This window comes from Puma concolor, chromosome E1, assembly GCF_028749965.1.
Source record: "Puma concolor isolate L17-30 chromosome E1, mPumCon1.1.hap2, whole genome shotgun sequence".
Lineage (NCBI taxonomy): Eukaryota > Metazoa > Chordata > Mammalia > Carnivora > Felidae > Puma > Puma concolor.
Window position 1 is genome coordinate 11,343,582 of NC_141680.1, and position 53,610 is coordinate 11,397,191.

General features: G+C 45.0%; 1 protein-coding gene across 3 annotated transcripts; it reads right to left on the reverse strand.

Annotated features, from left to right (window-relative positions):
• Positions 1-7,431: 7,431 nt before the first annotated feature.
• PRPSAP2 (phosphoribosyl pyrophosphate synthetase associated protein 2) lies at positions 7,432-53,342 on the reverse strand. 3 transcript variants are annotated; one of them, XM_086686175.1, is made up of 12 exons: positions 53,192-53,331; positions 48,016-48,111; positions 47,606-47,756; positions 46,376-46,428; positions 43,925-43,991; positions 40,841-41,013; positions 37,557-37,672; positions 30,628-30,683; positions 22,966-23,114; positions 16,979-17,049; positions 11,591-11,737; positions 7,432-8,113 (listed from the first exon to the last, which is right to left on the reverse strand). In XM_086686175.1, the coding sequence occupies exons 3-12, from the start codon at positions 47,722-47,724 to the stop codon at positions 7,955-7,957; spliced, it is 1,110 nt and encodes a 369-aa protein (XP_086542301.1). In that variant the 5' UTR covers positions 47,725-47,756; positions 48,016-48,111; positions 53,192-53,331; the 3' UTR covers positions 7,432-7,954. The 3 variants fall into 3 exon arrangements, with proteins under 3 accessions (XP_086542301.1, XP_086542303.1, XP_086542302.1); XM_086686177.1 differs by lacking the exon at positions 48,016-48,111 and having other exon boundaries at positions 53,192-53,342; XM_086686176.1 differs by lacking the exon at positions 53,192-53,331 and having other exon boundaries at positions 48,016-48,826.
• Positions 53,343-53,610: the final 268 nt, after the last annotated feature.

The following is a 53,610-nucleotide window of genomic DNA, read 5'->3' on the forward strand; positions in this document are numbered from 1 at the left end:
GCTGAACTGACTGAGCCACCCAGGGGCTCCATTCTGAGTGTTTTTATCATAAAAAGTTACCGCTTTTTCCAAACACATTTTCTGTAACAGGATGATCATGTGGTTATTTTTCTTCATTCTATACCAGTTTTCATATGTCGAACCATCTTGCATTTCAGGTATAAATCTCACTTGGTTATAGTGTATAATCCTTTAAGAAAAAAATTTTTAATGTTTATTTATTTTTGAGAGAGAGACAGAGAGACAGAGCAGAGCATAAGTGGGGGAGGGGCATAGAGAGAGGGAGACACAGAATATGAAGCAGGCTCCAGGCTCTGAGCTATCAGCAGAGAGCCTGACATGGGGCTCGAACGCACAAACTGTGAGATCATGACCTGAGCTGAAGTTGGATGCCCAACCGACTGAGCCATCCAGGTGCCCCAATAGTGTATAATCCTTTTGTTATGCTGCTGAAACCCAGTTTTGTAGTATTTTGTTGATGTTTTTGTATCAATGTCATAAGGGATACTGATCTGTAGTTTCTTATAGTGTCTTTAGCTTTGTTATCAGGGTAAATCCGCCTCATAGAATGAGCTAGAAATCGTTCTTTCCTCTTACATTTTTGGGGGAAAGTTTGAAAAGGACTCGTGTTACTTATTTTATTTTTTAACTAATCTCTATACCCAACTTGAGTCTTGAACTTACAACCCCAAGATCAAGAGTCACACACTCCACTGACTGAGACAGCCAGGCATGCCGGACTGGTGTTACTTCTTTAAATGTTGGGTAGAATTCACCAGTGAAACCATGGGATCCTGGGTTTTTCTCTGTTGGGAATTTTTAAATAACTGACTCAATCTTCTATTAGTTATATGTCTATTCTGATTTTCTAGTGCTCCCTTTAATTTTGTCCACTTTTGCTTCATTTATTCTGATAGTCTGTTACTAGGCATGTAAATACTTATCATTATTATGTCTTCTTGCTGTGTTGAACCTTTTACTAATATATAATGTCCTTCATTGTCTTTTGCAGTAATTTTTGTCTTAGTCTACTCTGTCTGATATTACTTTAGCTATACTGTTTCTCTTTTGGTTACTATTTGCATGGAATATCTTTTTCTGTCCTCTCACTTTCAATCGATTTTTGTCTTTGGATCTAAAGTGAGTCTTCTGTAGACAGCATATACGTGGATTGTATCTGTATTGTATTGTATTGTATCGTATTGTATTGTATTATTTTTATCTATTCTGCCTATCTCTTTTACTTGGATAGTTTAACCCATTTACATTTAAAGTAATTAATGATAAGGAAGGACTTGTTATTTTGCTATTGATCTTCCATATGCCTTATAGCTTTTCTGTTCATGTCCTACATTACTGTCTTTTGTGCTTACTTCATTTTTTGTAGTAAAACATTTAAATTCATTTCCAATTTCCTTTGATATACATTCTATGGCTATTTTCTTCATAGTTACCATGGGATTATATTTAATATCCTAAGGTGTTTTTTTTAGTTTATATTTTTAAAATTTACATCCAAGTTAGTTAGCATATAGTGCAACAATGATTTCGGGAGTAGATTCCTTAGTGCCCTTTACCCATTTAGCCCATCCCCCCTCTCCAAACCCCTCCCATAACCCTCAGTTTGTTCTCTGTATTTATGAGTCTCTTCTGTTTTGTCCCCCTCCATGTTTTCATATTATTTTTGTTTCCCTTCCCTTATGTTCATCTGTTTTGTCTCTTAAAATCCTCATAGGAGTGAAGTCATATGATTTTTGTCTTTCTCTGACTAATTTCACTTAGCATAATACCCTCCAGTTCCATCCACGTAGTTGCAGATGGCAAGATTGCATTCTTTTTGATTGCCAACTAATACTCCAGTGTGTGTGTGTGTGTGTGTGTGTGTGTGTGTGTGTGTGTATACACACACACACACACACACACACATATATACCACATCTTCTTTATCCATTCATCCATCGATGGACATGTGGGCTCTTTCCATACTTTGCCTATTGTCGATAGTGCTGCTATAAACATGGGGGTGCATGTGTCCCTTCGAAACAGCACACCTGTACCCCGTGGATAAATGCCTAGTAGTGCAACTGCTCGGTCATAGGGTAGTTCTATTTTTAGTTTTTTGAGGAACCTCCATACTATTTTCCAGAGTGGCTGCACCAGCTTGCATTCCCATAATATCCTAAGGTTATGACACACTAATTTGAATTTATACCAGCTTAACTTTAAGAGCATACAAAAGTTCTGTTTGACAGTTTTGTTTATACCTCTTTTCAGTGGTCAACATAAAATTAAATCTTTATACGTTTTGTTCCACAAAACATAACCTTTTAGGGATGCCTGGGTGGCTCAATCAGTTGAGCGTCTGGCTCTTGATTTTGGCTCAGGTCATGATCTCATGGGTTCGTGAGCCCCGCATCAGGCTCTGTACTGATAGCCTGGAGCCTGCTTGGGATTCTGTCTCTCCCTCCCTCTGCCCCTCCCTGCTCACACTCTAAACAAACAAAGCTTTAAAACAAAACAATCTTTTGGGGCGCCTGGGTGGCTCAGTCGGTTAAGCATCCGACTTCGGCTCAGGTCATGATCTCATGGTCCATCAGTCCGAGCCCCGCGTCAGGCTCTGTGCTGACAGCTCAGAGCCTGGAGCCTGCTTCGGATTCTGTGTCTCCCTCTCTCTCTGACCCTCCCCCATTCATGCTCTGTCTCTGTCTCAAAAATAAATAAACATTAAAAAATTAAAAAAAAAATAAAAATAAAACAATCTTTTAAATGCATTAGTCTCTTAAATTATATAGAAAACAAAAAGTGAAGTTACACACCAATGTTATAATAATATTAGCTTTTAGACTAATAATTTCTAAAATATATTTGTCTCTTAAATCATACAGGAAACAAAAGGCAGAGTTAGAAGCCATGGTTACCATAATAGCAACTTTTGTAATTATTTGTGTATTTGCCTTTAGTGAGATCTTTATTTTTATTTTTTTTAATCTTTATTTATTTTTGAGACAGAGAGAGACAGAGAGACACAGTGTGAGCAGGGGAGGGGCAGAGAGAGAAGGAGACACAGAATCTGAAGCAGGCTCCAGGCTCCAAGCTGTCAACACAGAGCCCAACGCAGGGCTCGAATCCACGGTTTGGGGGATCATGACCTGAGCCGAAGTCGGACGCTCAACTGACTTCATTTCACCTTAAGGACTCCTCTGAGCATTTCTTGCAGAGCAGATGGAACTCCAAAGTTCCAAGGAGAAATCTGCAGATAATCTTACTGAGAATCCCTTGTATGTGACTCATCACTTCTCTCTTGCTGCCTTCAAGATTCTTTGACTTTTTAAAGTTTGGCCATAATGTGTCTTGGTGTGAGTCTCCCTGACATCTTACTTGGAGATCATGGAGCTTGGATGTTTATATTCATGTCTTTCATAAAATGCTGAAGTTTTCAGCCATTATTTATTCAAATATTCTCTCTACCCCTTTCCCTCTTCTTCTGGAAGAGGTCTCCCACAATGTGTATGTTAAGCCACTTAATGGAGTAACACAGGTGTTTCCTTGTCTTCAATCTCTCTTCTTTCTGTTCCTCAGACTTAGTTCCATTGTCTTATCTTCAAGTTCACGGATTCTTTCTTCCGCCTGCTCAAATCTGCCTTTGAATCCCTCTAGTGAATTTTTCATTTTAGCTATTGTACTTTTCAGAATTTCTTTTGGTTTCTTTTTAGGGTTTCTGTTGATTGGTATCTCCATTTTGTTCATACATTATTTTCATGTTCTCCACACCTGTTTTTTTTTTTAGTTCTTTGAGCATCTTTAAGACAGTTGTTTTAAAGTCCGTCTAGTAGACCTACCATCAAGTCTTTTTCAGAAACCATTTCTGTTGATTTTTCCCCTTTGAATCAACCATATTCTTTGTTTTTTTTTTTTTTTTCAATTAAAAGCTGGACTTATTGAATATTATAACGTGATAGCCCTGGAAATTAGCTTCTTTCCATTTCCCAGTATTACTAAATTACCATCACCACCCCCACCACACTTTTTGTTGTTGTCATAGCCTGTCTCTGTGCCAAGGATCAACCTGAGGGAGAAGCTTAGGGTCTCTTCGGTTCTATCCTGAGCCTGCACTTCCTCTGGGCATGTGCAGTGACTTTCTAATCTTCCTGTATATGCAATTGCTTTTGAACACTCTAGAGTGTTTACTATTTGGCTTCCAAAAAGGGGAAAAGGAGAAAATTGGGAATGGGGGTGGGGAATAAGTGTACTGGCTTTTAAATGTCCTGGAATTCTCATCAGCTGGAGGGGGAAGGCTTGCAACCAATGAAGGAAGTGCAATCACAATGGCTGCTCGCCTCTTGCACCTCTGCGACCAGAGGCAGCAGTCAGCTATCAGAGCACAGACCCCCACTATTGGAAGGACAGAGTCCTTTTTCCCTACCCTAACACTAACAAACTTGTGCAGGTGGCTCCAGGAATACAGATGCAGCTGCCTGCCGGGGGGGGGGGGGGGGGGGGGACAAGGTAACTGCAACCGTACTAAGAGCTGAATTGGACCAAAAGTAACGACAATTTCCTGTCCAAGACTCCCCCCTGGAAGTTGCAAATCAATAGACTCCAGAGTTCCAAAACCATCAGACAGGTTTTGCCACAGAAAATGTCCGTGTGCAGAGACAGATTCCTGGTGCTTCTCACTCTACCGTCTTCCCCAAATCCTGTTTCTTTTTTATTATTTTCTTACTGATATGCTCTATTTGGTGAGACATCATTCTCATGATTTCCTTTAGCTCTTTGAGTGTATTTAAAATCATTGATTTAAAGTCTTTAGTAAAGGGGCAGCTGGGTGGCTCAGTCAGCTAAGCACCTGATTTCAGCTCAGGTCATGATCTCACAATTCATGAGTTCGAGCCCCGTGTTGGGCTCTGCACTGACAGAATCCCCGCTTGGGAGTCTCGTTTTCTCCTCTCTGTCCCTTCCCCACTCGTACTTTCTCGCTCTCAAAATAAATACATAAAAAAATAAAGTCTTTAGTAAATATGTGTATACTTCTTCAAGGATGGTTTCTTCTAAGTTTTTTTCCTGTGTATGGGCCCAACCTTGTGTGTTTCCATGCCTCAGAACTTTTTTGGTTGATAACTGGGCATTTTTATAACAGGGGAAGTCTGGAATCAGAGTCTCCTCCTCCCCCAGGGTTTATTGCTGCTTGTAGTTGCCTGTTTGGTGGCGTTTCTCAACTGATGTTTGTAAAGTCTGTATTGTCATGCATGGTAACTGAAATCTCTGTTCAGTCAGCTGAATGGTGAGTCATCACAGCCTTCCTTAAATGCCTGAAAACAAGAGAAGGGGAAAGGGGAAGGTGGGAGGGGAGGGAGGGGAGGAGGAAGGAAAATCACCCACTCTGCAGATGGGCTGCTGTCTTGGGCCGCACCGTCGACGCTCAGACAGACTATAATTCTGCTTTAGCCCACACTTCATGCTTGCACAGAGCCCGAAGGTCAGCCCGAAGTGAGAGTCTAAGGCTTTCTTGAGTCTTTTCCGGGCACGTGCTCAGCCCTGTACAATCCCGTGCCCTTCACAGCCCCAGGAACACACGGGACCTTTGTGAAGTCCTTTTCCCCCCAACCCCTGATGTATCTCATTCTCTAGCCTTTCCTCCCAAGCCTTTAATGGTCTCATTGTTTGCCCCAACAGGGGTGGCTAATACATTTGCCTTTATACTTTTTCAACAACTGTCCCTCTGCTCTGAAGAGTTCTGAGTTGGGTGAAACCAAGGCAAGTCCTTTGAGCCGTCCTTCGAGGAGCCAGGAAACAGGCCCAAGCAAATAACCACGGTTCTGTGAGAACAGTATTCTACTCCCACTGGTACCAGGAACACGTACCAGGAATGCAGGCCACCGTCTTCAAGGCTGCCAGGCAGCAGGTAACAAATGGCACCGGGGGTAACTTAAAGTGCCACAAAGCAATTTTGTCGAGATTCAGCCGTCTGGTGGTGGTGGCGGAGTGGTTTGGTTTGACTAACGATTTTCTGGGTTGCCATAAACTTTTGGTTATTTTCGAGAGTCCCAATGATGTTGATTCTGACAGTTTCTGCCAATTTCTTCTTTTTTATAGAGGAAGGGACTTTCGGAGTTCCCCATTCCACCATCCTGTAGACATCTGCCAGCTTATTCTTTTTGAGCTAAAAGGAAAACTGGGGTTACTTTCAAGGGTTTCGTAAAGCAAAGACAATCATGCTCGCAAACTGTAAAGGAGAGGGCGTAAGGCCGCACTGTTCTAAGCCAAGAGTTAACGTGCCATGTTAACGATGCAGACTTCCGCTTTGATTAGACCTGAGCATCAGTGTGTATTACGTTATGCGATTAGCAAAATAGGTCTTCCTTTCATGCACCTGTAGGAGCACAACCATCACGGGGTGTTTGGCTGAGACATGGCGTCGGGAGGGGTCTGGACACTGCCAGCTGTGATGAGCACAGAGAGATGAGCAGGAGACCATCCAATACCCAGGGCAGCTGACAGAAGCAGAGGCCTTGACGATTTTGCACACGCAGGCCCCCAGACCTGCTCCAGAGCAAGCCCCCAAGAGTCAGGCTTCTCTCTTGGGAGCTGCAAGAAACGGTAAGTGACTCATCTTTAATTTTGTGCCAAGGCAACTGCTATTTTATTCCGGGTTCTAACATAGGCAGAAAGCACAGGTTTAGGTTTTCTTTGGAAGGAAAAAGGATTCTGGGCTGCCTGGCTGACTCAGTCAGTAGAGCATGCTTGATCTTGGGGTCGTGAGTTCGAGCCCCACAAAGCAGGGTGGAGCTGACTTGGAAAAAAAGAAAAGCAAAAGTAATCCTTTTCTTTGTGAGAAAATCTTAATCTCTTCCTCCATGAATTTGACGGCACTGCCATTACATGAGCTTAGCCGGAGAACGTGCTGGCCTAACTCGTGGGGCCCCAGTGTTCCGGAGTCTGACAAAACTCCAATGTAGAAGTTCTGAGTTCTGCACTCCGAACTGGAGGGCAGACGGTCCTCAGAGGCCTCATGTTAACAAGGGTCGTGTCATTTGCCCTCTGTGACCACCCTCCAGCATGTCCTCGTCCAGAGCATGCACAGGTGAGTTTTGTTCAGAGAATGGCTGTGCTGTTGAACAGGGAGCAGAACAAAGCCATGCCGAGATGCAGGTGGCAACTCACACCAACTCGCTGACCTGCCCCCCGTGGCTCACAGCCTGGGACTCGAGTTCCTCTCCTGCCACAGCCATTACACGTCAGAAATGTGCGGGTCCTGGACAAACAGAACAGGAAATATTACATCCCCGAGAGGCCACTGTCTCACCCCGACAAGATGCAGAAGACAAAACGGAGCGGGCGGACGAACATTTCAACATCCACGGCACGTATATTCAGCTTTCTTTTTATTTTAATTATAAAACAATGGCCAATACACAAAGTTTTAAAAAAAAACACACACAACGTAAGTTTTTATTCCCTCTTTTTTTGCAGAAAATAAATAACGGTCACGTAATAATCACTCACATATGCTTGTCTATAAAAGCATTTCTAAAAATGTCACTTACTGGATTTAATGGTATTATCTTTTTGGCTTTTCAACTGCAAGTAACACACAGTAGATCATTTTATTTCTTTAACTCGTTTAAGCACTTGGGCTCTAGCAACTTTGGAAAAAGGCTGTCTGTGAGCTTAAAAAAATCGTATTCCAAGCTATTTTTGAAATAGTTCAACTACAAACAACCAGATCGTTAATTTATTTAGGAGGAGAATATAGTTTTTCTCTTATAAAAATCGCCCCAAAAACTCACGAACACCTAACCCGACCTAAAAAGTTGGTCTGTCTTCATAGGAATTAACAAAGAGAAAGGAAGAAAGCATAGTCGGCCCCCGTGAAGTGCATCAAACCAGGTGTGAGCCCTCACAGTACGCTCCGCCTCTAGTTTGGCCCTTGGGAGTTTCAAGAAAGGAAAGCTGTTCAGTCATCTAAACCTATGTTTCTGAAAAGGTAGGACATGGACTCCCCATTGTGAATCCGACGGATGGCTTCCGAAAGGATCATGCTGATATCCACCGTTTTAATTTTGGGGCACTGGAGCTTCTGGATTTCATGTGGAATCGTATTGGTAACCACCACCTGCAAATCGAGAGGAGAAAAACCAAGAGCATCATGAAACCAGGTAGCTTCCCGGCTGGATGTGAAAATGTGATATATTCTCAAATCTTTGTAGTTTGACTTGACAGGACAGTGGGTCTACCGTACCTTTGATGGTGTTTTCAGTCAATGTGAACACTACTTGTGGTTCTTAGGTCAAGATCTGATGACCTTATGTCCACTAAGATGGCTACAGGCAAAAAGAGAATAAGAACTACTGGCAAGGTGGGAATGCAAACTGGTGCAGCTGCTCTGGAAAACAGTATGGTGGTTCCTCAAAAAAGTAAAAGCAGAACTACCCTATGACCCAGCAATTGCACTACTAGGCATTTATCCACGGGATACAGGTGTGCTGTTTTGAAGGGACACATGCACCCCCGTGTTTCTAGCAGCACTATCGACAATAGGCAAAGTATGGAAAGAGCCCACATGTCCATCGGTGGATGAATGGATAAAGAAGATGTGGTCTATATATACAATGGAGTATTACTCGGCAATCAAAAAGAATGCAATCTTGCCATTTGCAACTACGTGGATGGAACTGGAGGGTATTATGCTAAGTGAAATTAGAGAAAGACAAAAATCATATGACTTCACTCATATGAGGACTTTAAGACACAGAACAGATGAACATAAGGGAAGGGAAACAAAAATAATATAAAAACATGGAGGGGGACAAAACAGAAGAGACTCATAAATATGGAGAACAAACTGAGGGTTATGGGAGGGTTTTGGGAGGGGGGATGGGCTAAATGGGTAAAGGGCACTAAGGAATCTACTCCCGAAATCACTGTTGCACTATATGCTAACTAATTTGGATGTAAATTTTAAAAAATAAAAAACAAAGAACTACTGGTAAGGATGTGGCGAAACTGGAACCCTCACGTACTGCTGGTGGGAATGTAAAATGGTTTGGCTACTTTGGAAAGAGTCTGGAAGTTCCTCAAAAGGTTAAACACAGAGTTGCCATACGACCCAAGAGAAATGAAAACCAATCTTCGTTCAGAAACTTGTACACAAGGAGCCCCTGGGTGGCTCGGTTGGTTAAGCGTCCAACCTCGGCTCAGGTCATGGTCCTGCAGTTCACAGGTTCAAGCCACATCGGGCTCTCTGCTGACAGCACAGAGCCCACTTTGGATCCTCTGTCCCCTTCTCTCTGTGCCCCTCCCCAACTTGTGCTCTCTCTCAAAAATAAATAAACATTTTAAAAAAGAACAAAAAAACTTGTACACAAATGTTTGCAACAGTATTTTTTTAAGTAGGCTCCATGCCCAACGTGGGGCTTGAACTCACAACCCGTAAGATCAAGAGTCCTATGCTCTACTGACTGAGCCAGCCGGGCACCCCTATAGCAGTGTTATTTACAACAGTCAAAAAGTGGAAGCAACCCAAATTTCCTTAAAATTATGAATGAAAAAACAAAATGTGGTATATCCATTCAATGAAATATTCAACAACAAATAAAAAGGAAGTACTGATACTCTACTACGGCAAGGATGAACTTTCACAACAGTATCTTCATTGAAAGAAGCCAGACGCAAAAGGTCACACATCACACAATTCATGTATGTGAAATGTCCCAATTAAGTAAACCTATAGAGCCAGAAAGCAGATTACTAGATGCCTAAGGCTGAGTGGAAACGAGGGGGGGGTGCTGCTAATGAGAACAGGGTTTTTTTTTTGGGGGGGGGGGAGCGAATGAGAATGATGGCTATAAAATTCTGTGGATATACTAAAACCACTGAATTTTATACTCTAAATGGGTGAATTATACGGTATGTGAATTATATCTCAATAAAGTTGTTTCTTAAAGTTAAGATTTGATAAAGATCAAAAAAAGATAAACAGGCACTTTCCAACAGCTACAAATGGAAAAAATATTAAAATACTCAGCTTTCTTAAAAAAACAAACAACAACAACAACAACAACAACAACAACAAAAAACGGGATTTGGAGCACCTGGGGCTCAGTGCTGATGGTGCAGAGCCTGCTTGAGATTCTCTTTCCCTCTCTCTCTCAAAATAAACTTTAAATTTAAAAAAAAAGGGGGGATGGGAATAATTTTTAGATCATATTTATAATATACATTCCTTGCTTCCAAAACAAGCTTCATGACAACTTATAATAAAGACGCATATACACAATGAGATTGTTGAAACAGATATAACCACCAGGAATTATTCAGAACCAGAACCAGGGACAGGAAAACCTAGCCTCATGCAATTATTGTGACTCATCATTTTGTATTTCATATTCCTAGCAACTGAGGCAAAAATGGAAACATGAAGAGGAATGTAAGCATCACAGCTTGTACAAGACAGAACAGGTCCCGCCCCACAAAAAAAATCTACCAACTGGTATCAAACACAGAACTTTCTACACCATTCACGTGAAATCACAGCTTCCACTACTTTTACGCCTCCTCTGAAGTCCAGTGGGCTCTGGGAGGCGTGGCTCTCCAGCAGCTCCCCCACAGGCCTCTGGCTTGCTCTGCCCGCAAATAGCACCTGTGAGAACCACACGGACAGACCAGTGAGAGCCGCTGTGGGCCTGAAGTCTTCCTAGCCTACTTAACATGTGAATTCCATATTGATTCTCCAGCCCTGAATGCTTGTAGCATCATTCTTGGTCCCTTAGTATGTCTGTCCAGCTGAGTAGGAGGCTGGATCTGACCTGAGCCACGTGAGCCTGGCCTGTCTGTGTGAAGGCACCTTGGACCCATAAACACAGGGCCAAGCTCAAGGAAATCTGCTGCTGAAGAGTCAAAAAGCGGAACTGGGAAAAGTAAATCCAATGTAAGATTTAACCAATCTTACAATTCTGGCCAATGTACGATTCAATACCCAGGAACATACACGGCAAAACACTTTCATTTCTTAAGACATAATGAAAATGTGACGTATGCCGTCAAAGCACACAAGCCAGCGGACCCAGGGGGGTGGACGGAGCGAGGTGAGTAAACCCGAATGGCCTGGCTTCAGCCTCAAGGGAGCCGCGTGCAACTGGGAAATGTGCCCCGTTTGCCTGCCTCCCCCAATCTCCCCCCACAGGCGTCTGCACCAGCGACAGAGCGGGGCTCTGCAGTCAGGCAAGTTAAGGTCTGATCACAAATGCTCAGCCTACTGGCTGTGTGACCTTAAAAAGTCACTCACCCTTTCTGATGCTCTCTGAAAGTGGTGCCAACGGGGACCCTGCGGGGCTGTGATGGAGCTCGAGCGAGGGAGGGTGGGCACAGCACTGTGCAACACACGCACCATTTGTGAGAATTAGGAAGACTCTGAACTATTACCAGGGGCAAAAGGCAGAGAGAGGCTTACAGCCCACGAAATGCAAACATAACCCACATTTTCAGTCCATTCGTAACCACAAAAGAACTCCTCCTTCACCCGCTGTCTATAACCCAGACCGAGGGGGCACAGGAGTGCCAGGGCAGCAGTGCCCACGACGGCGGCTGTTACCTCGTCAATGGCGGACTCTTCGATCAGCCGCGGAGCATCCGAGGATAACAAGCCGTGAGTCGCCATCACAAAGATCTTGTATGCGCCTCTTTCCTTCAGGGTCTCTGCTGCAGCGAGGAAGCTGTCAACATCATCGATGATGTCGTCCTGTCCAATCACAGAGCGAGGGGAAGGCACATGAACACGTGCGCAAAGCCAGGAAAAAGAAAGGGTCCAATTCTACTCTAGGAAATCTGCTGCTGTGTGTAACGCCCCAACAGCAAGGTCACACTGCGAGTCTAAGTGGCTGTGATGCCACCACATTCCCTGCTGGCTTTTTGCTGCAAGGCTCCTCTGCCAGGTGCCTGTCATCTACAGGTGGCATCTTGGCCACACCCAAGCCTCCCTGGGGCCTCCCTCTCTGTGTCATCCCTTACTGTGCCTAGGACTGTGCCCTCTCCCTGCAGGAGTTCCAGAAATGTTCACTGAAGGGTTTTTGGTTTTTGAAATGCATAATAAAGCTGTCAGGAAAGGCTTCTGACTCTAGGTAGACCTCTCCTCTTTTCCTGTAGTTTTCTTCAGTTTCCAAATTTTCTCTGCTGGGCATATGGCAAATATGCTTTTTACATACGTTTTTATAATGGGAAAAACACTAATAGTTATTATTTTAACAAAATATGCAATCCAATGGTTTCCCTTCTATCGACCACATATTCCCAGTATGACAGGATAGAAAATATTGGCCTCCGCCCCGGGTTCCTGGCACAGAGCTCCTAAAACTCTTGTAAATTCCTATGTGATAAGGATACTAGGAACATGTCTTATTCTAGTATTTGTCTTTGACTCCATCCCTGACACAGGGCTCCTAAAACCCTTGTAAATTCGTATGTGGTAAGAATACTAGGAGCATCTTTTATTCTAAGGAGGGAAGTCTCGGTGGGCTCCCAAATGGGGGCTGGTCACCAGAAAGACCACGCCATGAGGAGAAGCTTGGAATTTCCAGCTCCCCCACCCATCCTCCAGAGAGAGGAGAGGGGCTGGAAACAGAGCTAATGATCCATCATGCCTCTGTGATGAACCCTCCATAAAAATCCCCACAGTACAAGGTGTGGAAAGCTTCTAGACTGGTGAAAACATCCACATACTGGGACGGTGACGTGCCCCCAACTTCACGGGGATGGGAGATTTTGTGCTCTGGACCCTCCCAGACCTCGCCCTATGCAGATCTCTTCATCTGTATCCTTTACAACATCCTTTAATAAACTGGTAAATGTGTTTCCCGGAGTTCCATGAGCTGCTCTAGCAAATGAATCCAACCTGGGAACGGGGTCATGGGAACCTCCAATTTGTAGTCATATTGTACAGAAGCTGTGGGTAACCTGGGGCAACTGAAGTAGGGTGGGAGCAGTCTTGGGGGACTGACCCTTAACCCCTGGGGCTCAGACCCTAGCTCTGAGTAGACAGTGTCAGAACCGAGTTAAATTGTACGGCACCCAGCTGGTGTTGTAGACAAAAACCTCCACACATTGTGTGAGCAATAAAGGAGACACACGGGAGAGGGACACAGGAGGTGGAAAACGGAGTCTTTCCTCATCACACCCAGGCTACCAAAGTTATTTGAACCCCATTACGGTATTAAGCATTGTCTAGAGTTGAATAAATATTCACATACGTATGTATATGTGTGTGTGTATGTATACATATATATATAACGTCCTTGCCATATGTATATTCTTTTCAAATGTACACTGATATTACTATGATCAAAGAAAAAAAATACTACTTTATATATTTTTTATGTTTATTTTTGAGAGAAAGAGACAGCATGAGTTGGGGAGAGGCAGAGAGAGAGAGGGAGACACAGAATCCAAAGCAGGCTTCAGGCTCTGAACTGTCTGCATGGAGCCAATGCGGGGCTCGAACCCATGAACCGTGAGATTGTGACCTGAGCTGAAGTCTGATGCTCAATTGACTGAGCCACCTAGGCGCCCCAATACGTATTACTTTGTTTTTAACGTTTATCTATTTTTGGGAGACAGAGAGAGATTGAGGGGGGGGGAGGGGCAGAGAGAGAGAGAAAGACACAGAATCTGAAGAGACTCCAGGCTCTGAGCTGTCAGCACAGAGCCCGACGCAGGGTTTGAACTCGCCAACTGTGGGATCATGACCTGAGCTAAGTCGGACGCTTAACCGACTGAGCCACCCAGGCGCCCTCAATACATATTACTTTAAAAGTGCTACTGGTAAGGGCGCCTGGGTGGCTCAGTCGGTTAAGTGTCCAACTTGGTTTTGGCTTAGGTCATGGTCTCTTGGCTTCATGAGTTCAAGCCCCGCATCGGGCTCTGCCCTGGCAGTGTGGAGCCTGCTTGGGATTCTCTCTCTCTCCCTCTCTTTCTCTGTCCCTCCCCGACTTGCGCTGTCTCTGTGTCTCTCAGAATAAATTTTTTTTTTCTTAAAAGTGCTGCTGGTAAAATTGTACAGCCACTCTGAAATAGGGCTTGACAGGTTCTTATAAAATTGTATTTGCAATTACCATGCAACCCACCAATTGCACTTTTGGTCATTTATCCCACAAAAAGGAAAACTCTGTTCACACAAAAACCCATACACAAAAGCACAGAGCAATTTAATATCTAATAGCAGAGAACTAGAAACAATCCAAATGTCCTTTAATCAGTGAGTGGTTCAACTGGGGTACCAACCTACATGGAATACTGCTCAGCACTAAAAGCAAATATTAATATACATAACAACTTGATGGATCTCCAGGGAGACGTGCTAAGTGAAAAAAAAAATCAATCTTAAAGGGCTACCTACTATATATTCCACTTATATGACTTTCTTGAAATAACCGTTATAAAGACAGAGGACACGGGCGCCTGAGTGGCTCAGTCGGTGAAGCATTCGACTTCAGCTCAGGTCATGATCTCGTGGTTCATGAGTTCAAGCCCTGAATCTGGCTCTGTGCTGACAACTCAGAACCTGGAGCCTGTTTCACATTCTGTGTCTCCCTCTCTCTCCGCCCCTCCCCCATTCACGCTCTGTCTCTCCCTCTCTCTCCAAAATAAACACTAAAAAAAAAATTTAAGTAAAAAAGAGGGCAGACTAGACATGGCCACAAGTTAGTGATCAGGTGGGCAGGAAGGGGGTGTGGCCATAAAGGAGTGGCACAAAGGAGCTTCGTGGTGATGGAACAGTTCCATATCTGGATTGCAGTGGTGGTTACACAAAGCTCCACGTCCATATGCACGTATGCAAGACCGGCAATATCAGAAGCAGCTCTATGAGTGGTGGTGATCTGAATTTCCAGATTGTGGTACAGTTAAGCAAGGAGGAGGACGCTGGATAAAGAGGACACAAGATGTGTCTGTATAATCTGGGGGGAGCTACTTCCTATGAATCAATAATTACTTTAAAAAAAAAAGTTGTGGGGTACCTGGGTGGCTCAGTCGGTTCAGCGTCCAACTTCAGTTCAGGTCACGATCTCGAGATTGGCGGGTTCGAGCCCCATGTCAGGCTGTGCGGACAGCTCAGAGCCTGAAGCTTGCTTCGGATTCTGTTGTCTCCCTCTCTCTCTACACCTCCCCCACTCATGAGCGCGCGTTCTCTCTCTCTGTCTCTGTCTCTCTCAAAAATAAACATTAAAAAAGTGTTTTTTTCTTAAATGTAGCTGCAGCAGAAAGGGGGCAAAGGCTTTACTGAATTCACAGCATCTTGTTGCTATAGATTTTGCTGATTAAGGAATAAATTAACGGGCACAGCTATTATTACCCTATAGGGTGACATCGGAGATTTTCTGATTCAGAAAAAGTACAAACAAAACTATAAGCACCAGGGATCCCTGGTTAATTGGCGCGGCCACTTTGGGAACAAGCTGGCACCAGCCAGTGAAGTTGGGAATGTGTGTACCTTAGATCCCCAGCCCCACTCCCAGGCACCGAGGAAGTCTAACGTGTATGCACCAGAAAAGAGACGCAACACTGTTCAAAACAGTATTATTTGGAAACAGAAAAACTTTACGTTCAGGGGAGCCTGGGTGGCTCGGTCAGTTAAGCGTCTGACTTCGGCTCAGGTCATGGTCTCATGGTTTGTGAGTTCGAGTGCACAGCCTGCTTCGGATCTTCTGTTTCCCTCTCTCTGCCCCTTCCCTGCTCTTGCTCACTTGCTCTCTCTCAAAAATAAACAATCAAGGGCCGATGGGTAGCTAAGTCAGTTAAGCATCCAATTTCAGCTCAGGTCATCATCTCACAGTTCGTGAGTTTGAGCCCCGCATTGGGCTCTGTGCTGACAGCTCAGAGCCTCAAGCCTGCTTCAGATTCTGCGTCTCCCTCCCTCTCTCTGCCCCCTCCCCAGCTCATGTGCATGCGCGCTCTCACTCTCTCTCAAAAATAAATAAACATTAAAAAAATAATACATAAGGGCGCCTGGGTGGCTCAGTTGGTTAAGCGTCTGACTTCAGCTCAGGTCATCTCTCACAGCTTGCGAGTTCGAGCCCCGCGTCGGGCTCTGTGCTGACAGCTCAGAGCCTGGAGCCTGCTTCAGATTCTGCGTCTCCCTCTTTCTCTGCCCCTCCCCTGTGCTCTCTCTCTCTCTCAAAAATAAATAAAAAATTTTTAAATAATAACAAATAAATAAACATAAAAAAAAGAAAGAAAAACTGTATGTTCAATGCCTGGAGAACAGATCAGTAAGGTGAGTGTTGGCTGTACCATGGAACGGGCACACAGCAATGAAGAAATGTTAACGTGCAACCGCATGTTAACTACACAGAGGAATCTCAAAACAGCGTTGAACAAAAAGTCACAAAGTACACAAAGACTTCATTATATAAACATGAAAAACCTGCAAACGAAAACAATCTAGTGTTTCGGACACACGCACCCATGGCAGACTGCAATGGCAAGTAAGGGTACGAATGACGACTTTCAGGCTGCTGACAACCTCTGGGGAGAACAGAGGAAGGGGAGACCAGGGCAAAGCCCAGAAGTGGCTTCAGGGGGACAGGACAATGTTCTGATTCCAAGCTGAGTAATGGGGGACCCACGTGTTCATTTTATTCCTCTTGTAACTATACAGGCATTAAAGACACTCCTTTCGTGCGCTAGTTTTATGAAGTGCAAGAGGATGTGTGTTTTAAACAGTCATAATCAATTTCGGACACTTTCAGCACAAAACAATTTCCCATGTTATGAACATCAGCTGCACAATATTTTAGTTGACTAAGGAGTTATAATTTCTTAGTAAACTAATAACAATTTTCAATTTTTGGACCAAAGTAAACATTTAGCCCAGGTACCAACTTAAATGAGACTTACCTGGCCATACCGCTATCCCCACATAATTAGCAAATAATTCAGCAGAGTAACAATGGCAAAACACAACAATGAATAATAAAAGAGGTCTACATACCACAATGATGGCGATCCTTCCTCCCACATCGCCAACAACTGTGATTGGGGGCTTTTCTTTAGGAATTAGCACTGGTCAGAAGAAAACACACACACAAAAGTTTCTGTATTAAAACGTACGATACAGCCTCTAAGAAGTTAATGTCTCATGATAAAAAGACTCAAGAAACTAGCAACAGATGGAAACTTCCTCAACCTGATAAAGGGCAACTGTGAAAAATTCACAGCTGACATCATGCTTAATGAAAGATTGAAAACTCTCCCCTAACATCTGGAACAAGACAAGGATGCCCATCCTCTCCACTGCTATTCGACATTGTACAGGAGGTGCTAGCCAGGGCAATTAGGCAAGAAAAAAAAAAATAATAAAAGGCATCCAGATTGGAAAGTAAGAAGTAACACTATTTCTATCAGCAAGTGACTTGATCCTATATATAAGAAATACCAAAGAATCCACAAGGAACTACAAAAGCTAATACACCAATGCAGCAAATGTTGTAAGGTAACACACAAAAATCAGTTGTTTCTACATGCCCGCAATGAACAATCTAAAGAAGAAATTAAGAAAACAACTCCATTTATAAAAGCATCTAAAAGAATAAAATACCTAGGAATAAATTTAACCAAACAGGTGAAACACTTGTACACTAAAAACTATTAAAACACTGCTCAGGAGTGTCTGGGTGGCTCAGTTGGTTAAGCATCTGACCATTGGCTCAGAGCCTGACACCTGAAACCCTGGAGCCTGCTTCGGATTCTGTGTCTCCCTTTCTCTCTGCCCCTACCCCAGCTCACTCTCTCTCTCTCTCTCTCAAAAATTAAAAAAAAAAAAGAAAAAATTAAAACACTGCTCAAAGAAATTAAAGAAAACATACATAAATGGAAAAACAGCCCATGTTCATGGATGTAAGTATTAATACTGTTAAGATGGCAATGCTCCCAGTGACCTAGAGATTCAATACAATCCTTATCAGAATCCCAACTGCTTTTCTGACAGAAATGAACTGACCATAAATTCCTGAAATATGGAAATACAAGGGACCCCAAATATCCAGAACAATCTCAAAAAAGAAAGAATCAAGGTGGAGGACTCACACTTCCCTATTTCAGAACTTATTACAAAGCTGTATTAATCGTATGTGGTACTAGCATAAGGATGAGGATATAGATCAAGGAAAAGAACTGAGTCAAGAAATAAACATTTATAGCCAATCAATTTTCCCCCCAGCTTTACTGAGATGTCTCTGACAAAGAACTAGTTGTTAAGTTCAAGGTGTACAACATAACGATTTGATACACATCCATACGGCAAAATGATTACCACAGTAAGATTAATTAACACATCCATCACTTCACATGATTACAATGTGTGTGTGTGTGTGTAGTGAGAAACATTAAGAACTACTCTCTCAGTAACTTTTAAGTTTTCATGTATATAATACAGTATTATTAATTTACAGTTATCATGTTGTACATTAGATCCCCAGAATTTGTTGAACTTATAACTGCAAGTGTGTACCCTTTGACCAACATCTCCCCATTTCCTCCACCACCCCAGGCCCTGGCAACTAACATTCTATTGTCTGTTTCTATGAGTTGAGCTTTTTCTTTAGATGCCACATATAAGTGGGGCACCTGGGTGGCTCGGTCAATTAAGCGTCCGACTCTTTCGGCTTAGGTCACGATCTCACAGTCACGCTAGTCTAGTGTCTATAGAGTATATAAAGAACTCTTACAACTCAACAATAAAAAGGCAAACAAACCAATTTTAAAAGTAAGCAAAACATCTGAATAGACACTTCTCCAAAGAAGATATACAAGTGGACAAGCACAAGCAACATCATTAGCCATTAGAGAAATGCAGGTCAAAACTACAACAAAGTACCACTTCAACCTGCTAGGGAGACTATTATAAAAAAAATCAGGAGAGGCGCCTGGGTGGCTCCAGTCGGTTAAGCATCTGACTCTTGATTTCAGCTCAGGTCATGATCTCACAGTTCCTGAGAGGGAGCCCCACATCGGTGGGGCTGACAGCATGGAGCCTGCTGGGGATTCTCTCTCTTCCTCTGCCCCTCTCCTGCTTGCTCTCTCTCAAAAAAAATAAATAAACATCTTTAAAAATCAGGAAATAAGTGTTGGGAAGGATATGGAGAAATCAGAACCTTTATATATGGCTGGGAGGAAGGTAAAATGGCACAGCTGTTGTGGAAAACAGTTTGAGGGCTCCTGAGAAAGTTAAACATAAAGTTACGACGAGACCCAGCAATTCTAACCCTGGAGAAATGAAATCCTAGGTCTGTGGGAAGCGGGCACACGAATGAACGTCACAGCCTTAGAGCCAAAGGCAGATGCAACTCCAGTGCCCACCAGTGGGGGAATGACAAGCAAGCTGTGCCATATCCACACACAACGGAAAAGCATCGGCCACAGAAAGGAATCAAGTCCCAGTACGCGCAACGACTTGGATGAACGTCAAAGACGTTACACTCGGTGAAAGAAACTAGACGCAGGTCACAGACTGTATGATTCCGTTTCTATGAAATGTCCAGAACAGGCAAATTCATAGCAACAGAAAGGGGGCATGAGAGTGATAAGTTAATGGGTAGGGGTGTTTTTCCGGGGGGATGAGGTGTTCGAAACCAGGGAGAAATGGTGGTTGCACCACGCTGCAGACGTACGAAACACCAGTGAACTGTGTACCTTCAAAAATGGCTGATTCTAGGTTATGTGACTTTCACTCAATTTTTGCAGAAAGGTCAGCGTCACTGAAGGAAAAAGTAGGAGTGCTCCAGAGCAGGGCTGCTCCACCTCGGCACCACTGATGTTTTGGGTTAGATAATTCTTTGTTGTGGGGGCTGTCCTGTGTGTCACAGGACCTTTACAGTGTCCTTGGCTTCTTCTCACTAGATGCCAGGAGCAGCCCCCTCACTTGTGACCTCCAAAAATGTCTGCAGACACCTCCAAATGTCCTCAATGGGACAAAATCCAATGGCACCCCCTGGTTGGGAATCACTGCTGTGGATTAAAAGGGTAGCTAAGGGGGTATGACAATTCAACGCAATGTGTGATCCTAGGTGGCAGGGCGGGCGGGGGGCAGCGGGGTACGACAGAAATGCAAAACCCAACAGAGCAAGACAAATCCCAAAACTGAAGTGATTTTTTTTTTTTTTTTACATTTTCCACACTTTTCCCAGGCACCTGACGCCAGTACCGGGGAAAGAGCACAGCGGTGTAGCCTTTAGGGAATCAACCCCACAAAGAGCCATACGAACACTCTCAGCTTGGGCCTCCTTAATCTCACTTTTAGAAACTTACAATGAAATAAACCCAAGTGCAGAAGTTTTTACCCACATACGCGCACTGCAACATTCTACTGGCAAGGAGCAGGCGAGAACAAGTACCAGCCAGACCCTGCTCAGGCTTAGGTTTAAGCCACATCTTTAAGATGGGATATTCAACAGCCATTAAAAATGCTGTTTACGCAAGTTTTTAATCACGTGGGCGAAGGTACGTTATGGAGGGAGGCGCGCGTTCTGTGCCCAGGATGCACCGCCTCTCCTTAACACAAGTAAGGAAAAGCTGAGAAGAGACCCATGAAAAGAGAAATGGGTCTCTGGATGTAGCATTGATGATTATTTTCTTCCTTTATAACGGAATGTTTGGAATATTTATATAACGTGTACACACTCTGGAAAAGAACTGTTTTCTGTTTTAGTTGGCGTTTTTCATGTTTAAGAAACCAGAATGTACAAACTAACATTTTATTATTTATTTAAATTTTTTTTGTAGGCTCCACACCCAGTACGGAGCCTAAAGGGGGGCTTGAACTCACGACCTTGAGATCAAACAAAACCTGAGCTGAGATCAAGAGTTGGATGCTTAACCGACTGAGCCACCCAGGGGCCCCACAAACTAATTTTTTAAATCTAACACTAAATATCAAAATCTTGTGATACAATCAAAATCTCAAAATAGATGCGTCAGATACCACAGGAACAATGCTTTCTTTTGCTGTCATGTATCTATTTGCTATTAACTTTAACAAGTATTACACAGAGAGGGTCAGGCCATCAAGTGTGCAAAAGCAAAGTGCAACACGTAGGAGCTGCGAAATTCAACTTCTCAATTATAATCCCCCCCAAATCTTCCAGCGTTCACCACCTGGGTTAAAACATAAGCACAGAAATGTTATAATTAAAATCGTGAGTGAAATGAGCTGAAACAGAGAGAGCAAATAAACAGATGGAGGAAACGTCAGAGAGTCCCATTCCCTGGTTTTCATTTTTTTTTTAATTAAAAAAGAAATTTTTTTAATGTTTATTTATTTTTGAGAGAGAGAGAGAGAGAGAGACAGAGCATGTGCGGGAAAGGGGCAGAGAGAGAGGGAGACACAGAATCCAAAGCAGGTTCCAGGCTCTGAGCCGTCAGCACAGACCCCAACATGGGACTCGAACACAAGGACCACGAGATCATGACCTGAGCCAGAGTTGGACGCTTAACCGACTGAGCCACCCAGGCGCCCTCCATTCCCTGGTTTGCAGATGGGAAACCAGCAGCTCCATTTCTGCAGTCCAGAAACCACTAGCTAAGACCCCATTTAAAGCTAAGACCCAGAAGTTAAAAGGAGCTGATTCGTCTAAAGACTGCGGGATGTGTTCCGGAATGGAGCCCACGTGACTGCCAAACTGAACAGGAACGTGCTTTCCCCCACGCTCAGGGGAAGGGCTTATCCCTTGAGCCGAAGGCACTGGGGCTCCTGACATCCACTACTGCCTAAAAGCAGAGCCCCCCAAAAGAATGCCCATTCAAAAGAATGCCCATGTCAGAAATCCACTCCAAGAACAACCAGGAAGGACTGACCTACCATGGAGACTAGAGGTCAGCACCACACCTCAACAGACACTGTCACAAAGCTATCCTACTGCCATCCGTGCTGAGGAGCCGCTCATCTCTCCTAAAAGTCACCTGTTTTCTAGCTTCCGCTTCCCCTGTTGAAATGGTATAGAGGCCCCCAATCCTAAACCCTGTCTTTTCTCGCACTAATCTATCTTTTGTTGTTTTTTTTTAATGTTTACTTATTTATTTGAGAGAGAGTGTGTGCGAGCAAGTGTGGGGGAGGGCAGAGAGAGAGGGAGACAGAGGATCCTAAGAAGGCTCCACACTGTCAGCACAGAGCTGGACACAGGGCTCGAACTCACAAACTGTGAGATCATGACCTGAGCCGAAACCGAGAGCCAGACACTTAACCAAATGAGCCACCCAGGTGCCTTCTTTTGTGTTTTATTGCAGGCCTCAAAGCCTAAACCTAAAGAGGTCCCCATCAGACTCAAACAAAGGCAGTATTTTTTTAATCAAGAAGATGTTAATAAAGCACGAAGGAAGTTTCTTAGAAACAAAAGCAAATTCACACATAACCCTACCACCCTGTCACGAGTATTTTCATCTTCCATATTCCCTCCCAGGCCTCACACAAACACAGGTATACCCTCTCATGTTCTGCCCATTCCCATATGTTCCAGATTTTTCTCTTGTGTCCAGACAGTCTTAATTATGTAAACAGGCTGCATAATTAGCTGTGCTGATACAGCATAATTCAAGCCCTACCCTCTGCTAAGCCGTTTAGACTTTTCCAATATTCTGCATTCAAAATAACACTATACTGAATAACTTGCACATATAAAGTTTTCTGCTTATGTTAAACCCTTCTCTAGGATATATTACTGAATGAATGAAATTCCCTGAAGTGCCAGAACGGAGTCTTTTCCTAGTTCTTGCTGTGATCACACCGACTGCTTCTAGAAGGCTCTACAGTCCACAGGGCTCTCTGAAATGCACTTGTGACAACCAGGCCAGGCCAGGAAAAGTATCAGTCATTTTTGCCAACTTAAAGAAAAAACAGAGAAGAGGCAGTTCACAGCTGAAAAACGACAAATTCAGTCAGCCTTAAAACCAAAGCGGGAAGTGACAAAGAGGGGCCAGCGCACTTACTGGGGATCTCCAGGCTGGGGTGGATGGCAGCCACACTCCTGACCATGGGTGGGGAATGCCGTCCATCCACCAAGTCGGACTCGGCGTCCTGCGCTTCCCCGTGAATCACCGCAATTCCCAGTCGCAGGCGCTCCGCAAAAGACTGTGCCCTGAGGGAGAGCAGTAGACACAGTTCAGAAATCATGCAGCCCCCGTTCTCCAGCGTTCGTGGGAGAAAAACAAGACAACATAGATCAGATGCGGTTTCCAAAAGAATTCATGAAAAGAGAAAGAAGGTGACCTGCAAGTGTTAGGATGCAGGACAAAGTGTGGAGTCCCCACGTGACGAGCGTGCCCCTCTGGCCGGGGCAGCGATGGGCAGTGGCCAGCCTGCTCTGTGCTCGGCCCACTGGGGAGCCTACAGCAGTGACTCCGGGAAGCCTCAGCCTCCCGGCTTTTAATTGCTAATCCACCCGGCCACGCACTTCATAGTGAGAACCAAACACAGGAGACAAGGTGCGTTACAGCCTCAGAAAAGCAGTAAGCGTCGATCTTTAAACTTTTTTTTTTTAACGTTTATTTTTGAGACACAGAGAGACAGAGCATGAACGGGGGAGGGTCGGAGAGAGGGAGACACAGAATCTGAAACAGGCTCCAGGCTCCGAGCTGTCAGCACAGAGCCTGACGCGGGGCTCGAACTCACGGACCGCGAGATTGTGACCTGAGCCGAAGTCGGCCGCTCAACCGACTGAGCCACCCAGGCGCCCCATCGTCGATTTTTAAATTGTACTGAGATAGAACGAAGACACCATGAAATATACACATTTACACTGTACAATCTCATAGGCTCTGATGTGCGTACACATCTGTGCAACCATCAGCGCAACGAAGACCAGGAAAATCTCTCTCACTGCCAGGCACGTCCTGGTGCCCCTTTGTAATTTCTCCTTCCGGCACCAGGCAAACCAATAGTTTGTTCTCTGTCAGCATAGTGTTGCCTTTTCTAGAATTCTGTAAGTAGAATCAGAGTATCATTTTTTTTTTTTTTTTTTTTTTTGTCTTTCTTCGTTCACTAAGGAAAACATGTTGGAGATCCATCCATTTTACATGGGACACCAAAGTCACCCCTTTACACTGCCACAATCTGTTGTTTGGGTCTATCACAGTTTGTCCATTCACTTGAACTTCTGCATTGTTTCCAGTTCTGAACCATTACAAAACTGCTTTGAATATTCATGTACAAATCTCTGCATGGACTTATGTTTTCTTTTCTCCAGGGTAAATAGCTAGGCGTAGAATGGCTGGATCATAGGACAGGCATATATTTAGCTCTCTAAAAAAACAACCGTGAGGCACCTGGGTGGCTCGGTCGGTTAAGCGTCCAACTTCAGCTCAGATCATGATCTCACAATTCATGGGTTCAAGCCCCGCGTCGGCTCTGTGCTGACAGCTCAGAGCCTGGAGCCTGCTTCACATTCTGGGTCCCTCTCTCTCTCTCTGCCCCTCCCCACGTTGTGCTGTCTCTGTCTCTGTCTCTCTCTCTCCCCCTTAAAAAATAAAAAACATTAAAAAATTAAAAACACAACAACAACGAACTCTTTTCCAAAGTGGTTATACCATTTTACATTCCCACGAACTGCGCACGAGGGTTCCAGGGCCTCCAAGTTCTGCCACTCAGTGTGGTCAGTCACTTCAACTACTACCCATGCTAACGGCGCGTACAGGTGCCTCACTGTGGCCTCAGTTTGGACTGGCCTCATAACAAATGGTGCTGAACATTTTCACGTGCTTACCTGCCAATTGAATATATACTTTGGGGTAAAGGGTCTGTTTATCTTTTGCCAATTTTTTATTGGGTTGTTAGTTCCTAAGTTTTGGGAATTCTTTACACATTCTAAATACAAATTATCAGATACAGGCTTTCCCAATATTTCCTCCCACTCTGTCTGTGTCTTCTGTCATTCTCTTCATAAAGTCTTTGGAAGAGTAGTTTTAATTTTGATGACACATGATGTGACAACTTTCTTCTTATAAAACGGATTTCTAGTGTCATATTTAAAAAATGTTTGTCCAACCAAAGTCACAAAGATTTTTCTCCCATGTTTTCCTCTGGGAGCTTTATAGTTTTAGGTTCTACATTTAGGTATGGGATTCATTTTTCATTGATGTTTGTATATCATGTAAAACATGGCTCAGAATTGATGATTTTGCACATGAATTTCCAGTCATTCCCACACCATTTGTTCAAAGGACTATCCTTTCTCCATTCAGAATTGCCTCTGCCCCTCTGCTGGAAATCAGTATTCGAGATACGCGTAGGTCTATTTCTGGACTCTGTTCTGTTCCACTGAGCTATTTTTCTATCTTTTCCCAATCACACACAATCACGATTGCTTTAACTTTATGGTCAGTCCTGACTTCAGTGTTACATCTCCAACTTTGGTATTCTTTCTCAAAGTCCAAGTAGCACTTACATATCTACCAAGTGGAGGGGCAAGTCCACCTGAATCATATTTGGCCAACACCCAAATCCCATAATCACTGGTGTGGAAAACACCCTGAGAAGTGATTAGCGGTGCCATTACTTTCCAGTGAACATACACAGTTCAATCACCATGGATCGCCTTCTTCAGCCCCTTGGGTGTGTTTCTTCATCTGAGGGGGGGGGGGAGGGAGAGAGGGAGGGAGGGAGGGAGGGAAGACACTGGCCTCCTAGCTAGAGAAGATCAAGTGAGGTAACACAGACGTCTTAGTTCCAGCTGCTGTAACTGGATACCACAGACCGGGGGTGCTAAAACAACAGAAATGTGTTTCTCACGGTTCTGGAGGCTACAGGTCCAAGATGAGGGCCTGCTTCCTGGTTTGCACACAGCCTCTGTCTCTCACTGTGCCCTCGCATGGCAGAGAGCAGACGGCCCCTGCAGCACTGGTCTCTTCTCCTAAGGGCACTGAGCCCATACATGACGGCTCCTCCTTCGTGACCTAATTACCTCCCAAAGGCCTCCCCTCCTAAAACCATCACAGTGGGGGTGAGGATTTCAAGACGAATGTTGGGGGGACACAAACATTCAGTCCACAATAGCAGCTAAAACATCTGCCGCTAAACCTAAGCTCCCTGAGGGCACCTTCTCCGGTCTCATCCGACCGGCACCATAGCTTCTCAATAAACATCTGAATGGGTAAATGACAACCTCAGTGTGGTACAGCCCACCCTTGAACAATATGGGTTTGAACTGCGTGGGTCTACTCACAGCCAATTTTTTTTTATATAAATACAGTGCAATACTGTAAATGTATTCTCTTCCTCATGATTTTCTTAATAACATTTTCTTTTCTCTAGCTTACTTTATTGTAAGAATACAGTATACTACACGTAACATACAAAATTTGTATTAATTGACTGGTTACGCTATCAGTGAGGTTCTAGTCAACGGCGGTCTGTCAGTAGTTGAGTCCTGGGGAAGTCCAAGTTATGCATGGATTCTGAAGCACAGGGGGGTCGGCACCGCTAAAACCTGTGTTGCTCAAGAGTCAACTGTACCAACAAATGCCAAATAAACGAATCCAAAGGCTATTACAATGATAAAATCCCATCAACACATGAAGTCAGATGTAAACTGAGTACTATAAAAGTTACCAAAAGCCTATCCATACGGGCGAGTCAAATGAAAATTCATCATATTCTTTTGGTATTTAGTGGGAAAAAACCGATCGACACACACTGCTGCTACTTCGGTCTCCGCCGAGATGGAAGGCCCCCCACCACGGAGCAGAACTGAAAACCCGGATGGTATACATGAAACAAACCTAAGAAGACTCTGAAGAGGACAGGAGACACAGACTGGCCGGGGACCTCGGGACTGCGGGGATAACAAGGTGCTGAGTCCTCTGGTCTTTCTGTCTCATTATCCCATATCCCAGACTCGCAGCTGGAGAGGCGGGCGGCCCAAAACGCCAAGAGGCACATACCAAAGAAGCGCAGACAAAAGCCTGCTTTCTCCAGCCACAGGACCAAGAGAGAGACCGCCTCCCACATCAGAAAACTTTAACCCTACCCCCGGCCACCCCAGGAAAAACCAGCTATGCCACTCGCCCACACGAGTTTAGGTCAAGCAGGGGGCCTGCACTGCCTCCCTTGCCAGGCGATAACGATGAGCCCCAAACCCGCCAAGGGGGTAGTTGAAGAGATGGCCAAGTAGGGGGCTGGCACTTTTCATCCCCACCGGGCGGTCATCACCCCCGCGCCCTGCCGGGTGTCAGTGCAGAGGGACACCTGGACTTCCACCCCGACTCGGCAGTAAAGAGGTGCCCTTCCCCCTCCCCTGTGAGGTGGCGTCAGATGGGGCCCCATCAGTCAGTGGTAACAGGGCCACTCCCCACCTGTGTCAGCAGAGGATTCCCAGGGAGCGGTGCTCGCACTCTGACCCACTTGTGAGTGTTTTCATCCAACTCTTCCTACAAAGCCACGGCAACCACAACAGTGTGGTGCTGACATAGAGTCAACAGAACAGATCTGAGAGTCCAGAAATACACACAAACATCTATGGCCGAGTGATTTTTGACAAGAATGCCAAAGCCATTCAAGGGGGAAAGAACAGTCTTTTTGACAAATGGTGCTAGACAAGCAGACAATCACGTGGAAAAGAAAGAAGCTGGACCCCTACCTACGGCTCCCTCCAGACACAAAAATTAATTCAAAATTGATCGACAACCCAAACCTAAGAGCTAAAACTACACTATTGGGAGAAATCATAGGGGTAAAACTTAATGCCCTGGGTTTAGCAATGGCTGCTTAGATATGATGCCAGAAGCAAAAGCAGTAACAATAATGCTAAACCGGACTCCATAAAATTAAAAACTTCTGTGCGTCAAAGGACCATATCAAGACGGAAAAAGACAACCTGCAAAATGGGGTAAAATATTTACAAACCACGTATCTGATAAGGATCTAGTCTCCAGAATATATAAAGGACTCCTACAATTCAACCACAAAAAGAAAAACCACCCAGTTAAAAAATGTGCAAAAAGGGGCACCTGGCTGGCTCAGTCGGTTGAACATCTGACTCTTGATTCTGACTCAGGTAGCGATCCCAGGGTCGTGGGATGGAGCCCCACGTCAGGCTCAGCAGTGAGCGTGAAGCCTGCTTAGGATTCATTCTCTCTCTCTTCCTCCCTCCCTCCCTCCCTCCGCCCCTCCCCTAGCTCATACTCGCTCTCTCTTAAAAAAAAAAAAAAGTACAAATAACTTGACTGGACGTTTCTCCAAAGAAGCACATGAAAAGACGCTCAACATCATTCATCACCAGGGAAGTACAAACCAAAACAACGAGACACCACTTCACACCCACTAGGATGGCTGTAACAGTAACGAAACAGCAAATAAGCGTTGGTCAGGATGTGGAGAGATTGGAATCCTCGTACGTTCCTGGTGAGAATGTGACATGGTGTGGGGGCCCCTCAAAAATGTAAACACAGGGGGCACCTGGGGGGCTCAGTGGGTTGCACATCCAACTTCAGCTCAGGTCATGATCTCACAGTTCGTGAGTCCAAGCCCCGGGTTGGGCTCTGCCCTGGCGGTGTCTCCCTGTCTCCACCCCACCCCTGCTCACACTCTCACTCTCAAAAATAAAGAAACATTTAAAAAAATGTAAACCTAGAATTACCATACGCCCAGCGCTTTCAATCCTAGGTATCCATCCAGGAGAAAGGAAACCACGCGTCCACACGGCAACGGGTACACAAATGTTTGCAGCAGTGCTACTCACAACAGCCACTAGGTGGCAACAACCCAAACATCCCTCAATACGTGGATGGCTAATAAGGCTGGAAGAGTAGTCAGCCATAAAACGGAATGAGATCTTGACACAGGCCACAACGTGAAGGAACCCCGAAAACATTGTGTCAAGTGAAAGAAACCAGATGCAAAAGGCCACACAGTGTACGATTCCATTTATATAAAATGTCCAGAAGAGGCATATCCAGAGACAGAAAGCAGATCAGTGGTTGCCAGGGGCTGGGGAGAGAAGGGAATGGAGGGTGATTTCTTAACGGGTCCGGGGTGTCCTTCAGGAGTGATGAGAAAGTTCTGAAACAAGAGAGTGGTGGTCGTTGCACAACACTGTGAGGGCGCTAACTGCCAATGAACTGTAGACTTTAAAACGATCAGTTCCATGTTACACGATTTTCACCTTCACAACAACTGAAACCATGTGTATCAGAGAAAAACAAATTACTAAATTAAATCTGATCCAGCACAATGCTTGGAAAAACGGGATCTTATGTTCCAAAACGAGTCACGGTTGACTCCAACTTAATCAAATGGACAAGACTCTGCTGATAAAGACTCTTAACGGAAGCGCTGTGTGGACATAGCACTGGCTGCACTGGACACAACTCCATGTTTTTAGCAATAATGCCAACCTCGTTAATAGACCCAATGTCATTCCTCGTTTACCACGGAAAACTACTTATCGTAATACCTTCGAAACCAGCGGCTTATCGGCTGCGAGCTCTCCTCATCTTTCAGTAGCAACGGTCTGCGGGCCCAGGCCAGAGGTAGGTGCCTGTGGCCTCCTTACACACCACAGGGCTTAACAGGGATCCAGTGACCAAAGGCAGGATAATTGCGGGACACAATTTTAAAAGAGTTTTAGGAAAAAGCCTTTCTTCCAACATATGCTTTTATTCTCTCCCTTTCCCGCTTTGTTGGAAACGCTGGTGTAGGAAATCCTCTCAACCCCAAGCCTCTTTAAGTCCTGTATTACCGATTCATCAGTTACTCCAGGTTACACAGAACCCTCAGCACTGCCCTATTTGTAGGCCTCAGTAAAATGTCACCTTTTAACATGTACCAGTAAGTGGCCTCTTGGCTGGATATAATTCTGTTAATAAATTACTGAGTTCTTCTAATAAAAGGCAGTGAACAGTCACAAAGTATATTCACTGGTATTTTTTTTTTTCAACGTTTTATTTATTTTTGGGACAGAGAGAGACAGAGCATGAACGGGGGAGGAGCAGAGAGAGAGGGAGACACAGAATCGGAAACAGGCTCCAGGCTCTGAGCCATCAGCCCAGAGCCCGACGCGGGGCTCGAACTCACAGATCGCGAGATCGCGACCTGGCTGAAGTCGGACGCTTAACTGACTGCGCCACCCAGGCGCCCCAATTCACTAGTATTTTAAAGGGCAGATCTGAAGACCGACGAGCGGCTGCCAATCAAGAACTAGGTCAGGCATCCCTACACCTGGAAGTTTCTGACTACTGGTCACATATTGGGATTGAAAAAAAAGACGAAAATACATCATCATTTTTAAAATGGAGTCAGCAGACAATCTTCTAAACTAAAAACCCACAGGGGTGCCTGGGGGGCTCAGTCAGTTAGGCATCCAACTCTTGACTTCAGCTCAGGACATGATCTCACAGTTTGTGAGTTCGAGCCCTGTATCAGGCTCTGCACGGACAGTGCAAAGCCTGCTTGGATCTCTCTCTCCCTCTCTCTCTTGTCCCTCCCTGCTTGTGCGCATGCACTCACTCTCTCTCTCAAAATAAATAAGCTTAAAAAAAAAAAATTAAAAGCCCACAGAATTAAGGGAACCGCTGAGACAGAATCCAGAATGTCCAGGATCCAACTGGGGATGTGATTCTCCACATGGACCCAAGGAGTAGTCATGAGCTCCCACCTACCTTTTGGCCGAGGCTGGAGATTTGGCCACGATCACTGCATTCCTGTAGTCCGGGATCTGTGACAGATTAAGAGGTCAGGGATTACTCCAGAGGCTGTTCACGCCAGCACCTGACAGTCAATAAAAAGGAACATTCCTAGACTCAAAACTGTCATCTGGTCACATGAAAAGTCTTCCAAAAAGAGAAAACGTTCAAAGTAAATTTCCCCTTTGGAAAATGAAGAAACTCCTACTACCTAGGAAAAAATAGGACAGAGGTATGAGCCTCACAGACTTAAGACAAAAAGTAATGCTAATCGGTGATTAGCTGATATCCAGGGGCCAGTGAATACTGATAATGGGGTATAAAGACGTTTTTATAAAGTCAACAGGAATTCCTCTCATGAATCCCCGTTACGTGCAATTTCACAGTGTAAGGATGATATGCATCCAACCTGAATCCAAGGCAACTGTCACATTCCAAATTAGTACACTCCATACGAATGACTCCCATATCTGAGTCATGGCATTTTGAAGAAACCAATCTGTTAAAGGATAGTCAGGGTGGTGGGGTTTTTTAAAGATATGAAGAACCCTTAAGAAAATAACTAAAATATCAGTCTACTCTGCAGCCTTTTACTGTTGGAACATTTGAAGTGATTGTAATTGAAGATATACCCATTATCGACTTCTGAGAGTTTATAAGACAAAACTCTTTTTAAGCTGTGCAGTGATTTATTTCTGACTTCATCCTGGCCATAGTTTCAAATTACGTTCTTGACATTCAGACACTTCGTTAAATGGTATTATTTCATTCAATATACCCTCTTCACTTTTTTTCTCACAACTACGGTATATCAATGAATTTCTATATAAGCATTAATAACATCTAACACCTTGTACAATGCCTAGTACACGGGAAGCACTAAGTAATACTTAGTAAATAAACAGAACACTGATTTATTTGAAGAACGCTCTAATGCAAAAATACCCAGCATAACCACACGGATCGGGTATCTTTATAGGGCAGCCTAATTCGTCCAACACTACCAAGGAGTAAGGGAGCAAAAAATACACATGGGCATTTTCCTTATTTTCACTGGAAGTCTTCCTAAACTGTTTTATGGACTTGTCTCTCACCAAATATCATCAAACAGCGCAAACCCAGCCAAGAGGAGAGGTGACAATGAAGGAAAACAGTTAATAAAGCAAATAAAAGGAGACTTTAAAAGAAAGGACTCTTTAATAAAAACAGGTCTATTTCGGGGGTACGTGGCTGGCTCAGTTGGTAGAGCATGAGACTCTTGATCTCAGGGTTGTGAGTTCAAGCCCATGTTGGGAGTAAAGTTTGCTTAAAAAAAAAAAAGAAAGAAAGAAACGAAAACACGTCCATTTTCTCCCCAGGAGCTACAACAGGAAACCGTACACTTAAAGAACTGGCTGTTAAGAAAAAGAACCGGGGCGCCTGGGTGGCTCAGTCAGTTAAGTGTCTGACTTCAGCTTAGGTCATGATCTCGCAGTTCATGAGTTCAAGCCCGGCGTTGGGCTCTGGGCTGATGGCTCACAGCCTGGAGCCTGCTTCAGATTCTGTGTCTCCCACTCTCTCTCTGCCCCTCCCCCGCCTGTGCTCTCTCTGTCTCTAAAAAATGAATAAACATTTTTAAAAAATTAAAAAGAAAGAAAAAGAACCAAAAAGAAACCTAGGCAGTGGAAATAAGAAACTCACTAACGGGCTTTTACGGTGGCAGAACAGACACAGATAAACAAGCCTGGGTCTTCAAGCCAAGGGATTTTCCCACAACGCTATATATAACAACGCAAAACTTGAAAAAGACCAAATAACAAAAAGTGAAACAACAGAAACTAGATCCAAAATTTTCAACATCTAACAGTTCCCAAAGGAAAGAATGAGAAAACAGAAGAGATGAGATACTCAAATAATAGGGGGGGAAAATGCTCAGAGAATGAAAGAGACCCAGGGAGTATCTAGTGACATGAAAGGAAAAAAGATCTACCCCAGACACATCATGCGGAAGTTTCAAAACCACAGCAGAAAAATGAGACACTGTGGGGGAAATTCCTGCCTGCCCCCAAAAACACACTAGATGTACCCTCACACTAAAACTCAAGAAAGGGAAAAATTCAAATCATACAGCATTGTTTTGGTCATTAAACTTGCAAAACTAAGTGCACGGGGAAACAGACACTATCATATGTACTGTTAGTGAAAGTATCAATTAATACAGCCCCTTCGGAGAACTGCAAGTTTCATGATATCATATTAAAATATTAAATTTTCATGATATTCAAACATTAAATTTTCAGAAAATTGAGATTTTTGCAATATCTACTAAAGCATTAAAAATGTAGATTACTTTTCTATCAAGCAATTCTACTCCCCAACATTTTTTCAAAAAAATATGTAAGTAATCAGAAAGGTAAGTACAAGAATTTCCAATGCAGCATTATTTAATGATAAATTTTTAAGTAAAATATTTCATCTAAAAGAGTGAAAAATTGGGGCACCTGGGTGGCTCAGTTGGTTTAGTGTCCGACTTCAGCTCAGGTCATGATCTCGTGGTTTGTGGGCTCAAGCCCTGTGTCAGGCTCTGTGCTGACAGCACGGAGCCTGCTTTGGATTCTCTATCTCCATCTCTCTGACCCTCCCCCACTTATGTGCAAGCGCTCTCTCTCTCTCTCAAAAATAAACATTAAAAAAAAGAAGATAAAACATTCACAGCCCTTTAAAAAAAAAAAGGGTGAAAAATTAAAACAACCTAATATCCAATCAAGAGGAGGATGGTTGAAAAAACTGTGGCTCATTTAAACTTGTGCTTTAAACATTTAAACACATAGCCATTTGATCTTAATTGAACTCAAAGAAAATGATTCAGTTCTCAGTCACACTAGCCACGTGCAACGATCAGTGGTGACCAAACTAGACAGCGGCTAGAATATTTTCACAATCACAGGAAGTTCTACTGGCCATCACTGATCTAAACTCAGAACTACGATGTAGCAATTATGAATCTTAGCATGGCAAGACCTCCAGACACCAGCGTAGCAAGTTGCAGAACAAGGCAAACAATATGTTAACTGTTTTTTGTTCTTTGTTTTTTTCCAAAAAAGCACCCACAAATCAACATCTGTAACTATGTATATAGACAAGGAGGCGAATACAAACAGAGAAGTCTGGGAGGACACAGGGCGCAAAGCAAGCTGGCAACAAGGGCTACCCCTGCAGAGGGGCCAAGGACCAGGCTGGTGGCCCAGGGAAGCTAGGGGCTGACCAGTATTGTCAGAATTACTATATACACACACATGCGTGTCCCTGTCACTGCCACTGTCAACATAAAGTTTCATTTTTCACTTTAGAAGAAAATGACTCTATCAGGCGGAAGGGAAAACATACCCCATATCCAGTTTCCAGCTTCCAAACTCTGTAGTAATTTTCTCCTGAACCACTAAGGGAAAACAACATCAGGGCCACTGTGGAACCACAAAGAATCAAACTGCCCTACACCCCCATACTCCCTTGCTATACACCCCTACCCTGTCCCTGATTTCTCATCCCCTGCCATATCTCATTTCTGTAAAGAGAGTGGCTGGATTCAAAGACACTAAGAAGAACACTGGGGTCGGGTGGGAGGTCAGGGGGAGGAGGGATGCAACTCAAGAATCAGAAACAGGATAACTCCAGGGGCACCTGGATGGCTCAGTCGGTTAAGCGTCCAACTTGGGCTCAGGTCATGATCTCATGGTTTGTGCGTTCAAGCCCCGCATCAGGCTCTGTGCTGACAGCTGAGCCTGGAGCCTGCTTTGGATTCTGTGTCTCCCTCTCTCCCTGCCCCTTCCCCACTCTCACTCTGTCTCTTTCTTTCTCTCTCTCTCTCTCTCAAAAATAAACATTAAAAAATTAAAAAAAAAAAAAAAGAAGAAGATAACTCTAGAAGTTCCTATTTAAAAATTGATGAGATAGGATGGGATCTCTACATACACCAGAGAAATATACTTGTGGCCCTCCTCTTCATCATTTCCTTAAGAATCCTGGTGCAGACCAATGATCTCTAGAACTATCACCGTAATATCTTGTCATTTTTTTAAAAATACGCATTGTATTTAATCAATACCCAAGCCAATTTCGGTCATATTTTAGTATCTCTCTGATTTAGATGTCCTAAACTCAGTAGTGTCTTACAGCTGCTGTCGGTCCCACAGCAGCTGTGATGTGCTTTTCCAACCCTTCACACATGTGAAGAAGGCCATGGCATTCATTTCAAACAAGCCACAGGCACTGCTGGTTCTATACGGGCCGGGTTTGACTGCCATTTAAAACGTCTCCAGCAAGAGTTCCCTATGATTCGGCATTAAAATGAACAGCGACAGTGCGTGCAGAAAGACACAGCACGTAGACAGCAGGGTGTAGATTTCACATTCGTGGCTCAAGCAGTCATCGCTGGAGGAATGACTGCAAGTGAGTATGTATCTTCCCATAAGGCGATAATGGAATGCTCTGTGGGACCTAACGAAGGAAGACCATGCACTGCCAGTGAAGCTGGAAAGGACTGAATGTCAAAGGACACCTAACATGCACACCACAACGCGACTGAAGGAAGGAGAACCTGCCAGACTCCCAGGAGAGAGGCCCAAAGCTTCAAGGCAATGAGCATCCAATTATCGGGACTTTCCTTCCAACTCTGGCAGAAAGGGCTTCAATTCCAGTGACGGCTCAAGAGAGAAACATGTGAGCTGTCAGATCGGAAAATGTCAGCATCAGCCTTGCAGAACAGGATCACTGAGGGACACAAAGGCACTGTGTCACACAGCTAATCCACAGTGTTTCCTTCCTTCCTGATGACCTAAATAATGTAAACCTTAGCCAATGGCACCTTCGATTCGGTAAGATATGGTCAACTAAAACAAGTACGCTGTAAAAGGCAAAAAGAACAGAAGTCCTTTTAAACAGTGAGCTCCCGTAGAGTACTTCATTTTTTTTAAAGTTTATTTAGAGAGAGAGAGAGAGAGAGAGAGAGAGAGGGAGAGAGCATGCATGTGCAATGTGTGAGCAGGGGAGAGGCAGAGAGAGAGAGGGAGAGACAAAATCCCAAGCAGGCTCTGAGCTATCAGCGCAGAACCCAACTTGGGGCTAGATCCCTCAAACCGTGAGATCATGACCTGAACCAACATCAAGAGTCAGACCCTTGGGACGCCGCCTGGGTGGCTCAGTCAGTTAAACATCCGACTTGAGCTCAGGTCATGATCTCACAGTTCGTGAGTTCAAGCCCCGCACTGGGCTCTGTGCTGACAGCTCAGAGCCTGGAGCCTGCTTCCGAGTCTGTGTCTTCTCTCTCTCTGCCCCTCCCCTGCTTGTGTTCTGTCTCAAAAACAAATGATCGTAAAAAAAAAAATTTTTTTTTTTTTTAAAGTCACTTAACCGACTGAGCCACCCAGGTGCCCCTAAAGTGGTTAATTTTATGTTATGTGAATTTTACCTCAATGAAAAAAAAAAATCTGAACATGTCTGGTTATGTAGACTCCCTAAAGAAAACTACAGGTTACAAACTGAGATATATGTGAAACAAATACTAACCAATGGCTACAATCAAGAATTAAAAAAGGATGCCTGTGGCACAGAAAGAAACACACAAAACCACTGAGGAAACACACAAACAAAAGGCATTAAGCACCTTTTCACAGAAAAGAAATCTACGAAGAGACGCTGGATTTCTTACATCATCAGAGATCTATCCATCGACGTGACACCAACACACCAGGCCACAGCCATTCAACAGGCAAAAGTTTTAAATTCTGTAACGTAAGTATTGAAACAAAGATGGGTCCACAGACTACCTGACTCACTGCTGGTCAGAACGGAAAGGTATAACTGCCTTGGGAAAAATTAAACACAGGCCATGCCATCTAGAGATGAATATAGAATCACGATACACTTGCTTGCACACCACAGGAGACACCTACAAGAGTGCTCACAGGACACAATCACAAGAGCAAAAACCTATGAGTAAACTGTGACAAGGCTGCACAGTGACTATTTCTCAACAGTCAAAATGGATGCACCGTGACACATAACATGGGTGAGTCTTACTAACGTAACAGCAAGTGAAAACTGCCCCCAAATCACAGAATTTGACTCTTTATAAACTTAAAAAAGTGTACTGTTTTTGTCTTTGAATAACACCTGTATGTGTATGTACATATGCGATAAGACCATCTACAAAGGAAGTCAAGAAAACGATGAAGCAAGACTCAGGATAGTGGCTCCCTTGGGCAGGAGGAGGCAGGGGGATGTGACAGAAAAGGACCACATGAGTGGATGTCAGTTATGAGGGATCTAGTTTTCTTCCTACATGGGAGGATCACGGCCGGTGACCACTACAGACAGATGGACAGAGAGACAGGCAGAGCGATGGAAACACAAATGAGGGCCAGGTGCACGCGTGGACCAATGATGACAGTTATTTGACCATGATCACAACTAGTTCAATTCTAGGTACCTGAGGTCCAAAAGAAAACACAATTTAAAGAGCTTAACAAAAGAAACAAACTGCAGATTAAAAATTTGAAAACACAGGGGCACCTGGGTTGGCTCAGTCAGTGAAGCGTCCAACTCTTAATTTTGGCTCTGGTCACGATCTCATGGTTCATGGGATCGAGCCCCGTGTCAGGCTCTGTGCCGACAGTGTTGAGCCTGCTTTGGATTCTCTCTCCCTCTCTCTCTGCCCCTTTCCCACTCATGCTCTCTCTCAAAAATAAATAAACTTTAACAACAAAAAAAAAGAATTTTAAAATACACTGAATTACATTTATAAAGTAAGTCGTGCTTTAAGCAGAATACACCAAGTTTTAATCCTTGACAGGTGGCCCAAGGAAATGGAAATGGATCTTTTCAACCTTAAACAGAATGTTAAAATACAGAAGTATGAGCTAGCCCACCTCTTCTTGAATATACTGCAGTAAAAAGGGAGATGCTCTTAAATTATCAACAGGAATGTTGAAGAAGCCTTGAATTTCCTTCTGGTGCAAATCCATAGTAATAAGATGAGTTAGACCTTTGGAAACAAAGACACAAACATATGAAGAGCTAAATAACCGGCTGTACTGCATGAAATAAGCATACATAAATACTATATATAATAGCATTTAAAAAACTGCTCTCTAATCAAAAAGACTCAGAGTCTCTCTCTCTCAGATTTTTTAATTCAATGACACTGTGAGAGAACAGAAAACATATAGTGGTCTCTGACCCCTGTCCCTAACACAGAGCTCCTAAAACCCTGGTACATTCCTAAGAGATAAGAGCGCTAGGAGCACCTTCTGTTCTAATGAGGTGACTTTTGGGTTTTTTTCAAATTTTTTTTAATGTTTATTTATTTTTGAGAGAGAGAGAGAGAGAGAGAGAGAGAGAGAGAGACAGAGTATGAGTGGGTGAGGGGCAGAGAGGGAGGGAGACACAGAATCCAAAGCAGGCTCCATCCAGGCTATGAGCTGTCGGCACAGGGCCCGATGCGGGGCTCGAACCCACAAACCATTGAGATCATGACCTGAGCTGAAGTCTCCCTACTGAGCTACGGAGGCGCCCCCTAACGAGGTGACTCTCGGTGGGCTCTTGGAGCTTGGAATTTTCAGCCTTCACCCCATCCCCACCTCCATTCTCCAGAGGCAGGGGGAGGGGCCGGAAATGGAGCAGGCATGAGGAAGCAGAGGTTTCGGGCAGCTGCCAGGTAGGTGAACAGGTGGAGGTGCTGGCAGAGGTCATGGGCTCCGCAGCCCTCCCCACATGTGGGGCCTCGCATCCCCTCCAGCAGGACGATCGCCCGTATTCTTTACCTTATGCTTTTCCAATCAAGTGGCAAACAGTAAGTGGGCAGTTTTCCCGAGTTCTGTAAGTTGCCCCCGCAAATAATCAAATCTGAGGATGGGTCCTGGGAGCTTCTGATTCACAGCAGATTGGTCAGAAGCACAGGTGTCTACCTCCAGGTAGACAGTGTCAGAATTTAGTTAAATTGTAGGATACCCAGAGGCGCCTGGGTGGCTCAGTCAGTTAAGCATCTGACTTCGGCTCAGGTCATGATCTCATGGTTTGTGAGTTCCAACCCCACACTGGGCTCTCTGCTGTCAGCACGGAATCTGCTTCAGATCCTCTGTCCCCCTCTCTTTCTGCCCCTCCCCCGCTCACTCTCTCTCTTTCTCAAAAGTAATAAACATTAAAAACAAAAAACAAAAACCGTAGGATACCCAGCTGATGTCATAGAGAATTGCTAAGTGTAGGGAAAAACCTCGACACTTCTGGTGACCAAAAGTGACATCTTCTGCGTGAGTAGTACAAGAGATACACAGGAGGGGAACTGGCTTTTTCCCCACTCAGAAGGGAAAGACTGGGTGGTTTTCTTACACAGAGATACATGATTTTCACATCAATTCATGGTCTTAAAACAGCAAAGGTAGGGGCGCCTGGGTGGCGCAGTCGGTTAAGCGTCCGACTTCAGCCAGGTCACGATCTCGCGGTCTGTGAGTTCGAGCCCCGCGTCAGGCTCTGCGCTGATGGCTCGGAGCCTGGAGCCTGTTTCCGATTCTGTGTCTCCCTCTCTCTCTGCCCCTCCCCCATTCATGCTCTGTCTCTCTCTGTCCCAAAAATAAATAAACGTTGAAAAAAAAAAATTTAAAAAAAAAAAAAAAAACAGCAAAGGTAATAGTAACGAAGAAAGGTCTCTTATAACTGTATTAGAGCAAGTTACAGCAAAGCCATATTAAGACAAATATTGTCTTAAGATCTTAAGACAAACTGCACAGGCCTGTAACTAGAAGAAATGAAGAGCCTTCACCTCCACTGGCTCTTCAAAATGATCATCATACTTGAAATGATCATCAGAAAAGTATAAGGAGGGGCGCCTGGGTGGCTCAGTCAGTTAAGTGTCCGACTTCAGCTCAGGTCATGATATAACGGTTCGTGAGTTCGAGCCCCGCGTCGGGCTCTGTGCTGACAGCTCAGAGCCTGGAGCCTGCTTCGGATTCTGTGTCTCCCTCTCTCTGCCCCTCCCCTGTTTGCGCTCTGTCTCTCTCAAAAATTAACAAACATTTAAAAAATTAAAAAGAAAAAAAAAGAAAGAAAACAAAAGTAGAAGGAAAATCTAATTGGAAAAGTTTTAAAAGCCAAACTTGACCCAAAAACCAGGAAAGTCAACCTGGTGGCCCATCCAGGATCAAGGCCAGAAGAGAAGACCAGCATCTTTCCGGAAGGCTCAGTGAGCCAGCCTGCTCCCTTCAGCCAGCTTTGAAAACTCTGAAAACCGACCTTTCAGTAGGTTGTACCATTGAAGTTGCTGGGGTTCAAGTTTCACCAAGTTATGGTTTGTTTTGTTTGTTTCTTTGCCTTCTCTGGAATGCTACAGTAGAAAATTTATTCCATAGTAAGTGACTATGTTCAAATGCAGTGAGTGGGAATATTTTAATCCTTCCCTCTCTGTGCCAATGCTCCAGGATATGTGGCTTCTACAATCATACACACGCATGCACGTGCCCACACAAGCATGTGCACAACTCTGAAGGTTATTCAGAAACAAGGGGGAGACAATTAGGAGGTTACCTGAAAAGGCGCAACACGAATTACCACATATGGTTTACAAAATATGCCAATCTGTGCTGCGAAGAGGCTAAAGGAAGCTGTTGCTGTTAAAATGCTCGGTTCCAAATGCCTTTTCCCCTTCAAAAATGACTTAAAAGTGAGTGTAACTTGTTGCTTCAATGTCATTTTTTAAACAAAGAAATTAGGAAAAAATACGTCATTCTGCTTAATTCTGTGTTTCAGGGAGTTGGGAACAGGAGAGAATTCTCTGCACTGCTTTCTCGTTATACATAAGCTGTCTTTAAAAACGGTCTTCCTAGGGCGCAGGGTGGCTCAATCAGTTAAGCATCTGACTTCAGCTCTGCTCATGATCTCATGATCCATGGGCTCAGGCCCCGCATGGGGCTCTGTACTGACAGCTAGAGCTTGGAGCCTACTTCAGGTTCTGCGTCTCCCTCTCCCTCTGCCCCTCCCCCACTTGTACTTGGTCTCTCTCAAAAATAAATAAAATACATTAAAAAACAAATAAACAATAAAGAAAAAGGTCTTTCACTCTGTTTAGCATTCGCATTTAGTTAAAACAAGGCTTTACAATTTCTAAGGTAAAAATAAACTTCCCGGGCCCCACTAAGTATCAAATATCCGCCATTCTTACCCGCTTTGCACATCATCGAAGCCAGCAGTTTAGAAACAATGGAGCCTCTTTTTCTCATCTTGCACTGTTTGCTGTAAGGAAAGTAGGGAATCACGCCGATGATGCTTTTGGCACAGGAGGTCTTACACGCGTACACCATAATCAGGAGCTCCATGATGGTGGTGTTTACATCCCTGTGTTCCGAGAGAGAGAGAGAGAGAGAGAGAGAGAGAGAGAGTGAGTCAGTCCCAGCAAGGGGACGTGAGATGCCTGTTCCAACAAGATGTCAGCAGCGTGCTACTCCTGTCTCTACCAAGTCTCAAGGCTCAAGACGCAGAAGAGGAACTAACATGTCCCACATTCCCTCCCAGCCCATGACACTACTTCCTTTCTTCCTAAAAATAGCAGTCAGAAGAGCGAGCTTCCATGCGCTCCCACCGACACACGTATCTGCACCTACAAGTCTGCCCGCCCTCCGCCCTTAGTCAGAGACACACTTTCCACACCAAAGTTACTCTGAAATGAGCCCTCTAGATGGCCCACTAACCACCCCTACTCCACAGGACTCCAGTGATCATCCCTCTCTTGCCTCCGTCATCAGTTTGGTATGCCCCCCCGACCAGACTGTACCCATCGGACTATAAACATTCTGTTGTCACATTAAAAACAACTAGTGGGGTGCCTGGGTGGCTCAGTTGGGTAAGCATCCGACTTCGGCTCAGGTGATGATCTCACGATTCGTGGGTTCGAGCCCCACATCGGGCTCTGTGCCGACAGCTCAGAGCCGGGAGCCTGTTTCGGATTCTGTATCTCCCTCTCTCTCTGCCCCTCCCCCACTCGCGCTCTGTCTCCCTCTATCTCAAAAATAAATAAACATTAAAAAAAAAAATCAAAAAAAAACAACTAATGGCCATTTTTCCCACTGCCCCCGAACTTCTTTGCTCCCCTGTGTATATGTCTCAAGGGAGCTGTCTACACTGCTATCATCAGCTCATCTCCATTCACTCTCTCCCAACACGTTCCAATCCAGGTCATCAACGACCTCCGCGCAGCCAGATCCAAGGTCAATTCTCCTCCTCCTCTCAACTCAACTCCCCGGGCTGCTCACCCTGCTTGACCCACTTGGCTTCTAGGACTTCCTCCTGTGCTGCCCCACTTGGCTTCCTGTGCCGCTTCTCCTCTCCCCACCTTCCTGCCTAATGCCCATTCATTTGCCCTCTCCTGCAACCTCGCCTCATCCGCTGGGCTCCTCATTGAGTTTCACGGCTTTCTAGATGCCGGACACTCAAGATCACACCCCCCGCCCCGAATGTGAAAGAGTAGGAGGACAGGACCCGACAGGGAGTACAGAGTTACATCAAGGGTCCCGAATCATGCGTGCGGGAGCACTTGTCTCCTGCGAGCTGCTGACAGGCTGGCCAGCACTAACCTCTGATAATGAACCTGTCTGAGTGACCGCAGAAGTTGAGCTACTGGACAGCATCGCCTCCATTTAAAATTTTTCTAATACTTTAGTGCCCACCATTAGCCTGTACTAAAATGAAACAGAAGATGTACTGACGACATCAGATCTCAACGTTAACTATCTGGCGAAGACCACAACGGCCAGGCTTCCGGCAACCTGGCAAGACTAAGAACCGCGGAGCTCGCACAAGCCTACGGCGCAACTCGGAACGATGCAGGATGAGACGCGCAGGTGATTTTCACTACAGGAAGAAGAAACTAAAAAAAGGCGGGGGCAGAATGATAGGAGTGTTGAAATAAACCAAAACACAGGAAAGGAATGCAAGGACCCGGAAACGGGAAGGATTACACGAGTCCCCCTCTGAAGCCCTGACTTCTAAGTCCGATTTGGCTTTCCATGCCCACTTCTCCCCTGTGTGACGCAAGCACCTCCGTGCACTTCTCCAAAATGGAGTCACATGTGTCTCTGAGGAGGTAACAGCACCCCACACACGCAGGAGCCAGAAGCGACGGAAGTCGTCCTGTGCTCTGCACTTTCCCCACCCCGATGCTGGAAGGTGAAGGGCAAGGGGTGCCCACGGGGGAGTTCTCCACCAGCACCCTGGCCCTTCGGCATGCCAGGCAGAGAGGCCACAAGAACTCAGTGCCCCCAGCCCCGCCCAGGTCTGCCGAGGATGCCAAGTGGCAGAGGGATAGAAACAAGCGGCCCCCGCCCTTCTCCACGGCACACATGCTCCCAGGAAGGCATGGGACGCGATGACAGGTCCCCTTCAACTGTTCTTCCCAGAGGAGCCAGGGGGCTACGAGGCTTCATCCCGATGAACCAAGGACCAGGACAGATGTTCAACATTCGGTGGAAGTATGTGTGTTGCGAGGCTAAATTCTCCCGAGACCAGGCTTTCTTTGGTATTTTTTACACATATAAACACAAATCTAACATGCAGCAAAATTTAGCATCTCTAAGCTCAAAAACGGTACACCCTATATAAACTGATTTTTCAGACATTATTAAAAGCCACTTTGAGGTGAAGAACTTTCATACACAGAGGCACTCGGGGGCGTCCGTGGACAGTGCGGCATTTGATCAAAAAACGATGCAGAGAACCTCGCCGCACAGACTCCTCCACACCCACCTTACACATCTGTGGCCTCGACAACTTTCCAAACACAAACATACGTATGTCAAACGTCACACACCAGACAGGAATACATCCTTCAGTACGTTATTTTACCTTCTCAGCTCATTTAATCTACATGATAATAAGTGGTGATCATTTTTCAATGACCTGCAGTCAAAGCTTTAAGAAGCCCAAGTAAGTAAACCCCTCTCCCCCTGCCTTTTTTGGGGGGACCAGAAGAGCTTCCCTGCAAGTTGTATAAGATTCCCACTACTGAGAGGCAACGTCATAGGTCCTATTCTCGTTAAGAGCCTCTGCTCCAGTACCTGGTTACTTCCACCCTTCGAGAACCCTGAAAGAACACCTGAAAGCCAGCAGTTATGTCAGAAAAATTAGCAGAATAAGACATACCGATTTTAAAATGGTCATAATTCTTCCTGTCTAGTCAGCTCTTATGAGTCCAAGCACTCTTGCCCAGAAAGAAACCCAGAGAGACCCCCGTGTCTGTTGGCTAAGGACTCACTTTGAGACAGTCTGGATGATGAAAACATCCTTTCCCCTCACGGATTCTTGAATCTGTACTCTTGTTTCTGGCAGGAAAAGGAAAAAAAGAGGCGGTGGTGAAGACGGCATATAATTTAAATTTTTGAAAATGCACAAAAAAGTCTGCCTCATCCCCAGTGTCACAAAATGTGGAGAATGGAACTGTTAAAAAACATTCACAAGGCTTTTGGTGCTGTAAATGATAGTGAACACACTGGCATCAATCACCCTTTTTAAACATGTCAACATTACAGTTCGTGCTACTGAGAGAATTCCATTTCCCACTTGGACCAAGTAATCTACCTTCTTACTTCCACACAGGCAGGGAGCACTGAGCCACGCTGAGCAGGGTATCTCTATGAGAAACTACATACTCATTCATAAAAGCAGCAACAATTAACTTATTTGGCAATAAGTGTTATAAAAACATTGTAAGAATAAAGACAAAGAAGGTTTAACATCCCTACTCTCAAAAAATCTTGTGAATGGCCACAAGGAAACAATTAGACAAATGAAGAATGGGGCATTCTTCAAAGTATCACACGAAGAAAAGAAATGTCCTAGATGAGAAGAAACTAAAGAGATACAGAAATCACATCCCTTGAGGGGCGCCTGGGTGACTCAGTCGGTTGAGCATCCGACTTTGAGCTCAGGTCATGATCTCACGTGAGTTCTCTCATGAGTTCTCGCCCCACATCCGGCTGGCTGCTGTCAGCATGGAGCCCACTGTGGGTCCTTTGTCCCCTTCTCTCTGCCCCTCCCTGCTCATGTGCTCTCTCTCTCTCTCTCTCAAAAATAACATAAAAAAAAAAAAAAAAACAGAAAAACAACAGTGAAAAAGAAAACACATTGCTTGAGCCAAGAATCCCGGTTTGGGGAAAAAAAAAAAAACCTAATAGCTGTAAAAGGCTCTCTAGGACAACAAGGGAAATCTGAATATTGGCGAGATATTACATAATTAGAGAATGGTCATTTATTTCTTTAAACTAGACAACGTATTCATGCAGAACAAAGTCCTTTTCCTCAGGAGGGGCACAGCCAAGCATTCAGAGCTTAAGTGACCTGATGCCTGCAACTTACTTTCAAAAGGTTGCACGCATTCATATTCATGTCGCAAAATGTAAGCTGTTGAGTCCACGGCAGACATACCCGTGGGATATTCACAGCTCTAGTCTCTTAACCTTTTTACAGGTCCAAACATTTTTGTTAAAAATGTTGGGAAAAAACAGAATGTGTGTTTACAAAGGAATATACAGTACCAAGGAAAGAAAATGAACTTTAGGGTGGGGGAGAGCTGGGTTTGAATCCTGACTCTGTCACTTCGGGGACTTGGGGACTTTGTGGCTAACATCACCCCTGAACACAGTGCTTCAGTCCCTGGTAACAGCGAGGAATCCACAAACGTCAGTTCCAGCCTTCCTTCCCAATAGACACCAAGTATTCTCCCCACCCTCAGGCAGGAACCCAGAGGGCAGACGAACTTTCCTCCTGGGACGAGACTCCCACCACCAGCTCTCCCTAACCCTCCCTTCCAGGCTACACAAAGGGCAACACGCAATCTGCTTTAGCAGCAGACCCTTCTCCAAACTCTCCCTGCGTATTTTCTTCAATTACACATTTTTCCTACTGAAGCCACATGGGGGATCTTGGGAGACAGGAAAAAGGTGGCAGTGATGGTAGAAATAAATAGGGGGGAAACAAATTTGTGCCTTTTCATCAAAGCGTCTTGTAAGTTCTCCCAATATTTAGGTAACTGCCAAAATCCTACAGTGGAAAAGGACAGGGAACCGGTGTTTCCCGAGCACCTACTATGCACCAAGTGCGAAGGCACACAAATTATCCCATTAAAACCTCAAAGCACCACAAATCATTCGCAGTTTAGAAAAATTAAATAACTCGCCAAGGATAAGTCGTCTGACCCTCGGGTCCTGGTAAGCTGTCCATCATTCCTGCTAGGATAATTTCAAATATCCACCATTTCTACAGAAATTACAAAGAGTAAGTAACACGTGAACAAGTGCACAATGTGGGGTGTTTATGTAATGATGGAAATCAATTAACAAAAGCATTTCCTAACGGCAACTTATGGGGAATAAAGAATGGCAACCAGTTAACACCGTGGCCACACAGGGCTTTCTCATCCCACCTAAGGGGACACAAATTCACACAACTGCTGAGCTAGATTTCCATTCAGTGGGCCAGCTGCATGCATGGCTGCAGTCTTTACTGAATGAGGTCTGAGAACTGGAGTTCAAGCCCCCAGATGGTCTACGTCCAGTTGGTATTCGCCACCTTGCCCGCTGGACTTCCCGCAGGCGGAAATAACTGGCCGCTGGGTCCAACTATTTTAAGAGCAGAGGATGAAGGACAGACCCAGAACATCACATTCCACAAAAAGATCAACATCACACGCATGTCTGAGATAGCTCACCTCTGTTAGGTTCCTGGTAAACCTGCACTTTGCCCATCTCCACCCCCAGCCGCCTAGGGAAGAGAAAAGGGGGAAAAAGCTGAAAAGGTAATAGAAATAAAATCGACTCAACATCTTTACTATTTAAGGATGATTCATAAATTGATTAAAAATGAGACAAAGCGAAATAAAACAGAGGCACTCTTACCATAAAATTTAAAGTGGATACAATAATGTCTGTCGCTCCGTTACCTAACCCCCACCCCACGCCTCCCCAAGAAGGCCTCCGGAGGCCAGCTTAGCCTGATCGAGCCTGTCCCTGGGCTACACCAACACCTCCTGCCTTTGAACCTTCTGTTCCCTCTGCCTGGAGGGTTTCTCAATTCACATACCATCCCCTGGGCTTAAAAGGCACCTGAGCTAAAATAGAACAACCTACACAAACCTTTCCCTTCATCCCGTTTTCTTCACACTATCACCACCTGAAATTCTCGTTTGTTTTGTTGACTTTCTTCTCGTCTGGCTCCCCTACTACATAGAAGAAGAAAGGATCCTGACTGTTCAGTTCACTGTTAATCCCCAATATCTAGATCAAGGTCTAATACATAGTAGGGGGTTCAAACTTTATTTAATAACTAAAACTAGACTGAACTACAATCTATGTAAACTATGTTCATACAGAATACACTTCATTGCTCTTCATACGCAAGTAATTCTCCACGTATGCGGCACGTAACACAATCCCTGGCACTTATAAAGACTCGATAAATGTCTGCCGAACGAACGTGTAGGGAGTTACGACAGTTCACAAAAAAAGTTAGCCCTTAATATACAGACGATACACCGACCAACTACAAAACATCTGTTCTCAAGTTTAACAATCAGTGCTATTCCGATAGTCAAATTTAAAACATGACATAATGAGGGCGCCTGTGACTGGAAGAAATGAAGAACCTTCACCTCCATTGGCTCCTCGAAACGATCATCATACTTGAAGTGATCATCAGAAAAGTATAAGGAGGGGAGCCTGGGGGGCTCAGTCAGCTAAGCATCTGACTTCAGCTCAGGTCATGATCTCACGGGTTGTGAGTTCGAGGCCGCATCAGGCTCTGTGCTGACAGCTCAGAGCCTGGAGCCTGCTTCAGATTCCGTGTCTGCCTCTGCCTCTCTCTCTCTCAAAAATAAACATAAAAAAATTGTTCTTACAGCATGACATACTGAATATGGATTTTAATGGCACGAAGTACTCACTCAGCAATTTTCTTTGAAAGCTCCATACACGAGGAGTTAGAATTTGCTGAAAACAACACCAGACCTCCTTTCGTTATGTTCATCTTGGTTTCTAATTCAGGTGGCGCCACACAAAACATCAAAACCTTCTTGGTTTTCCAATTCTCAGAGCCTAGGAGGATTAAAAGTATATTAAGAACCACCACAGAATATGAAATTCACCTGAATGAACTTTTTTTTTTTTTTTTTTTACTAGCAAATGACTTAAGCTGAAGAAAATTAGTTTTCGCCATGATGGAGTCTTTTATATTAAATATATGTATGGACAAATAAAAAGTTCATTTGGGTTTCAGGGTTCCGGATTTATGGAAAAATGTTACTGCATGATTTAATTAGTTTTCATGACCACTGGGAACAAACGATAAACTTACAAGAAAGGCGGAGCTGAAGAGCTCAGTGTTTTACTGTTTGCTGCTTAAAGTCAATTATGGACAACCTCCTTTTATTCTCTGACAACAAAATTCCTCCTGGATTAACACACAGAAAAATGGCAGAGCCATTAGCAAGGACATGGACTGATCGATCCTTCAATGATGAATAAAATAGCCCATCTGTGCCCAGCTTTTCCTATAATAACTATTTACCCCCAAACCTCCCCCTTGGCTGCCAGCTGCCTCTCTGATGCCCTGAGTCATGTCTAAGCTGGACCTTGGCATCTAAGTTTTTCTGAACTGGAACACAAGGCTGAGACCAAATAATAACCCCAAAGGGAAGGAAAGCAACCACCCAACTGACAGGCAGCAGGGCACAAACAGAAAAACCCCTGGCCCGAGAGTCATCAGAGCCAAGGTGGTAATCCCACGGGCCGTTCATGTGCTCCTTCACTCTCTGGGCTGCGTCCTTATCACCCAAGGAAGGTACAGGACTAGATGCCGTAGCAATAACCTAGTAGGCCACGGGGCGGGGGGACCTTCCCGGCGAGCCCACTGCATTTCCTCGGTTGATGGCTCCAGGAAGATTACAAAGGGACCGAAGCCAAGCGGATCTTTCTTGTTACTCTTAAATTTTAATTCCACTGGTACACACACACATTCTCCTCGTGAGGAACTGAAACTTGATGTTTAGGCTAACATCACTAGCACCAATCCCAGGCTCCTTCCCACCCACGTCCCCAGGAACGGACAGTTCTTATCAGTTTGATACGGCCACCACCTGACCTGTACCCATTCACATGCGACCCCCGCCTCATAAAAAAAAATGTACAAAAATACTTTTCTAATGTAAAAAAAAAAATCATTGTGCAAATTTATCTATAATCTTTTTTGTTAAACGATGTATTTTGACAACCCGGGGGTTGTATATTTACAAAATATACTTTTGAGGGGCGCCTGGGTGGCGCAGTCGGTTAAGCGTCCAACTTCAACCAGGTCACGATCTCACGGTCCGTGAGTTCGAGCCCCGCGTCGGGCTCTGGGCTGATGGCTCAGAGCCTGGAGCCTGTTTCCGATTCTGTGTCTCCCTCTCTCTCTGCCCATCCCCCGTTCATGCTCTGTCTCTCTCTGTCCCAAAAATAAATAAACGTTGAAAAAAAAAATTAAAAAAAATAAATCTACTTGGCTGGACCTTTTAAAAAAAAAAAAAACAAAAAAAACAAAATATACTTTTGAACTGCTTCGAGTACTCCATGGTGCGGAGATGTCACATGTAGCGGGTCACCATCCTAAACAGGGCTCCTAGCGCACATGTGCGCGTCTCTGCTGTAATTGCAAGAACCGCTGGGTCCTTGGGGCAGGGCAATTTATAGGTACGGACGCACCAGCAGGCTAGGAGAGCACATTTCCCGAGAGTGCCTCTTACGGGGCATCCCGTGATGGGAAAAATGGAGCACTACAATGAAAATTGACCTACAGCCTATGAATTCCAAACACAAACACATGCACAAATGACCAAAGCCCTAAGGAGACCAACGAGGATACCTACGATGGAAAGTGGCTCGGGAGCAGGGATCAGCCAACTACAGCCCACGGGCCAAACCAGATCCCTCCAAATGCTCGTTCTGTACATAAAATCGTATTGGAACACAGCCATGCTCACTGTCTACAAACTGTCTATGGATACAATGATAGAGTTGAGTACAGGCCATACAGCTGAAAACACTGATCATCTGGGCCTCCACAGAAAGTCTGCTGACACCTGCTTTAGGGCAGTGTGGGCCAGAGTGGCTGGTACAGATGAAAAAAAGAATGTATTTAGTCATCAATACTCAAAGTTGGAAGAGATCTTAAGTATCTTCCAACACCATCTCTCAACCAATGCTATGTCTGTCTTTAGGAACAGATGGCACAGGTCTGGAGATGGAAACAATAAAAACTCATTCTCCTGTAGTTATAAATACAGGCTTTGGAGTCAAATTCACGATTGCATCTGGGCTCAACTCACTGCGAGGTTCTGTATGAATGAGTCTCTCTTAGCCTTAGGGTAAAGTGACCTTACAGGGTTGCTGTAAAATTAATTTCTGTACAGCACTTAACACAGTGTGCCACACAGAGGATCTGCTTGGTAAATGGAAGCTGGCTACATTGGTATCCACTTTCAAGGTTTTGGTTTTCTACTAAACAAGTGCGGTTACATGCATATGTTGGCCATCTTGTCACGTTCCCCAAACCTCAAATAAGAAGCTTCTTAAGGTACCACAGTGTTCTTGACAGGACATGGAACACTCAGAACAAAAGCATCTGAGGGTAGAAAGAGCTCTGAGAGATAACCAGGACCATCTACAGGACTCCCGCCAAGAAGCCACTCCAGGTGCTGAACAGCTCGAGCCCAGGGCCATATCCTAGGGGCCCATCATTCCAAATTCTTCCTTAGAACACGCTAAACTTCCTCTCCCTGCCCTCAACACCTCCTGGTCTTTGCCCTTTCCTTGACAATTTACAGGAAACATCAAATTCCTTTTCCACTGGGCAGTGCTCAACCTATCTCAAGATGGCTCTCTTGCCTCTGTGCCTTCTCTTCCCCAGGATACTTCCTGCAGCCTTTCGTTATTGGTCACAGTTTGAACGCCCTTCACCACTGACTGTGGTCTCTTACGTCCTAAGTCTTCCGACATCAGGTTTCTATAACCAAAACCCACCACCATCAAAATGGCACAGGTAGGGGCATCCATTTGGAAACGGTTATCGACAGTCATATTCTGCGCCTACTCACTGCACAAGATGTTCAAACTTAAGGGCTGTTGCTAGCTTGGGTTCTCCTTTTCCCTACTGGAAATTCAAGTTGTACTCCCTACCAAGCTTCAAAAAAGTGAGTTTTAGAGATTATCCTCAGAAACATAATCACCAGGATGGGGCCTGGCAGAAGGCTCATTACCACAAAGCTTTAGCGTGAAATGGAAAGTGAAGAGAGCACTCTCATTCTCCCTGCTCCGCAACCCTGTAAACTACAGCTGCTTTTACATTTACCCTAAATTTACCCCACAATGTGTGAGAATTATTTATAACACAGATGAAAACACGTCCTTTTCCGAGGCTCTCAGTACCTTTCGAAAAGCAAACCCTGCTCCTCTCTGAATGAGACTGGACAATCTATGAAGTCTCCTGAATGAATCCGCACTGAAAGACCACTCGCTTTGGATGGTGCCAGCAGTCCTTCCAAAACCACTTTTCCGCATTTCAGATGAGGAAGGCTTGCCTTAAAGTGTGATGCTTTCCCTCCAAAGCATCCGCTGCAAACACCTCCTATCTAAAGACACCGGAGTAAGCGTGAAATCCCGGGCTTGCCTTCCGTGGTTACTAGCGACCTGTTCTTGGGTAGGTGGCTTGGCCCTTCCCTTCCTGACAACAGAGATAGATGTTTGGGAAGATCAGCTTCCCCCACCAGTACCGAAGGTCCAGGACAGCAGAGATTTTTTTTTTTTCCCCATTATATTCCCTGCTGTATATCCAGTGCCTAGTACCTGGCACATGGGGGCGCAACGGTGTCTGCCAAAGTAACAAACAGTTGTTGAATAAAGCCTGACCTCACTGAGTCGCAACAATTAACAAATGGTACTCAAAGCAGTCTGCAAACTAAAAAGCATCATAAGATGCAAACAACTATTATTTTTATTGCTGACGTACCTCGCTCAAAAACAACTGCTTTTTATATCAGTACTGAAGAGAATTAGGGCAAAACCTAAGCCGAATTAATCTTCCGTGTCTCTGTGATCCCAGGCTCTTTGGCCGTCTCTCCAGCAGCACGTTTTCTTACAGCCAACGCTGTTTTCTAAGTGCTCTGAATTCTTACGGCAACTCAAGAAAGCAGGTACTCGAAGTGGACCCATTTTACACATGGGGAAATGAGGCCGGAGATTAAGAAACGTGCTCAAGGCTGCGCGGCTTCTAAGCAGCTGACGACAGCTGAGTTTCAGTCTGACTTGTAGCAGACAGTTGTATGCAACGGCACAGAAAATGATGATACTCCCATGCTGAATTCAGCATCACAGCAGAATCAGACAAACACCCAGATTTTTTTAAATGTCTAGACAGGCCTTGTTTGAAATACAATTTATACCAGGTGTTGAAGAAAGAACACAACACATAACTTTTAGTATTTCCCCCTTTTGGTCATTTGTACCGGGGCAAGAAAAGAACAAGCCATATAGGTTCAATGATGGTCACTGCAAGATTTCTTTTAAGAGCAACACTGGACAGATAGAAAGCATCCATAATGGGGTAATTAAGTAAAATTCGGAAATATATAGTCAACATAATAAAAACGGTAAATATCCAGGACTCTGTACAGTGCTTATGTTAAGTGAATAAGCGCAGAATTTCATCTCTGCTAATCAAAACTGGGTAATCATGGTATATAGACCGGGTCAGGGTAGGAACACGGACAGGAAGAAGGGTAGGATTTAGCGGAGTTCAATGATGTGGCTGAATTATTTTTATTTGCTCATTTAAATCTTCTAAACGTAAGAAATCACACTTCTTCATGCTCCAAATCCCCAGTCTGCATTTGCTTATTCTTTATAAAAGCTAAACACCCAAACTGCGCCAATATTAAAATAAAGGGGAAAAACCCTATCGTCAATGCAATATGCTGGGGAAAAAACATTTTAAAGTCAAATAGTATCTAAAAATCACATCGAGGTCCTCCCTCAACCTCTGCTGGGTGAGCTCTGGGTGGAAAAAAAAAAAAAACACAACCGGCCAGAGAAGAACAGAAATGGTCCGCGACTAGCAAGGCCAGTCAACTTAGAATCAGGGGCTGTGTCAGACCAGGGGCCGGAGATGGCTGGGTTGGAGGCTCGTTTTCTGAGCCGCCGGTCCCGTAATTAGGGCTCGACTCCCAAAGGCGCCCGGAGCTGGGTCACCCGGGGCCGCGCGCCGGGCCCGAGCCCCGCGGGCCCCGCGAAGGAGAGGAGGGAGGGAGGGAGGAGGGGGAGGCTGCGGGCGCGAGCCCGGGGTCGCCCCGCCGTATCCCCCCGCCCAGCCGCCGCCCCGGGACCGCGCGACCCGTCCGCCAGCCGGCGCCGCGGGGCTCCCCGCCCCTTGCACCTGCGCCCCGCACTGCCGGAGCCCGCTGGTCCGCGCCGCCACTCGTCGCTGGCTCCCGCCCGCCTACCTGGCCCCGACCCCAGCCCCGGCCCCGCCGCAGCCTCGGCTGCCGAAGGAAGAAAGCGCCGGCTCTCCAGGCGGCTTCTCTAGGAGCAAAATGGCGACTCCATGCGCAAGAACGGCGTCCACGGCGACTGCGAGGCCTGTGGGCGGGGCAGAGGGCGGGGCCGGGAGCCGGGATTGCGGAGGCACCTGGCTCGCGGGCCGTGGGCGGGGCCCACCCGAGGGGAGGAGCGGGGAGGGGGGCGGGGGAGGTGCAGGCTAGAGAGGTGGGGCCATGCTGGCAAGAGGGGCGGGGAGGTGGACGGGGCTGAGCCTCTTTGGACCCCTGGGATGCGGTGGCTGTGAAAGCAAAGGTGTGGAATTACAAATGTCTGGGTTCAAGTCTTTAGTGGCTTGTAACCTTGGGCAAAGTCACTTCACCTC

Bases quoted from the DNA above. Each gene is read 5' to 3' on its own strand.
- PRPSAP2 (XM_086686177.1), bottom strand. From the start codon at position 47,724: ATGTTTTGTGTGGCGCCACCTGAATTAGAAACCAAGATGAACATAACG. The intron at 46,429-47,605 runs GTGAGTACTTCG...TCTCTTCCCTAG, and splicing joins CTTTCAAAGAAAATTGCTGA to GCGGCTGGGGGTGGAGATGG. The intron at 8,114-11,590 runs GTAACAGCCGCC...CTCGATTTGCAG, and splicing joins AAGAGTCCGCCATTGACGAG to GTGGTGGTTACCAATACGAT.